At 44.7% G+C, this 72,089-nt stretch overlaps 2 protein-coding genes and 1 pseudogene across 3 annotated transcripts; all 3 read right to left on the bottom strand.

The window, feature by feature from the left end:
* Positions 1 to 1,434: 1,434 nt before the first annotated feature.
* LOC115833234 (heat shock transcription factor, X-linked-like) lies at positions 1,435 to 6,186 on the bottom strand. Its single transcript, XM_030806526.1, is given in 4 exon segments — positions 1,435 to 1,546; positions 1,549 to 2,218; positions 3,055 to 3,630; positions 6,082 to 6,186. Coding segments are annotated over 4 exon segments (1,386 nt in total). The 3' UTR covers positions 1,435 to 1,511.
* Positions 2,135 to 39,957, bottom strand: LOC100582858 (transmembrane protein 185A). 2 transcript variants are annotated; one of them, XR_004028732.1, is made up of 8 exons: positions 39,615 to 39,876; positions 19,910 to 20,086; positions 17,266 to 17,473; positions 12,873 to 12,956; positions 9,197 to 9,373; positions 8,445 to 8,568; positions 6,814 to 7,169; positions 2,135 to 2,218 (listed from the first exon to the last, which is right to left on the bottom strand). XR_004028732.1 is itself a non-coding variant. In XM_003271829.2 (7 exons), the coding sequence occupies exons 1-7, from the start codon at positions 39,650 to 39,652 to the stop codon at positions 6,925 to 6,927; spliced, it is 1,053 nt and encodes a 350-aa protein (XP_003271877.2). In that variant the 5' UTR covers positions 39,653 to 39,957; the 3' UTR covers positions 5,486 to 6,924. The 2 variants fall into 2 exon arrangements, 1 of the variants encoding a protein (XP_003271877.2); XM_003271829.2 differs by lacking the exon at positions 2,135 to 2,218 and having other exon boundaries at positions 5,486 to 7,169; positions 39,615 to 39,957.
* Positions 39,958 to 56,988: 17,031 nt separating this feature from the next.
* On the bottom strand, positions 56,989 to 59,912 carry LOC101176673 (annotated as a pseudogene).
* Positions 59,913 to 72,089: the final 12,177 nt, after the last annotated feature.

A 72,089-nucleotide genomic window follows, 5' to 3' on the forward strand; every position in this document is an offset into this window, starting at 1 on the left:
ATGAAATGTGATTCACACCGATTTGTAAATGAGCACCCATTTGTAAGTGAGCAGGCCGAGACAGGGAGATCCACCTGCAGACCATGGCTGGACTCTGGATTCATCCATTCCCATGTCTGCATTCTCTTATGGCCTCTTCCCACGTCTCCCAGGACTCTGCCACCTACTGTCAAATTAAAAATCACAGGCAGGGATACCTCTGGGTTCTGGTGTGTGGGTGTTGGGGCTCTCTGCACGCCCTGATTTCAGAGCTCTTTTGATGTCTGTGCCCAGTTGTGTCTATGGTAAGAACTTGAATCTATTTCCTCTCATCATTCAAAGAGGTTCGTCGATGATAGCATGTGTTCTAAGATGAACACCCCAAGTGACCAAAAAACGCTGCTTCCTAAGTTAAAACATGACATGACATCTTTTAAATTAACTTTTGGCTCCAAAAGAAAGAAGGAGAAGGAAGGAAGGGAGGGAAAGGGAGAGAGAGAGAGAGAGAGACGGAAGGAAGGAAGGAAGGAAGGAAGGAAGGAAGGAAGGAAGGAAGAGAGGAAGGAAAGAGAGAGAGAAAGAGAAAGAAAAAAGGAAAGGAAACGAAAGGAAAACAAGAAAGAAAAAGTGGGGGCATAGTGGGGAATCAAGGAAGGAAGTAAAAAACCCCACCAGATCCAGTACAGACATAAAAGCCAAACGTAAATCCTGTCCACCAGATGCTAATGAGCACCCTCTAAACTGCAAACCTGTAGGACTCCTTGGTAGTATGTGTCACCGCCACAACTATCAAGGGCACTTTTTAACCCAATGACAAAGCCAGACGTGATCTCATCTGTATGTAAAGTGAAGATCCTGTTATATAAAGGCACCACCATGACAAGGAATGGCCAGCAACACAGTGTCATTGTGAACCCTCGGCCGGCAATGCTAGCAGCACAATTGGCACTCAGCGAGCAACTCCAGGTAATTTTTTTTTTTTGAGACGGAGTCTTGCTCTGTCACCCAGGCTGGAGTGCAGTGGTGCGATCTCGGCTTGCTGCAAGCTCCGCCTCCCGGGTTCATGCCATTCTCCTGCCTCAGCCTCCCGAGTAGCTGCGACTACAGGCTCCCGCCACCACGCCCAGCTAATTTTTTGTATTTTTAGTACAGACGGGGTTTCTCTGTGTTAGCCAGGACGGTCTCCATCTCCTGAGCTTGTGATCCACCTGCCTCGGCCTCCCAAAGTGCTGGGGTTACAGGTATGAGCCACCACGCCCAGCCAGCTCCAGATAATTTTTAATGAGCAGAGGCAGGATGTCTGAGGGGCTTCCTAAAACCCAGCACCTGCTCGAGAACCTCCTGGGCACTTTTCCAGGGAGGCGTGTTAGGCTGAAGTCTCTATCATGCAAGCCAAAGATGTCAGAGCGGGGTACTCGACTGCAAAGAAAGAAAAAGGATGGAGACCATGAAGACTTTTTTGTGCAGTCAGAAAATTACTCATTTTCTGACACATTTATTGACCAGCACGTATTCTGCCCAAATGCTCACCTCTATGTGCTCTGGTCTGCACAGTCTGGGTACGCCTGGGCCCATTGCTAGCTGGCATGTACCGTGACATGCAGTGGCTGTGGGGGCAATGGTGGGGCAGAGCTGGGGGATGGGGGAACATGGCCATGGAGGCAGCAGGCTGTGCAGCCCCAGCAGCCACTAGGGTCACCGGTACCCAGGGATGGCAAAAGGGCAGCATGCCAGGTGCAGGAAGTCCTGTGGTGTCCATGGCAAGGGTACTAGGGGATGCTGTGGGAAGGGCCACCACAGGCCCGTAAGAATTCATCTGAGTGGGATATCCAGGGACATAGAGGAAGGGCAGTGCTGCAGGCCCAGGGACAGTGGCCACCGGAGTGACGTGAGCCTGGCTGCCCTCTGACCACTCGCCCGCCGGCTGGGTCACTGGAGCGTTGTCACTCGCCATGGCGGGATTGGGCACCATCACAGGAGTTGCTGGTGGAGCAGAGCCACTCCTGATTTGGGTGTTGGGACCGGCCGGTTCCTGGTGTTGCAGTGTGACCTGGTCATTCTCATTCGGAGATGTGTGATCTTGTTGCTCAGTGTCTGCTGGTGCCAGACAGGATCCAGCAGCTTCTGGCTTGTCCTCCTCCTGATGTCTTGGTGCAGACTTGACGCCCACTCTTCGCTTCATCCTCACGAGGAGGTGAGGGGAGTCTCTTTGAAAGTAAGGATGGCAGTAGAACTCTAACTGTAAGTCAAAGTTTAAATAAACAAAAGGAAACTGCAAGTCACAAGGATGGACTACAACTACCAACCATCTACGCCCCTGTGCAAGAGAACTCTGCTGGCCCAGGAGGCCTTTCTGGAAAAGGTCCCAGTCCCCAAAGGAAGCTGGGGACTCGCGTTCACATCGTCAAGGTTTACCAAGTTGTGGCGGGCCTTTCGTCTTGGAAAAAGCCTCAAAATGGCAGATTAGGGTGTCCATGGCCAGCGGAAAGGGTCTTTGAAGTTGCAGACCAGGAGGGAAGAAGATTCTGGGCCTCCCCCATGCAGTGTCGGCTGGCAACAGAATGCACCCCGGCTGGGCTGGAGGCCCTGGGCACTGGCTCTTCCACACCAGGGGCCCACCTACCAAGGGCAGCAGGAGCATCTGCACCTCCTGCACCAGGCGCCCTTCAGCACTTCAACTTGAGCACTTCTCCAGACACCAGCTAGGGTGACAGTGGTACAAATACCAGACTCCCCTGGCCTGCTCACCTCACACGGTAAAGCGCTATGGAGTCAGGGGGACACAGCAACCACCAGGCGACATGGCTGGCCCGGGGCAGGAGGACATGCAGATATGGCTACTTAGCACCTGTGATATTTTACACACTCGAGAGGGGTTGGTACCATCCTCAGCCCTCTCCCCACATTCACTCTTAGTTCATGTCACCTCCACCCAGAGGGGGACACAAGCCCACAGTGATGGCCCCACACCCTGCCTGAGGTCGCCCACTTCCCAGGAGGCAGTCCTGGGACTTCCACCCGACCAGGCCCCAGAGCCCACCGACTTAACCCCCCCAGAGGCTTGTCGTTCATTACCTTATTCGAGATGGCGACCGGCCTGTTTGTGGAGAAAATGCGGGTGAAGGTCCTGAAAGTGCATTGACGCCATTTTCGGAAGCCATGCAAGTTTAGCTGGCGGAAGAAGCTCTTTATCGAATTTGTGGCAAACACTTTGTCTGCGACCTCCCTTTTGAGAATCTCCTTTTCAAAGAGTTTTTGATTGATCACTATACAAGTCCCACTGTCATCCCACCAGATGGACGAAAACTGGTTGCTGCTGACCAGTCTCCACAGTTTCTGCGGAAAGGGGAGGGAGAGGAGATTATCTGCTCCCTGGGGCGGGACGTCACCGTCAGGGTGCGGCCTTCTGAACGAAGCTGCCTCGGCCAGAGGTTGGAAAGCGATTTCTTCTGTCAGCAGCATGAAGTTAGGGCTCCCAGTGGACACTGGGTCGTGCCAGGCAGGGGAAGGATCTGCTGGGTGAAGGTAGGTCTCTGAGTGCAATTGGGGAGGAAAAGGCACCCTTTCCAAGCCGTGACCCTGTCTTCTCAAATTTCTTTCTTCACAGCGAGCCATGATCAGTGATGGCTTGTCCTCCAACTGGCAAACTTGCTAGTGCAATGTGGCCAGCAGCACCCCTTGGCAGTCATGTAACCAGCCCCATGACATCATAAAGGGGCTCTGACTGCCAGGGGGAGGGGTGGCATCTCCACACACCCAGCAAGTTATGTAATAAAGGGCCAAGGCAGACAAGTAGCTGCCCATCTGCATGTGCACATTCCGATCCTCACAGTCATTTCAATGGGAAAGATGACACTAGTGCACAGGAGTGCCAAGGAGCCCTGCCACACCTTAGGTGCAGACCTGGAGCGGTCCCCTTGTCCTAGAGCTCCTGAGCCAGGCAGAACTACAGGAAAGCCCTGGCTCAGGAAGGTCAGAGCTCACCATCTGAGTCATGGGCCCACAGACCCCAGCACATGACTGACACTTTGAAGCACAGAATAAAGGGTAGGACAGTGCCCACGGGTCAGGCTGTAGCCACGCCACCCTTTCCACCCTGTCCTAGCCAGAGGCAGCAATGTGCTCCATACAGATCCTCCTAACACACCCACACTGTCGGTCCCCAGCACGCAGATACCCGACGGCCGCTTAGGCAAATGGCTTAGCTGACTGCCCCAGCACACACCTCGCCATGCAGTCCAGTGGGAGTCGGAGGCAGCCTTCTTCCTGCCTCTCCTCGGCCTGCACGTGTCCCCCCACCAAGCAGAGACACCCTTCTACACCCCGGGTCTCTGCAGTCACATCGTGGTGGGGCATGCAGCTGTTGGCCTTCGAGCATGTCTTGTTTTCCTTGGCCAGTGTCTCCAGAGAAACGCACATGGGTTTGTGCCTAGTGGTCCATCTCTGCAACAGTTGTTCCTTTGGGATCGGATGCTAGGAGGTCACGGGAGAGGTGTCCATCCAAAGCAGTGTCTGTGGCATACACTGTCCCCACACACAGGGCCACCTCTGCACAGACTCCCCTGACTCGATTCTGGGCACAGAGCTCAGGGATCTTCCAGAGACTGCCACGAACCGGTGATGCCTCCACGCTTGAGACATCCTGACCGCAGGGCCCAAGATGCACTGGCTCAGGGGGGGACAGTGAGGGGTCTGCAAACAGACTGCTGATGCTGGTGTCTCAACCTGGCCGCTGCCGAGCTGTGTGACTTGGGCACGTCACTTAACCTCTCTCGGCCTCCGTCTCCTCCCGGGGATAAGAGTAGTAGCACCTGCTTCCCAGGGCTGTGAGGATCCAGTGAGACGTATAGGAACTAGCAAGGCACCCGGCAGTTGGGTCATAGCTACTGTTGTCACTTCACAAGGCATTTTCTTGAACAGCAAGTCGGAAATCTCATGAGCCTAAGGCAGAATCCACCTGTGGCCTCTGGTTACAACCCACAGGACTGAAAATCCTTCCAGCCACAGCAACTGGTGGATTTCCTGGTCAATTGCCCCAAGTCATGAGCCGAACCCCACTTGGGTTTCAGTTCAGGCAGAACTCTAGAGATGGCTAGGGTGAGCTAGACCGCAATTGCAGAGCCTTTTGTTGCAGCATGAGCACTCCTCAGCTGTTGACATCACTGGGGAACAAAGGAGGAGCAGGAGCGGTAAAAGGACAGTGTCTGCTGCAGACTGTCGTAGCACCCAAGGAACACTCCAGAAAGCCTCCTAAGCAGTAACAAGTGTGGCACGGCGTAGCCCAGCCAACAGTGGCATCTGCGAGGCGTCCCCTCCTTCCTCCCACTACCCCCTATACCCTGGGAGCTGTGCACTGAAGGACTCATTCTAAAGGCTGTGCCCCTGCAGCCGCCAGCCTCACTTGGCTGCCTGTGCCAGCTAGAGATTTCTTTCCTCTGAGGCTGGCTGAGAGGACCATTCCAGTTTCCTGGGCCATCCAGCAAATAAGATACACATCATGCATGTGTAAAATGAGGAACCGGTTTATTGAACAGCTTAAGAGAGCAAAAATAGTGGCTTTAGCTACATTTTTTACACACTGAGCAGGAAAGGCTAAACCATCCTGTTCCCCTGTACCCCAAAGAGAACAGGGCTTGCTGGAGGCGGAGTCGTGTTCGCAGCAGACTTGAATTAACCCCATGTAGGCCGGCGAGTAGTTGCCCGTGTTAAAACGCCACACTCTTCTCCTGGCTGAGAAGATCAAAGCTCTTTTTTTACCCTCTTTTCAGCAAGGGACCTATTTGTTTTCAGGCAGGAGGATGTTAAACTTGCAGCCTCTGACACACGGCGGAACCTGCACTGCTTGGAGAAACGGCACGCACATAGGAAAACATCGTGCCTACCCCAAAGCCTTCTTGTTGCTGGCAGGAGGGAAGCTTGAGACTTTCCCATGCATAGTCGTGACCCGCGTGGCCGTTTCTGCTCTCAGCAACATTCTCCAGTGTTCCGGCTTCAAGCAGCGCTTGTCAGGTTTTAGGCTAGCCACTATTCTGAGAACGTCAGAAAAGCATGGACCATCTCTTGCTTGGCGTTGCTGCTCTGCCAGTAGCAGCTACTACGTACCTGCACGACTTCCAGGGCAGAAGTGGCAATGTCCCACGAAGGCGTGGCACCCCACTGGGGCGGGGTGGGTGTGCCACGGGCATCCACTTCTGCAGCAGAAGGCATGTGGCTACAGCACAAGCTTGTAAAAAAATACTTGAACAGAATATGCTGTACAGAACTAGGGGTTAACACCGCATATGAAGATGCTAAAACATTTGTATAAATACTCTGTATACAGGCATGGAGTCACTCCCGTAGAAAGGGCTCATCGGTGAGGCTATGAAAAACTGCTGTCAGCATGCCCAAAGAGAAACTACTTCCACAGTAGGAACAGAAAAAAGGACTGTGCTGTGTCTAAACACGTGGTGCATCAGAGACATAGTTACAGTTCCTACTGACTGCCCCAGCCGCGACCTGGGAGTGCTGAGGACCTGGGAGTGCTGAGGGAGCTGCAGGAGGTCAGCCCTGTGGAGAAATACATTTCGAAACAACACTTTTGATTGAGATTTCAGCACCGTGTAGACAGATGTTCCTTCTGGGGGCCTGGCAAGCAGGCATCCCCCAGTGGGTCTGATGGGGAAGAGGGGTACCTGGAGCTCCTCCCAGACAGATGGAAATCCCACCCGTTCTCATACTCTTCCTGGCATCCGCATCTGCTGGCACACACCCCCATCACCTGCCACTTCCGCGTCCCGTCGTGGTGAGTGGCTGATAGGCGCTGGATGCAAACAAGGCATGAGATGGACGTACCTGGAGACCCAGCTCCAGTACTGGTTCTGGTCTGCGGGGTGAACGACGGGGCAGAGGCAGGCAGAGAGAGCGCGTCCCAGTCCACTTAAGCTCTGTCCCGGGAAGTGGCATCTAATCTGGCATTTCGATATTTAATTTGGGAGGTGGGAGCACATACTTCCCAGGGCTCTGGGTAATGACCACCCTGGCCTTCTTTCGAAACATGGGTGCGATTTTAGGAGGCTCCGGAACTGGGGTCTCTTCGGTTTCTTCATTATCTTCATGGTGGAGATCATAGGAAATGTTTCCATATTCTCGTAGAAATGGGAAGATTTCAAGCAGAAACTGACAGAAATCTTTGCGGATACCAAACCACCCTGAAAAATAAGAATTTTTTATTTCACACATGAGGCTCAACTGACCCTGTTAACTTTCTTTCCATAACAAGAAGTTTCACTCCTACAATGTCATAACATACTTTATCCAGACTCCTGAGTCACAAAGCCTGAACGGGGCTTGAGTACCCAAAATGGGGAAGAAGTGCAAATGCTAGCTCTGTGGTGCTCGGAGTGGGGTTCCCGGACCAGCAGGGGCAGCGTCCCCGGGGCCTAGTTAGGGATGCCATTCTCGGGCCCCAGCCCAGACCTCCAGAAACAGTCTGGCTAGGGTGGGCTCCAGCAGTCCCCTTTTCCGGCCCTTTTGGGATTCTGCTGGGTGCCCAAGTTTGAGAACTACTGCTCCAGTGAGTCTCAAAATATCTGTGGTGTGTAGACTATGGTGTCTTCTGCTAATCTTCTCCAGCCAGGATAAACTCATGGATGACAGTGCCACCCAAGAACAAGATTTCTGTCACCCTCTAGAATCCGCGAGGGCGGCAGTCATGCGTAGGTCCTGGCCAGCAGGGGGCCTGAACTCAAGGAGCCACCTTAAAGCCACTTTCCCAGTCCCACTATTCCTCTCTGTAGGCTACTGGAGTGTCAGCTGGGTGCAGGCCCCCCCTGCTCGCGGGGTGCGGGGGCAGAGGAACAAACAGCAAGCATAGCCTGGGCTGCTGGGCTGCAGTGAGGCCCTGCCCCCAAACCCACTGGCTTTTGGAAGGACAATGCTCTGGGCTTCCATGCCATGGAGCTCACAGCCTTGCCAGGAAGGCACCCTCTGCAGAGATCATTTGGGAAGTGTCTGCCTCAGCAAGCAGGTAGAGGGGAATAGAGTGTTAGCAAGGCAAGACAGGCAAGACTTGGGTGATGGGGCGGGGAGGCCAGAGGGGCCAACAGAGACCTAGGATGAATCCCAGGTTTTGGGTGGGAGATGTGGATTTTCCATCAAACCCTCAAGGGCCTGGGAAGAATCTGTCTTGATCCCCATTTTGCAGAGGAGGGAGCGGGATCTCTGAGAGGTTGCCTGCCTTGTCTGGTTCTACCTCAAATGGCAGCGTGCACTGCGAGAAAAGTCTCAGTGCAGGCCAGAACACCAGAGTTACGGTATGCTCTTCCCTTAGAAGGTCCCAGAATTTCCTCAGCCCTCGCTTTCCCACACAAGCTTCTAAATTGGGACCCTCAGGGACTCATCCCTTCCTAGACTTCTATCCGCCCCCCACCCCCCGGTCCCACCCCAGACACACACCAAGGACTTCTGAAATGCTGAGTACATACAGTGGTTTCCTCCCTTCTGTCCAAATGTGGTTGCCATCAGCGTGATCAACGAGAGCCAAAGGGGGACAAAGATCGGGATGCAGGAGAAGGCGTTGTGGCCATCCAGTTTGTGAACCAGCAGAATCTAAAGAAAGAGACATAATCCCGGTTGATGCCAGCACCGAAAATGGACAGAGGCGGAAGCCAGCCCTCATTAGGGAGTTCCTCCCCCGCCCGCCCCCCCAACCCGCGTGAGCTCCCAGAATAGGGAACATCAGCACCGCCAGGAAAAGGCAGGAAACCACCTATCCCTGGGGAAAGCTTGAAATGAGCTTTTATGTCCCTCTTCAGAGCTCGGCAATAGCCTATCTGCCTGAAAAGTTCCCAATGCCAGCAGTTTTATGGCAAACTCCTCCCGGTGTTTGTTCTAAGGAGTCAACAGCTCCCATTCTAGAATTCTCCACGTGACTCCAATACACAAATCTGACATCCAACTCTGCTTTTCCAAAAGGGGAAATGAGCCATACACAGGCACCATGACTAAAAAGGTGCACTCTTCTCCCTGCCAGCCCCACGAGCTGCCCCCCAAGAGAAAGGAAGGATGCTCTCCTTTCACCGAAGCTCCCTCTCGGAGACGGCTGTGTTCTCTCCCCTCTCCTGGAGTGGACTCACTGTGAGCTCGAGGGACAGAGGCTGCCTTTCTAGGGGTGCAGAATCCTGTCAGGGGAAGCGCAAGCTTCAGGGGCTGAAGAGGCTTCCTGTGGAACGCTTACCTCAAATGTAAGAAGGGGCACGACGATGGTCATCCAGCTCAGGGCCATGGTTATATGTGTCCTGCGCTGCTCCGCAATCACATCCATAGAGCGCAAGAACAAGACGGACCACACAATGTAGTAGAGGACCACCAGGCACAGAAAGGACATGAGAATCCACAGCGGGACACACACAACCTGGGGGTGGGTGAGAGAACAGCGAGAGAAGTCTCTTTAGAGCTTCCAACCTGGCCTCTGATGGAAGGCATCTTTAGCACCTTGCTGTGTCTGTCCAGTTAAGGCGGTCCCTCCCGCGAGCCGAATAAGGACCGTTCCACCTCCTAGGACTGCTGCGAGGATCGCTCAGGACAGAAAAGGTATGGTATGTTCACTATGGGGCCTGCTGCCACCAAGGGACACACACGCTCAGTGAGTCATCAGTCCCTCTACCTTTGGGTGACAGACAGCCCTGCATCTGGCTCTGCAGCCTCTACTGTTCCAGAGGCCCACCCTCCCACACTCCGTCAGGCTCCCCTAGGTTCTGCTGCCATCATAGCTTCCCGGGAAACGGGACACAGCTGTCACCCTGTGCACACACACAAGATCTCACCACGACAGACTCTCTTCACAGGCAACATTCCCACAACCTGCTGGGGGTACTTTGGCAACACGAATGGGAACGGGCTCCCCAGAAAGTGTGGCTGCCTGGGCTCCTAAGGATCCCTAACCTCACCCCTACCAAGTTAGTGAACTTGGCAGGTTGATGCTGGATACAGGTTGATGCTGGATACGTAGCGCTGCCGGCTCCCTGCCTCCATGACAAGGGGGCATTCCAAGGATAGCGCTGTCGTACCAGGTAGACCTTGTCTCATCCACACACAAGCCCAGAAGATGAGTTCTGGGGGCGCCACTTGGCCAGACTCCCCTGTGACACGTCTTCGCCCTCCTGCCCTGCCCCCTGGGACGACACTTCTCTGTTCTCCCTTTTTATTATCTATCATACAGTAGGAAAAGTGACTGTCTTCCTTCGGTGTGAGTTCTCTGAGTCTTCACACAAGTGTAGATTCGCACAGCTGTAGACAGGATGCAGGAGAGGTCTGTCACCCTGCAAAACTCTCTCATGCTGTCCCTTCACTGTCACACTGTCCCACCATTAGCCCCGGCAAACACTGATCTGTTCTCCATCACTGTACTTTCGTCTCTGCTGGAACTTTATGTAGATGGCATCGCGAGACAAGTAACCTGTTGAGACTGGCTTCCCGCCATCCCCATAACGTCTGTAATGAGATTCATCCAAGTTGTTCCCTCCCTGTATCCACAGGTCGTTCCCTCTGAGTGGTATTCCATTGTATGGATGCCTACAGTTTGTTTATCTGACTGTCCGCTGAGGGTGGTTTGTGAAAACCTAACAAGGCTGCTATCCAAAATGCAAACAAGACTGCTACAAACACTGGTGTGTGGGTTTCTACAAGGCTGCACGCTTTCACTTCTCTGGGGTAAATCTTATTTTACCCCAGTGGGGCAGCCAAGTGCACTTTTAACTGCATTGGAGACGGCCAAACCGTTTTCTACAGTGCCGGTACCACCTGCCTTCCCGCCAGTAACGCTGGAGTGTCCCAGTTCCTCTGCATCCTCCCAGGCAGGTGGCCTTGTCAGTGTTGTTGAGTTTCACCATTCTGAAGCCATGTGTTTCGGGCCCTCATCCTGGTTGTAGTTTGTCTTCCCTAACCTGTAATGGTGTTGAGCATCTTTTCCTGTGCTTTTTCCCCCATGCATATATCCCCTTCGCAAATTGTCAACTCTTTTGCCAATTTTTAGGTGTTTCTTTTTGCAGTTTTGAGTTTTTAAGAGTTCTCTGTATGTTCTGGGTACAAGTCAGTGTTTTGATGTGTGCTTTGCAAATATTTTCTCCCAGTCTGTGGCCTGTCTTCATTTCATTTTAATTTTGAGGAAGTCCAAATTTATGATTTCTCTCTCATATGGACCATATTAACAGTGCCATTTCTAAGTACTCTTTGCCTAACTGCAAACCCCAAAGATTCTGTCCTATGTTATTTCCTAACAGATCTATAGTTTTACATTTTCTTTTAGATCTATGATTTGAGTTGGCATATGAATTTTACTTCTCCTGACCAGCCTGGAGTTCTTGATTGTAGGTTTTTCTGCAGAGTCTATGCACAGCCTTTCTTCCCCCTTCCCCGTTCTGTGATGAGATTCTCCTTTTTACTGAAGTTCCCTTCATGGGTGGAATGTTAGATGTCAATAGCCTTCCTTGTTCTCTCTTGCTCACTATGGGAAACATGTACTCAGACTGCTTCATCAGCTGGGATCTACAGAGGATGAAGGGCAGAAAAAATCTTTCTTCTCATTTGTGGAAAGCTCTCAAAATTACTAATCTTTTTTTTTTCCCTGACAGTATCTTATACAAAAAAGTTTGGTCTTGTTTAGATATGTTTCCTCCACGTCACAACAGAAACAGTTTTGAACCCAATGACCATTGTCCAGATGCAGCACTGTGAAGTTGTAGGATGAGTGACTGAGTATTTTTTATTATGAAGGTTTTATCAAAGACTTTGGGCTGAAGTGATTATTCCCATCTTTAAGTATGGAGTATACTTAGGTTCCCTTCGTTTCTTCTCTGCTCCCAATTCTTTGCTATACTTTTTACTTTTTAAAGGTAACTATATTTAATACATAAAATATATTATATGCAAAATTATACATCAAACAACAGAGAAAATAAAACCGAACAAAAACACTAGCATGACCTTACCTCCCAGTGGCAATGGAACTCTTCTGCCTTTAGTCTCCACCTTTTTTCCATGCATTTAATAGTGGAAACTATACTGTGTTCTCTAATTTCTACCTTGCCACTTATCTTTCTATCTCTGCATCCATCTACCCATTTATTCACAGTTAATTTCAACCAAATGCCCAGTAACTGAAGTCACAGTTTAGAAGCATGACATAGATGCCACCACCAGCAAGAGTGTAAATGGGTATGGCTTTTTTTTTTTTTCTTTTGAGACAGTGTCTCGCTACATTGCACAGGTTGGTCTCGAACTCCTGAGCTCAAGTGATCAGCTCACCTCGGCCTCCCAAAGTGCTGGGACTGTAAGTGTAAGCCACTGCGCCTGGCCAGGTATGACTTTTGGAAAAGTAAGTTGGCAGTGCAGTATACGTATATAGGAATCTCAAATAGTTCCCAACCTCTAGCTCAGTAACACTATTTCTGGACTATTTCCTAAGAAAACAACCAAAAAAAAAGGCAAAAATTTTAATGCATAAACATATATACTGCAGTATGATTTAAAATCATTCAACACTGGCAACAATGGAAACACCATATTTTAGAAATAAGAGGATGGTTTAATACATGCACTTGAAGAATATTTTGTATCAATTAAACTTTAGAAGTCATGTTTATAAAGACCTTTTATTAACATGATAAAATGTTTATGATACAACATTAAAACAAAAAAATCAGGATACAAAATGGTGCACACGGCTATATCACAACTGTTTGTATAAAACACAGACATAAAAAACACTAACCATGTTATCTCCCCATGGTGGGATTATGGGTGACTATTAGGCTATGACTTCTGCTTGTCTGTCTTTTCCAAGCTTTGTACAGTGAATATGAATTACTTTTATAATAAAAAAAGTTTATTTTAGGATTTTAAAAGTTACATACAAGCCAGGGCCAGTGGATGATCTTGTCCAGTCTTAAGGCAATGAATATAAACTGGAGAATGTTGACAGAACACAGGATTTCTAACTAAAAATGAAGAGAAGAATCAGTTAAACAAAGTATAATTTGCATTTACTACTGCAGTAATTTGGTTAAAACACTAAAAGACAATATACATTATAATACAGTGTAACTTGTATATTATATTGCACTGGAAACTCCTGATTTTCAGTACCAGAGGGGCACAGCAGTATTACGGCAAGGGGAAATAGGGTTGGGCCTGCTGCCCTGCCCCTCTGCTGCCTTGCCCCTCTGCTGTCCTGCCCCTCTGCTGCCTTGCCCCTCTGCTGCCTCGCCCTTTCTGGCCTGAGGCCTGAGCACAGATGAGAACCTTGTTTCCAGGTTGACTGGGAACACAGGCTAGCTGCAATAGACCACTAAGCTTCCTTCATGCCCCTACCAACAATACTGTCTACTCGAAACCATCCTTGTGCATCCTTCTTCTCATACCTCAGATTTGCCCTTGGATCCCACCCCTTCCTTTCAGGCTCCTTGAGGACCTTTTCACATCAAGCCATCAATTATAGATTCCTTACTGTATCTTTAACCCCACCTATTCCATTGATCCCTCCTAGCAGCACAGAAACAACTCCTTCTCATTAAAAACAAAAACCCCAAAACCAGATAAACCCACCCCATCCTTTGATCCAAGACCCCTCTTAGCCTCAGGTTTCTCTCTGTGAGACAGTAATGAATATGCAAGCCCCTACTATCTCATCTACCATTCCCAGCTTCCTTCATTGTGATCTGGCCTCCACCCCCATGACCACCAGAAGACAGCTTTCATCAAAGTCACCGATAACCGGGAGGCAGCGAAAACACTTCAACTGGCATCCTACTTATACTGTGGATGACTCTTTCCTGTTTGCTCCCCTCCTCCTGGCCTTCTAGGATCCCACCATGCAGTCTTGGAGCCCTCTGGAGTGCTCTGGTTAATTCCTTCTGTCTCCTTTTCCCCCTCCTTAAATGGTGATGCTCTGCAGAGCCACAAACTCAGTCTTCTCTCCCGACTAGGGATACAGACACACAAACACACATATTTTCACTCATGCACTGCACCCTGGACTGGGGGAGAAGAAATTTCAACCAGACCCTTGGCTTGCATTATTACCTCCTTAGTGGTTAGTTCTCACATCTGTCTCCAACTTAGCCTTCCTGCTGCATAGCAGACCCAGCTGTGCACAGGCCACTCGGCTCTCCTAGAGGCACCTCAAATGAAGCTAGTCCCAAATAGAGATCATTATCGCCTGCACTTAGAACCTTGTATCTCCTCTTTCTATAGCCTCCCATGTCACTTTGAGGCACAACAGTGGTCTCATTTCTCAAGCCATGAGCCCGGGAATCACCCTGTATTCTTTTTCCCACACTGTCGCATTCAGTCACCACATCCTGTCCACTGTAGCGTCCAGACTTCTCCTGAATCCCGTGCCCACTTCCTATCCCGATGATGACTGCCTAGTGAGGCCTTCTTCCGCACCATCCTCCTACCACTTCAGCAACCCCTTACTAACCTCCTGCCTCCAGCCCAAACGCCCTGCAGGTTGCTCCTCACTCTGGTAAAGTACATTCTTGCCCACAAAATTGAAATCTGGGACTGGGCCCAGAGCTTCCCAAAAGTTCTCAGTACATAGGTACATGGCGAATTTAGTAACTCCTCCATAGACCTCTAGGCCAAAAGAAATCCCTAATGTGGCTGGGAATGCCAACAGTTGCACTGATTTAAGTAATTACATCTAACTTAGTATTTCTGTTCTAACTAGCCACTAGAAAAAATAATTAATATAAATCTAAAGAAAACCGTTAGTATTATTCGTAAATAACCAAAACTAATTCCCAGTGGGATGCATGTGCCTGTCAGGTAGCTCACCATTTCCCATGCCTTGGAATCAGACAAGGTGCTCCCACTCGTTACCTGTTCTTCACCTGGATTTTCACACAGCACTAGCCTTTTTTGTTTTCACAGCAACTGCTGAAAACCCAGCTTCTTAAAGATACGACGTCACTGAAAGGAATGTAGTGTAGCCTAAAAATAAACCTGTAAACTATTTCAAGCTAGTAGTTTGTATGGTGTCCCAACAAATGTCAGGTATTACTGTTTTCCTCAAAATGTCCACTATCCCCTGGTGCCCTGTGAGTGCACTGGGGTGCCTGGGGCACTTCAGCACATACTCTGCGGACTGAGGATGTGGCCCCTATTTGTCCCAGTCCCTCTGTAGAGGCTCCCTCTCTTCTCAACTCCCATAGTTCCTTCCTTTCCACCGTGTGCTCCTGTCGGATCTGAATCACCACAGTCCACTCAGCTGATGGAGTGTTTCCTGCCTCTAGGCTTCAATGTGTCCCAAAAATGCCATCCCTTCCCTCCCAACACAGGGCTTCCTGGCAGACCCTCAACTCCTCCTTCCCATCTCTGTATGAGCCTACTCCAAACCACCCCCTCACCAAGATAGGTACTGTTCTTGCGTCACAGGAGGAGGGAGCTCAGCTCCTGGTATCTTGTTTCTTCAAAGGGCAGGAATGCCAAGAGTGTGAATATATGAAAGACTTACTTTCTGTAATTCAGGCCCAATGCAGTCCTAGCCCTTGTATAGTTGTCCCTCGGTATCTGTGGGGGATTGGTTCCAGGACCCCCTGGGGATATCAAAATCCATGGATGCTCAAGTCCCTGATATAAATTGGGAATTGTAGGGAGGGTGAAAGTGGACCATCAGATACTCTCCTTCCACGGCTCACTACTACCTACCAGTCATACCCATGCTGTGGCCTTTCCACCAACATGAAAATCAGGGAATAGCTCCCCTTGTTCAAGGCCAAACCCTTCCTGGTGCTCCGGGTCCCATTCTCCCTGAGTCCCACAGGGCCTTGCTCCATCACTGTCCCTCTGTCTACATACCTTCCCCTCACGCCCATACCTGGGGTCCAGGCTTATATGCCTGACCCACCCTATAGCTGCTATGTTTACTTCTTAAGCCAACTGCAGTCTTCTTCCTTCACTCTTTACCCACACGGCTCAAAACCAGGCATCTACAGCCTCTAGTTCTCCCCTCAACCCACCAGTATTCAGCTTTGGGCCCTCAGCTTCTGTGCAGTTATGTAGTTATGTGCCCGGGCTTTAGAGTCGGGCTGACTCAAATGTAATCCTGGTCCTGCCCCTTCACACGTGGCCATGAACAAATGATTTATCTTCTCTGGACCTACCTCACAGGGTTAGTTAATAAGAAAACTACCACATGTAATGTGCCTCGCACAATGCCTGGCACACAGTAAGTGCTCAATAAACGTTACCTGCAATTATTTTCATTATTATTACTAGTCCTGGTATTTTATTCATCTGCATATCCCCTATGCTTAGGGAAAAAGGGCTTGGTATCTAGTAAATACTCGATAAATGTTTATTCAATGAATAAACAAACACAGGGGCACATCAGGATAAGCTAACCAGACGGCAGGGGAGGTGCTAAATCATGGGGTCTGAGGTGGGGAGATGGTCAGTTTTGAGTGTCAACTTGGCTGGGCTATAGTACCCAGTTATTTAATCAAACACTAAGCTTGGTGTTGCAGTGAAGGTACTGACTTTGAATAAAGGAGACTACCCTCCATAGCATGGGTGGGCCTCATGCAATCAGGTGAAGGCCTTAAAAGCAAAAACTGTGGTTTCCTGGAGAGGAAGAAATTCTGTGCCGGGACTGCAGTGTCAACTCCTCCTAGGTCTCCAGCCTGTTCACCTGCCCTGGAGATTTCAGACTTGCCAGCCCCACAGTAATGTGAGCCAGTTCCTTAACTCTCTTTATACATATATCTGTATCTAACCTATCAGTTCTGTTTCTGTCTGATTGACACAGGATGTGAAGCTGGGAGAAGGCTCATGTCCTGGGTGAAAAGCTAGTGTTCTAAGTGAAGAAAGAAAAATGGTTATTTCCATTGTCTTTTGTTGCCTTGTTCTCTCATGATGTAGAGTTGTTAATGATCAAGCTCTTCCTAAAAAAGGGTAAGAAACTGACAACTGAATAACTGAGCAAAATATTTTACTTTTGAAAACATTCTTTTTTTTTTTTTTTTTTAAGACAGAGTTTCATTCTGTCACCCAGGCTGGAGTGCAATGGTTCAATCTTGGCTCACTGCAACCTCTGCCTCCTGGGTTCAAGAGATTCTCCCGCCTCAGCCTCCCGAGAAGCTGGGATTACTGGCACGTGCCACCACGCCCGGCTAATTTTTGTATTATTAGTAGAGATGGGGTTTCACCATGTTGGCCAGGCTGGTCTCAAACTCCTGACCTCAAGTGATCCACCTGCCTTGACCTCCCAAAGTGAAAAACATTCTTAAATATATGAAATCTCACCTCTAGTGACCTGTCATGTCGAAAGCCCCAAACGCAAGCTGCAACAGACACCGGGGAAACAAAGAACAGCGGCATGAAGACCAGGAGCCAGAAATGGCTTCCTCTCTCGATTCTGTCACAGACCAGAACTTCAAACATCAACAAGAGCAAGTGGATGCCCACTGCAATCAACATGGCTTTAAACTCCACACACGTTTCTCCTTCTGCTCTAAAAAAGGGAGAGAAGAAGAAAACACCCTCAGTTCAGAATCTCCACTATAAGCAAGCAGTTCAGGGCAAATACCAACTTATATTGATACTTTGAATTTTACTTGAAAATTTGACAAAAGCAAAGGGAAATCAGGTAGAAAGCTAACTTAAATCTAAGCTTTGGTAGGCAATCTCTGAAACATCGAAGAACTACTACATAATACAAAATGAACATTACAACCAAACCAGAATTTAATGTTTTAACCATATAAGGATATTCTCAAAAGTAATAGCCAGTTCTTATTTCCCTGACAATGTACATAAACACTTCTGTTCACATCTTTAAATTCAACAACAAGAGTTACTTCCAAGATTATTCAAGCTGATTTGCTTCTGCTGCTAAAACCAGGCAAATACCCCTTAAGTCTCATGATCCTCATTTTTCAAGAAACCATGTAAACCACCCTTCACGCAATATTATAAATATAACTCTAGTTCTATAAACAAGTGCCGGTTATATTTCAAGACAGTAGTAACTATTGTTAGGTGCTATTTTTAAATGCAAATAAAACATATAAATGATTTTCATTTTCCTTTCTATTCCATTAAGATAAATTAACACCTGCAGATGAAAGAGAAAGAAGAACAAGAGTTAAAATTGTTCTCAAACAAAATCAGTTTAATTAGCTAAGTATCATGCACAATAACCTTAACAGATCTACAATTGAGCAATGGTAAGGCCACCAATCAGGAAAAGGCTCTATAATGCATTTGAAAGGCCTACAATGTTTATTCAAAATACAGATGAACATTTATGATATACATGTATTGTGGGTGACAAATACACCGGAAGTTAGATCATAGAGAAAATGCTATCAGAGGTTATTCCTGTAGGACCCAACCATGTCCCACTGGTTAATGTTAACACGAGAATGACTATGCCTGTACATTCCTTACATTCAACCCCACATACACAATTCCTTTCCTTGCTCAAAACATCTTAAATAAGACCAACAAAGAGAAGTTTGAATATATTCTAAATATCAATCAGTAGAACCTAAATGTTTAACTTTGCATTCTTTGAGAAGCAATTAATATTAGATTATCTGAAAATATCTCATAAAAAAATAAAACACGTAACAGCCACACAGGTAATCAATCTTTCAAAAAAAATCTAAGAACTTTGAAACAGCTACACATGAATGTTCCTCACCTGCCAAGGCTCTCTGTGTAGCTGTTTTACAATTCTTAGACATGTATGTGATATGTAATTTACACAATCTGAATCATTTTCATATTTAGTAAACAAAAATTTAAGAAGTTGATGTAGTGGCCGGACGTGGTGGCTCACACCTGTAATCCCAGCACTTCGGGAGGCCAAGGCGGGTGGATCACCTGAGGTCAGGAGTTCAAAACTAGCCTGGCATGGTGAAACCCTATATCTCTACTAAAAATACAAAAAATTAGCCGGGCATGGTGGCAGGTGCCTGTAATCCCAGCAACTCAGGAGGCCGAGGCAGGAGAATCACTTGAACCCAGGACGTGGAGGTTGCAGTGGGCCGAGATCACGCCATTGCACTCCAGCCTGGGCAACAAGAGCGAAACTCTGTCTCAAAAAAAAAAAAAGTTGAGGTAGTTTCAACTTTACACTTTGCCCACATGAGCAGCTGCCTTCTGGGAATTCCTGTACTCCTCATCTTCCCAGTGGAGGTTCATAATAGCCTCCCAGTCTTAAGTCCCCCTTTCTCCCTTTATGTAGTTACAGTCTCTGTGGCAGAGAAGGGAAAGCCTCTCGCAGGTCCCAGCAACACCAGGCTGCATGCTGGCGTGAGCCAACTCCCAGGAATTTGGGCCAGCAGAGGCATCCAAGAGCAGGGAGGGCAAGAGTTGGAAACGCTAAAGGGTACCCCCCTCTCCCCTGCCCCCAAAGGCAATGCTTTCCTTCTCGGGATCCAACCTTTGACTTTCCTCATTCCCCAGCTGCTGTCTCAGGGACTCATGGTCTCCTGGCCAAGCCACCTCCCCTACACTGCTAACAGTCCTAAAGCTCTGGGACTAGGAGGGTGGGACAAGGGGAGCCCCAGTTCCAAAACTGAATTGGAGAAAGATCTTTCATGACCAAACATAATATGAGTGTCTTTTCCTAAAAACAGGGTGGTTTCATGCTGCTTAGTCTAGTATGGCATACCAGTTCTGTATTTTGAGTGCATTTTGGATTATATAGGCATCTGTGAGCTGGCTGGCAACTTACCCCCAAATGGCACTGCTTTTGTAAGAAAATACATACCAAAGACTAAATTTTCAAAAATACAGAAGAGATCTGTTAGCTTATACTATAGTTCTAAGACCCCAGATAGGTAGAAAATAAAATGGTCCTTACTTCATCAAAAGTGAGAAAAGTCAAGATATTGCTCCCTCATGCTAGAGACCAATGGGTTGTATAAAGCAGTATTACCGATATTGAGGATTTCGTGCCCAGACTCCAGTTCCAACTGAGGCTCCAACAATGACCATTAACTTCCACAGCCATATTGGAGCAAAGACAGCCCAGTAACTCCACTGTATGATGCCATCCAAACGAAGGGCCAGCAGCACAGAGAACAGCAGCAGACAGGCATAGATGAGGAATTTACTAGGAGAAAAGTAAAACGATTAAGGAGGATTCACTTTTATAAATATGTGATACTGAAATGGGGAGTAATAAGAGCCACATTTGTCAGCAAGTAAAAGGAGTCATTAACTCAACAATCATTTATTGAAAAGGTCTATGGGGCAGACATAATGTGTTGGGAATAAAAGAAACATAAAGAAGACTAAAATAAGTCTCCTGCTTTCCAAGGCTTCCTCATAGAAGGAAGACCACATAGAAACATATAATACAGCACAATGTTTGTGATGAGAGCTTGGAAGAGGAAATACAGATTGTGTCTGAGGCACTCAGAAGCAGAGATGTGGTGACCCTAGAGCTGGTTCCAGAGGGCAAGTAGGAAGCTGCCAGGCAGGAAAGCAAGTGAGATGAGGAAGTATTCCAGGCAGAAGGAACTAGCTATACCAAGACATAGAGACTGGAAAAGGCTGACATGCTCTGAAAATGGTCAAGTTCTATCACTTACTGATTCTATTTCTAAAAAGGCAGCCATCTGTCATATTCATATGGCATGAACATTTTAGTGTATGTATTATACTTTCCATGAATGAATAAATTACACATACACACATGCTCACGTCTCATATAAAAGGGAATTGCTACAGAGGATGTCCTTGAAATAATTAGAAATTATACTCTTGAGGACCTCTATTTCCAGCCTTGACTTAATAACAGGAATATAATTTACCTTCCTGCCTAAATAAGAAACTTGATACAGTCTACAAAAGAACAGTTTTCAGACATTGACAACAGGCAGTGGAGAACAGGTGGGAGGGAGGAAATAAAGGAGGTAAACCCTACTATTGCCCCAGTTTGCAGATCAGAGGCAGTTTCCAGGCTGCAGCAAGAAAGTAGTTAAAACTCAACCCTGTCGATAACTATATTAAATATAAATGGCCAACTGAAAGACAAAGATGATCAAATTGGATAAGTAAGCAAGACAACTATATGCTGTCTATAAGAATCCCACTTTATCTATCTATAAAGACACAGATAGATTAAAAGCAAAAGGAAAGAAAAAGTTATACCAAATAAACACTAACCAAAAGAAAGCTGGAATTACTATATTAATATCTGTTTAGTCTTCCATTGCTGCTGTAACAAATTACCACAAACTTAACAGCTTAAAACAACGTAAATTTATTATCTCACAGTTCTGTATGACAGAAGGCCAGACGGGCTTGGTTGGTTTCTCTACTCAGAATCTCACAAGGCTGAAATAAAGATGTCTGTTGGAGGAATGCTTATCAGGGGACTCTGGCAGAATCTACTTCTAAGCTCATTCAGGTTGTTGGCAGAATCCAGTTTCTTGTGGTTGTAGGACTGAGGTACATGTCTCTCTGCTTGCTGTCACCTGGCAGCTGATCTTAGATAGTAGGGGCCTCTCTTGGGTCCTTGTAAATAGGCCCCTACATCTCAAAGCCAGTAACAAGCTATAGCATATTCAATCTTCTCATGCTTGGGATGTTTTCTCACTTCTTCTGCCATATCGCTTCTGCTTCCAGTGAGAGAAAGTTCTCTGCTTTTAAGAGTTCATGTGATGAAACTGGGTCCACCTGGTTAAGCCAGGCTACTCTTCCTATTTTAAGGTCCATAACTATGGTAGGCAGAATTCTAAAGAAGTTTCCCAGGATTCCTGTCCCCTGATTATTCAATCAAACACTAATCTAAGTAATACTGTTAAGGGACTTTGCAGATGGAATTAAGGTTACTAATCAGCTAACTTTACAATAGGAAGATTATACTGGAGTATTCAGGTGTGCCCAGTGAAATCACATGAGCCCTTAAAGCAGAAGAGTAAGTCGGAGAGATGTAGTGGAAGAGAGATGAGGCAGAAGTCAGAGAGATTCCAGACTTGAGAAGGATTCAGCCTGTTACTTCTGGCTTTGAACATGGAGGTAAGGAACCATGAGCCAAGGAATGCAGGCAGGCTTCAGAAGCTGAGAATAACTCACAGCTGACAGCCAACAAGGTAAAGGGGACCTCAGCCCTACAACCCCAAGGAACTAAATTCTGACAATAGCCCAAATGTGCTTGAAAGCAGATTAATCCCTGGAGGCTCCAGAAAGGAATAGAGCCCTCCTGACACTTTGATTTTGACCCTGTGAAACTAGGCAGAAGACCCATCTGAGTCATGTTGTACCCGGACTTCTGACCTAAAGAACTGAGAGTAATTTGTCATGGTAACAGCAGAAACTAATGCTAATAAATATAGCTTCAAAGTCCCCTTTGCCATGTAAAATAATAACATATTCACAGGTTTCAGGGCTTAGGGCCTGGGTATCTGTGTATTTGTGGGGGTGGGGCATTCTGCCTACCACAACATAAGACACATTTTTGTCTTTGTTGACAAAAATATATTTTCAAACAAGGACTATTTCCAGGGACAAATAGAGGCACTTCATAATGATAAAGGGGTCAATTTGTCATATGCCTAATAACAAAGTTTCACAATACATGTAGCAAGTACTGATCAATCTAAAAGGAGAAATAAAAAAATCAAACCGTTATAAATGGAAATTAACATTCCTTTCTTAGTAACTAACAGAACACATAAACAGAAAATTACTAAGGATATATATGATTGTAGCAACACTATCAACCAACTTGACCTAATTAATATTAATGAGTTCCTCCCAACAAAAGCAAAATACAGATTCCTTTCAAACACACATGGAACATTCACCAAGATAGATTGAATTCTGGGCCATAAAACAAGGCTCAACAAATTTAAAAGGACTGAAATCATACAAAGTAAATAAGTGCAATGGAGTCAAACTAGAAATCAACAACAGAAAAATATCTGGAAAATTCTCAAAATACTTGAAAATTAAATGTCACACTGTGAAATAATCCATAGGTCAAAGACCATGAAGAAAATTGAAAAATATTTTGAACTAAATAAAGGCAAAAACACAATATACCAAAATTTGTGAGATACGCTAAAGCAGTACTTAAGGGAAATTTTAGTATCAAATACTTACATTTGAAAAGACATCAAGTCAATAATCTAAGATTCTATCTTATGAAACTGGAAAGAACATGGAGGTAAGGAACCTCCATGTAAGAAACGGAAGGAAATTTTTAAAAAGTAAAAGGAAAGAAGAAAATGATAAATGTAAGCATATTAATCAATAAAATACAGTAAAAAGGCATTAGAGAAAAAAATCAACAAAACTAAAAGCAGTTTCTTTGAGAAAATAAGAAAATTGGTAAATCTACAGCCAGAATAATCAGTAAAAAGAGTAGGCTCAAATTACTAATATCAAGAATGAAAGCAGGGATATCACTACAAATCCTAAAAATACTAAAGGGATAAGTAGGGGATATTATAAACAACTTTATGCCAGGAAATTTCTTGAAACAAAGACATGGAAACTGCAATTCTAGTTAAAACCTTTTTCACAAAGAAAATGTCAGGCCATGGCAAAATCTACCAAACATTTAATGAGGAAATAGCACCAATTCTTCACAAACTCTTGCAAAAAAGATAAGGGGGGAACATTTCCCAATTTATTTTATGAAGCCAGCATTACCCTGATAACAAAACTGACCAAGAAAGAAAACTACAGACCAATAATCTCTCATGAACAGAGATGCAAAAATCCTCAAAAGATTTTAGCCAACTGAATTCAGCAATATATAAGGATACATTATGACTAAGTGTGGTTTAGCTAGGATTGCAAGATCACAATCTTGGATTAACATTTGAAAATCAGTTAGCAACCTTCGTGGTATTAGCAGGCTGAAAAAGAAAAATCACATGATCATCTCAATAGTTGTGTAAAAAGCATTTGACGTAATTTGCTACCCATTCAAGTTAAAAGCGCTAAACAAATTAGGAATAGAAGAGCATCTATGAAAAACCTGCAGTTATAATGCTTAATGGTGAGAGACTCAATACTTTCCCCTTAAGACAGGAAACACAGCAAGTATGTCCACTTCAACACATCTATTCAACATTGTACTAAAGGTCCTAGCCACAACAAGATGATAAAAAGAAATTAAAAGAATATAGTTTTAAAAGAAAGAAGTAAACCTGTCATTATCTACAGACAACATGATTTTCTGTGTAGGAAATCCTAAGTAATCTACAAAAAAGCTAGTAGATCTGGTAAGTGAATTGAACAAAATTGAAGGATACAAGGTAAATGTACAAAAATTATTGCATTTCTATATAGTAGCTATCACAAATTGGAAACAGAAATTTAAAAATATGTATCATTTACTGCAACTTTCCTATAAATGTATAACTATTCAAAAATTAAAAGTTTATGAAAAATCCACCATTTACAATAGCATCACAAATATAAAACACTTACGGATAACTGTAATAACACATATGCAAAACCTATATACTGAAACCTACAAAACACTGGTAGGACTGTGGGGAAGCTAATAAACAACAGAAATTTATTCCTCACAGTTCCAGAGGCTGGAAGTTGGAGATCAGGATGCCAGCATGGCTGGGTTCTGGCAAGGGCTGCCTTCTGGGTGGCAGATGGCAGACTTCTCATACCCTTCATATGGTGAAAAGAGAGTGAGCTAGCTCTCTCTCTGGTCTCTTTTTATAAGGGCACTAGTTCCAACCACGAGGGTTCCACCCTCATAACCTAATCACCTCCCAAATGCCCCGCCTCCAAATACCATCACATTGGGAATTAGAGTCAACTTGTGATTTTTGAAGGGACACATTCAGTTCATAACTGCCAAGAAAAATTAAAGATCTAAATAAATGGAGAAATATACTGTGTTCATAGAACACTCAATACTGTTAAGATTTACATCCTCCGTGTATTAGTTTCCTATAGGTGCTGTAACAAACTACCACAAAATTGGTGACTTAAAATGGCACACATTTATTATCCTGAGGCCAGAGGTCCAAAAACGGTTTCACTGGGCTAAAATCAAGATGTCAGCAGGACCTACTCCTTCTGGAGACTCTATGGGAGAATGTATTACTTGTTTTTTCCAGTTTCCAGAGCTGTATTCCCTTGGCTCACGGCCCCTTTCTCTATCATCAAAACCAGCAGCATAAAATCTTCAAATCTCTCTCTCTGTTTCCACACTGCCTTCTCCTCTTAATATTATCTCCCTCTTTTAAGGGAACCTGTGATTGATTGCATTTATTGCCCCACTTGGATAACCCCATCATCTTAAGATCTTTAACAGGTTCCATGGAAGTGGGTATCTTTGAGGGCCATGATTTAGCCTACCACACACACCAAATTAACCAAATTATTTTAAAGAATCAATACAATCCCAGTGAAAATTGGGAGCCAGCAGGTTCTTCTGTAGAAATTGACATACTGACTTTAAAAGTCATATGACAGTGCAAAGGACCTAGAATGGGCAAAACAATTCTGAGAAAGAACAAAGTTGGACAATTTATACTATGTGCTTTCAAAGCTTCCTATAAAGCTACAGTAGTAAACACAATGTAGTACTGGCATAAGGATAGATATATAGAACCTACTAGAGAGTTGGAAAACAGACCCACACATATAGAGTCAGTTAATTTTCCACAAAGGTGCCAAAGCAATTCAATGGAGAAATAATTATGTTTCAGTAAATGGTGGTACAACTGGATAAATGAGCAAAGTACACCTTGACTCTTAACCTCACAACATATACAAAAATTTATGTGACATGGATCATAGACCTAAATATCATATACAAGACTATAAAATGTCCAAAACACACATGAAAAAAAATACTTGCAACCTAGGGTTAGGCAAACATTTCTTAGATGGGATATTAAATTGGACTTCTCCAAAATGAAAAACTCTTACTCTCCAAAAGATATCTATCATCAAGAAAATGACAGCCAAGCCACAAACTGGGACACCATACTCTGAAAACATGTATCTGACAAAGTAACCTGTATCCAGTATATAAAAAGGACTTTTACAACTAAAAAAATAAGCGAACAACCCGATTAAAAATGGCCAAAAAATTCAGAGACATCCCATCAAAGAAGGCATACAAAAAGCAAATAAGCACACAAAAAATACTCAGTATTTTCAGATGTTAGGACAATGCAAACTAAAACCACAATGAGATAAGATTACACACACACTAGATCTCTTATATATGCTGGTGGGAATGCAAAATAGTACAGCCACTTTAGAAAACATTTTGGAAGTTTCTTATACAGTTAAGTGTATATTTATTCTATGGCCCAGCAATCCCACACCTAGGTATTTTACTCAAGAAAAAGGAAAACGTATGTCCACACAAAGGCTTGTATTCAAATATTCAAAGAAGCTTTATTCATAATTGCCACTGGTAACAACTCACATATCCATAAACTGGTGAATGGTTAACCCAATTTTGGTATATCCATTCAATGGAATACTAATCAGCAGTAAACAGTAACAAACTATGGATGAAAACAACAACACTGATGAATCTAAAATGCACTATAAGTAAAATAATTCAGATGGAAAACACAAGATACTGTACAATGCTACTTATTTGACATTCTGGAAAGGGCAAAACTCTAGACACAGAAAACAGATCAGTGTGGTTACAGATAAGGAACAGAAAGCTTAGATGTTAAATAACTTGGCTAAGAGCTCAGAGTTGGGAGTCAAACCATTTGACTCCAAAATCCTTCTAATTGAGTATTATACTATCCTGGCTTTACACTGATAAATGAACATGTTTAGAAAAGCATCTGAATAAATATCCGCTGAGCAGCTAACAGGTCTCCACTCGGGAAGATTAAGGATAGTCTTTATACTCTTTTGCTTATGATATCTGAGTTTTCTGTAAGGTACATGTACTGTTTTTGTACTATGAAAAATAACACAAGAAACTTCGATTGGAAAAAAGGGAGGAGGGTTGTAAGAAGACGGGACCTACAAAATTAAACTCGGAAGCAAGCCTCCAAGAAAGAAAACTGTGCCGGGAAGATCATGAGATTCAGAGGGGTTGCTAACAAAAATATACATAGCATCACTGTGTCATGGTATTCTTACCCATAAAGTTAGGGTGATAATACGTACCTCATAAGGTGGCTACGAATATAAGATAATACGTATAACAAGTGCTTTGTATAAAGCACTAAATCAGTGGCTCTCAAAGTTTTTAGTATCAAAAATTTTGACGTTTAACTCTTAAAAAGAACTCCTTTTCAGTCTTAACAATTACTGAGGATCCCAAAGAGCTCTTGTTGATATGGGTTATCCCTATTGGTATTTAATATTTATGATACAGTGGTTATTCAAAAAATACCTACTCTTCAAAGGTAGTAATAAATACATTACATACTAACATAAATAACATTATTTAAAAACATTTCCAAAACCAACACAAATTTAGTGAGAGTAGCAGCACTGTTTCTACAGTTTAGCAAAATTTTTAATGTATGATTTCACAGAAGACACCTAGATTCTAATATCTACATTTACATTCATTCTGTTGCAATACATTGTTTTGGTTCAAGTATACAAAGAAAATCTGGCCTCACAGAGATGTGTAGTTAGAAAAGAACTATTTTAATAGCTCTTTCAGATAATGGTAGATGTTCTTCAACAGGACACTAAAACTCAACAAGTGGTAGTTTCTTAAAGGTTAACTACGATGTGGAATCTGAAATCGTATCAATGATCTTTTTGTACTTTGCTACACTGAAATCCACTAGTCTCTCTTATACTTTCAATGAATCTTTTAACCCAGCATTATTGTATAATACAATGTAGGTCGACTGGAAAATATTGGTTTACTGAGTTATAAAGATCTTTCAAATGTTGACACATTTCATATACAATAGCAAAAAAAAAATCATATTACTTACTATCTCCACCAACTTCATCAGAAATATTTTAATTACTGGGAGGTTGTCAAGCTCATGGTAGTAGATACAACTTTTCAAAAATTCTGGTTTTCCCATGAAAGATCAAATTTTACCATTTACGAAAAATACCATGAGTTGTTTTCCTTGAAGGTTTGCTTCCTGCATTTTCAAGAAAATGTCTGCCAAACACCATAACACAAATAATCACAGTCTTGTCTGTCAGTTGTCCTTCCAAATAAAAATGATACTCCATGAAAACAGCAGCTTGTAACTCAGGCACACACGTTTTTCCTTGAGTCAACCATTGCACTTCAGCATACAGCAGGCCTTTATGCATTCTTCCCATTTCATCACATGGAATATTAAACTAGATGTGCATTCAGGGGTCAAGATTAAATGAGATTAATATTTTTCTGCTTTATCAAGGACATTCGTAAGTGAAGCTGGCATTTCCTTTTAACTGCAAGTCCAGCACGTAGTGGTGAAGAATCCAGTGACAGAAGACTAGTGCAGCTGGTGCCACTGTCCTGATTTGTGCTCCGGCACCAGCTGTTTGATGCACCACTTCTGCACCACCAGTGCCAATGTCGACCAAGGCAAAGAATGTCTTAGTATTTTAATTTTGATTCTGCAGATACCTGGAAAGGGTCTCAAGGCCCACCCCAAGGTCTGTGGGAAACAGTCTGATAACCAGCGTACTCAATACACATTAGTTAATATTATTAATACTCAAAAACAAAAACAGGCTTTTATAAGCTGCTACAAAGAGAGAACATTTAAAGAAACCAAGATAAAAATGACTTCATCCCTTAGACTTTGGACAAGAAGAGAGCCTGTGTCAACGTGGGGTGGAGCGGAATTCACAAGTTAATAGAAATGGAGTTATCACCACAATTACAGTACACCATTAGTAGAGGCAGAAGTTTTCTCTCTTAAAGCAGAGGGGAATATTCCAAAATCTAAAAAAATCAGAACCAACTTGTCAACTAAAGCCTGTAGCTACAAATATAATTACCAGAAACAATGGACTTGAAAACAGACTATTTAAAAAAGAAATTAGTGGATTCAAACATTAACAAATGCTAAGATAATGACAGACACAGGATTCATATGTAAATTAGAGAACATGTACAGGTAATTTTTATCCTAAAGGATTTTCAGACTATAAATAAAAAGTAAATTTGTGGGGGGGCAGTGGTAAATGCTGTAAGCTAACTTCATTATCCTCTGTAAAACAGCTTCCTTATCTAATAAAAAAAGAGTAGCGGAACTAAAGAAAAGAGAAGTACCAAAAAGTTTTAAATGTTGGAAAAGTGATTATTTTATGTGGTTTTTGACATAATTTAAAGGAAACTTACAATTTTATGTCTATTACATGAAAAATAGAAAACAAGATAAACTTACAAAAGGATACACAAAATATAATTCATGATTCAAATACTAGGGTCAGAAAAATATACATGGGCTGAATGTTCTCTTATTAATTTCCTATTGCTACCATTCAAAACTGCCACAAACCTAGTGGTTTAAAAAGCATAAACCTAGTGGTTTAAAAAGCATAACCCTTACAATTCTGGAGGTCAGAGTCCAATATGGGTCTTGCTGGGCTAAACCTGAGGTGTCAGCAGGACTATGCTACTGAAGGCTCTAGGAGAGAATGTTTCTTTGCCTTTTCTAGCTCTAGAGGCTGCCACATTCCTTAGCTCATGGCCCCTTCCTCCATCTTCAAAGTCACCAATGGAGAATGCAGTTCTCCTCATACTGAATCACTCTGACCTCCTTTTCTGTCTCCCTCTTCTATATTTAAGGACCCTGTAATTACATTGGGCTCAGCCAGAGAATCCAGAATAATCTATTTTAAGGTCAGCTGATGAGCAAACTTAATTCCATCTGCTACCTTAATTCCCCTTTGCCATGTAACAGAACATATTCCCTGGTTCCATGGATTAGGATGTGGACATACTTGGGGGGTCATTATTCTGCCTACCACAACTCTGTAAAAAGAAAAGTTGCTTCCTAGATTAAGAAAGTAAATCTGTTACATTCAAGAGTTTCGCTTGGAACCAAAGTCAAAAGTCGAACCAACTAACAGAAATCAGATGACAGAGGTTTAGCACGCCTGAGAGAAGACAAGAGCAACAATTTACTATCTTTAAAATTAGATAAATTAGATTTCAAAGCCAAAATTATTAAAATGCTAAAAGGACTAATAAGGAAAACCTAAATAACAAAAACCTAACAACACGCCTATGGAATATGGAAATAATTTTACAATTTTTAAGGATACACAGAAATATTTTAATTGTGGGCTTCCTCATGCTACTCTTAAATCATGACAGATAAAACAGATGAAGTTCCTAAGGAAAATACGGAAATGAACACAAGAGTAGATTTAAAAATCAGCAAGGTTATATGAAGAGAATTAAGTAGCAGAATGAGAAAATTTAAAAACCAGCAAGGTTATATGAAGATAATTAAGTAGCAGAACAAGAAAACATACTTTCTTTACATACATATAGTTTTTCCAGGGAGAAAAAAAGGATCACAGGGCAGCAATACACAATAAACACACATCTAATTAACAATTTTAAAAAATATTTGAGTGCCTGAAATATGTGAGATACATAAAAAGGAGCAACAATGCGTTCACTCAAGGTGCTCAGACTAATAGGAATAGAGGGAGATGATGTATCAACAAGTAACTACATATGGTAAACTAGGGGACTTGGAAGATTAATTTCCCTGGGAGAGCTGGGAAGGGAAGTGGAATCTGGGCAACAAGTTAGGAACAAGGAATTCCAGACAAAGGGAATAAGATGCTTTCCAATTTTTTAAAATTATTTTTATTTATTATGGATACAAAACAGTTGTGCCTATTTATGGGGTACATGTGATACTGTGATGCAAGCATACAATGTGTAATGATCAAATCAGAGTAACTGGGATATCCATCACCTCAAGCACTGATCACTTACTTGTGTTAGGCACATTTCAATTCCACTCTTTGAGTTATTTGCAAATATACATTATTAACTATATTTGCCCTCTTGTGCTACCAAACACTAGATTTATTATTTCTATCTAACTGTATTATTGTACCCATTGCCCGTCCCCTCTTTATACTCCCCTCTCCAATTCCAGCAGACTGGAACACACAGAATACTTTCTATAAATCGTGGTGGGTAGGGTGCTGCAGAGACAGGAGAAAGGGCACTGGGGGGAATAAGCCAGAAGTTGGTTGTGGTAACATGGTAGGGGAATGTGAATATCAAGGTAAAGTCCTTGGAATTTATTAATAGGTAATATGGGGCCACTGCAGATTTTCTCAACAAAAGAGTGACAGAAGATACATATAAGTGTGTAAGGTAGACTGTAATCAATAGGGACCAGAGGTAGACATTTTATACGATTCATTAAAAAACTGACAAAAAATGGATCATTTTCAATACTGATTTGTTAAGCAATTTAGTAGAGTTGACGAGATCTTTCGCATACATTTTATTTAAGCCTCATGTTCCTCATAAGCAAAATGCAGATACCTCTATCAGACAGTGCTGAGGTAAGGATTTAATAACCTATCAGAAAACATTTATTGCAGGACTTGGCACCAAACAGTTAACACTACATCAATGTAAATTTCCTTCCTTAAATAATTATTAAGTCAAGGATGAAAGACAACACTATTATAGAATATTTAAAATATTGCTAAAATACAATTGAAACATAAAAACACCTGGGCAGCTGCCAAAACAAAACTCAGAGAAAATGTGTTCATTTCAAATGTTTAAATAAAAGTAGAAAACAAAGAAAAAAAAGAGACAAAAGAAAACTAGTAAACTGAGTTTCTAAGAAATTTGGAGAAAAAGCCGAAACATGAAAATAATAAAACTAAAAGTAGAAATATAGATATAAAGATGAAACTAATCCGTAATCCCAACAGCTAGCTTTTTAAAAAAAATTAAACTACAAAGTTGATCAAGTAAAATAAAGTAATATAATCAGAAAGTTCAAAAGATGTAATTCATACACATTCCTAGTTGGGGAAAGAAAGAATAGTATCTTAACTATATCAATATATTTGCAAGCAAAGTCTAAAAGGTGACTGCATAGCCAAAAGAAAATATCAAGCCTGATTTGCAAAAGAATACACAATAATATGCAATAATACAGTGATAAGAAAATGTATTTACAAAAATAAGTTATGGTCATAGCCTAAACTACTTTGAGTTACTTTTCAAGAAACATTCAGACCAGATTCCAAGTATAAAAATAGACTGCTTAATTATCCACAAACCTGGGAGAAATGGGAGGTTCTGGTTTAACATTAACCACTATTTCTTAAAATTCACTTTTCCAGTTACACCTTTAGAATGATTTATTCCACTCTCATTTGAATCTGTAGTGTTAGTATATGATGAATCACTAAGTAGTGCCACCTGGGCCAAAGCTAGTATCCTCTTTGAAATTTATATGGAGCTTTCTGCTCAGGCTCAAATTCCCTCTCTCCACTTTGCAGGGTTGGGAGAATAGGGAGGGAGAAAAGGAAGAAGGGAGGGAGAGAGAGAATATACACAGCAAAGCAATGATGACTCTGAATGTAAAAGTTCTAGTATCTGTTTTCTGCATATCATAAGAATGCAGCTGGACTCTTTTTAGACCTATCAGTTTTTTTTCCAGTGAAAGCTGCTGGCTTCACTGGAGCACATACACGCACATTAACACATGCCTGCGTGCATGTACACACGCACAGGCACATACGCACACACAAACTTTGGATGGCACATCCCAGTCTAAAGCTTGACAGAATGGTTCCAAATGACAACCTGACATACTCACAAACTATCAAGGGAATTGCCCCTCTTACACCTTATTAACCAAATTTAAAGTCTTTTAGTAGAGACTTTAGCTGGTTTTATTAAGATGAAAAATGTTTAAAAGCATTTAACCAGTAGATACAAAAAAGCACAAAAGCCAAATAAAGACAGAGCCCAGGCCAGTAGGAAGACCTGCATTTAAGTTCCTCAACTGCCATTCATCAGCGGTGTGGTCTTGGGTGAGTTATTTTCCCCCAGATCTGTCTCCTCATCTGATTCCTCCTATACTGATTCATTAAGACAAGGAGTATGTGAAAGCACTGTGTAAATGATACATTTTACCCATTCTAGCTTTAGCAGTATTATGAAAGACAAAAGTTCTGCCACATTGTAGATAACAATCTCATTTAGCAATCATTGTTGTCACTATTAGGTCGGAGCTGACAAAGTATAAGTCTCCACTTATAAAGCATCTATCTCCAGAGTTCGAGGCTTTTGTCTTAAATTCCAGTCATCTTGTACAGGCATGACATATCAGGCAAAATAATTAGAAAACTCAAGCTCCATATTAAAAAGCTTAACTTCTGGAGTCCTAGGAAACTATCTAAAACTCCTTCAATCCACTGTCTCTCCTGTACAACAAATATTTCCCAGTGGTAGATGTCTATTTGTACCCAACATCCACTCATTCAGCACCTAATTCAGCACCTCCAAATCCTGGCCCTCAAAGAACACAGCTAAGAACAATGTGTGTGTAATTATCAAGTAACAGGAATGATATTTTTAAAACTGGAAATTATACATTCAAATGAGATTTCTCTCCTTTAACCAGTCCCCTTGGGAGGCAATACAGTAATTCCAATGGTACTTCATTACTCAAATCATCTTTGAAGCTTTCTTCTTGGAAGCACCTTGAGAACCTGCAGTCTGATCTTTTGACTATCCCAAATGGTGCTACATTTTCAGTGAGGGTGGATTCAAATTTTGGAAATGGAGAACAGTCAGTCAGAGCCAAGGTTAGTGAATAAGATGTGTGATCAAACTAGGTGGAACTATTTTGGTTGAAAATGATAGATGATCATAAAGCAATGAGATGGATCTTCTTACGTGATATGTAAACTGACTTTAATGGGAATTCCACATGAGCAACAAGGAGTATGAACAATGGAATAGGTTTATACATTCTCTTTCCCCAAGTAACTTCTTTGAACGACAACACTCATTTGGATGTATAAGCGCCACTAAGCGGTTTGTTTTGTTTAATCACTTACAATTTGTAAATAGAGGGTTCCTCATGGGGGAAAGAAGTTGTCACTTAACTATGGCATGGCATGCAGGAAAGAGCACAGGCTTCATGAGACCGATGTGGATTCGAATCTTGACTTAGATTCTCCCTGCCTGTGCAACTTCAGGGAAGTCACAAGCTGTCAAGACTTTAAAATAAGTCTGATACCTAATTTTGTAGGGTTGTTGTAAAGATCATGGATAATGGATGCAAAGCCCCTACATTGGGCCTAGCATGTGGTGGGTACTCAAGAAGTCACAGCTATTATTATCAACAGCAACATCAGTAAAATCAAGACCATTTTCTGACTGTAGGTGGCTTGAGAGGACAGAACAACAGATAAGCAGTCACTTGAGTGCTAAGTAGTTCATTGACAGTACTGACAGTACACTTGTGCCCTGGATACTGCTTTCTTAAAAACAATAACCTGTAAAAAATATTTGCAGTAACCAACACTATGTATTTTTAATTCACACGACACGTCATCTGCAGTGCTCGTACCACACTGACCTCTTCACTACCTGAACATACCAGGCACTATCATGACCCCATGCCTTTGTGTACTTTGTCCCTTCTGAGATACTGAAAGGGGCCAGCCCCTCCACACCTGTGGGTATTTCTCATTGGGTGGGACGAGACTGAGAAAAGAAATAAGACACAGAGACAAAGTATAGAGAAAGAACAATGGGCCCAGGGGACCGGCACTCAGCATACGGAGGACCCGCACCAGCGCTAGCCTCTGAGTTCCCTCAGTATTTACTGATCATTATTTTTACTATCTTGGCGAGGGGAGCGTAGCACGGCAACAGGTGGGGAGGTCAGCAGGGAAACATGTGAGCAAAGGAATCTGTATCATGAATAAGTTCAAGGAAAGGTACTGTGCCCGGATGTGCACGTAGGCTAGATTTATGTTTCCCTTTACCCAAACATCTCAGTGTAGCAAACAGTAACAGCAGTATTGCTGCCAGCATATTTCGCCTCCAGCCACAGGGTGGTTTTCTCCTATCTCAGAATAGAACGAATGGGAATGGTCAGCTTTACACGGAGACATTCCATTCCCAGGGATGAGCAGGAGACAGAAGCCTTCCTCTTATCTCAACTGCAAAGAGGCCTCTCTCTTTCACTACTCCTCAGCACAGACGCTTTACGGGTGTCGGGCTGGGGGGTGGTAAGGTCTTTCCTTTCCCACGAGGCCATATCTCAGACTGTCTCAGTGGGGGGAAACCTTGGACAATACCCAGGCTTTCTTGGGCAGAGGTCCCTGTGGCTTTCCTCAGTGCACTGTGTCCCTGGTTAATCGAGAATGGAGAATGGCGATGACTTTTACCAAGCATACTGCCTGCAAACATATTGTTAACAAGGTACATCCTGCACAGCCCTAAATCCATTAAACCTTGATTCATTACAGCACATGTTTCTGTGAGCACAGGGTTGGGGCTAAAGTTACAGGTTAACAGCATCTCAAAGCAGAAACAATTTTTCTTAGTACATATCAAAATGGAGTTTCTTATGTCTTCCTTTTCTACATAGACACAGTAACAATCTGATCTCTCTTTCTTTTCCCCACAAGATACCCTTCCTACTCTCTGGTCTCATGACAACCCTACAATTCTAGCTCAAAAGTCTGGCTCAAAAGACTAGCTCAATTCAAAATCTAGCTCAAAAGTCATTTCCACTATAGACTCTTCCCTGCCTGCTCGAGACAGAATTAGTGGCTCTGCCATTCGTACTTCCAAGACATTTGGTTTCTTTCTCTGTAGTGCCTCATACTCTATTGAATTCTTATTTCCCTTTCATTTCTGCTTCTTCCACTAGGCTTACGCATTGAGACGAGGACTATATTCCATTTATTTTTGTACTTAGAGCACCCAGTACATCACTTGGCACAAGATAGGAATCTAGGAGATGTTTGATGAATCAATGTTATAATATACTTTGCAACTAACTGTTAGAGGCCAGGTAGCTGACTTTAGTGAACTGTATTACCAGCAATCGCATTCCTTTTTCCTGATTTCAAACAAGAGACAAGATAACTTATATGGACTCCAGAATGTCTTTTGAAGATGGAGCATACAGAAGTTTCCAAACACTACTGATCTCATCAGTACCCCATGCCCACAAGTTGGAACCCCCAGAGCAACATTTCTCAGCCTTTGTTCCAGTCTAGCACACCTGAGGGATACACCACACTCCCATAAGGAGCTCACCACAGATGACTAAGAAAGCCCAGCAGAGTTCTCACAGCCTTCCAGTGCCACATGGCTGCCAGGGTGGAAGGGCCTTCTCTGAACCAGCAACTCCCCCAAAGTAGCAGAAAACTTCAAGGCTCCGTGGTGAGTGCAGGGAGTCCACCTAATGCTATCTACTACCAGATCCCTGCCACCTAAAATGCCCCAGAATCAGTTTGCCTATTCTAAGAACAGGGCTCTTTCATTGTTAGGAAGCCTCAGGCATTCAAAGAAGGACTTGTTTGTGGGTCCAGTACATCTGTTTCAGCATGTCTTAACCTGCATAACTAAAAAGCAATTACGAAAAGAAGTTCATGATCAACCAGTTCTGTGCCAGATTGAAATAGGTAGAGTGGGTCAGCTGGCAGCCCTGTACATCTGAGTGTTGACACTTGTGTATCATTCTCTGTCACATTCTCTGTCTAGTTTCCAGAGCCTTGCCAACGCAGCAGTGGGTTCAGATTTACCAAGATCCGAAAGGCCGGAAAGGGGATCTGGAGCCACGACCCATGCCTTGGGACCTACCAAACCATGACAGTGACTATTTCTAAGACAAAGACATACTCTTCAAAGTAAATATAGCCATATTCTGCCTTAGTGCCATGTTCTCTCCCATCTCTCCAATGGAATGGCTGCACTCTGAAGGTGGGAAAAGTGTGAGAAGAAAGAGAACCAGGCCACAGACCACCAGGAAAGCAGTGATTGAAAGCAGCAGCTCTAGATTTATCTTATAGGCTCTGGAGAGTTATTCACTTATTTACTCCACAAATATTTATTGAGCCAGGTACTATTCCAAGTATGCAGGCTATGATACTGACACAGTCACGGCCTTGACCCCATGGACCTTAAAGTTTAGTTGGGGAGGCAGGTATTAATCAAATAAGCATCCAGACAGACACAAGGGTACAAATATGCACTATGATGGAGGAGTAGTAAATACTGCAGGAACTCTAGAAACACGGGGCAGTAAATCTGGTCAGGGAAGTCAGGAATGCTTCCCTTAGCAAGTGTCAAGTGAGGATAAATAGGAGTTCACTAGGTCTGGAGGAGAGGAAAAGAGAGGGAAACACTCCTGGTAAAGAGAACAGTGTGTGACAAGGTCCTGGGGTAGGAGGGAGATGTTGAATTGGTTCAAAATTAGAGGCAGGGGGCAAAGCAGTAGCATCAAGGTTTGAGTCCCCAGCATAAGGTAACTTCCTGTGTACACCCCTCAGTTTTCTTTCTAGCTATCAAGAAGGCCTCCCTCAGCATGTAAGGAGACTAAGGCATATTGTCAAAAACTAGGAGTGCTCAGGAGACATGAAACACAACCATCTAAAAAACAAATCTGATTTACCAATAATACCTGGCCAATGTCCTCTTGAAATATCTGTAAAATTAAGGAACTCACTACCTCTGGCAACAATGGATCAGGAAAATGGCACAGTATAAAAGACGTTTAAACTTTTCAGGCAGAAATACATTTTAATCCAGGTAGAATTAAGAGATTGATAAATATGTTGATAATTACTACAAATCTGCTTAGATACCAGGTATTCCATTGTAATTTCATATACTAATTTTTTTTGGGGGGAAGGGCTAAAGGAAAAAATCGTTAAAGGTAATATCAGTGCAGCACTATTTTGCTTTGGCAACTCTGTTGGCCTGTTTGATCACTTGAGGCAGTTTCTTGTGGCTTCTAAATTATCTGTCACCTTGCAAACAAGTCACTGTAGCTTTCTATTTGTAAGGCACTTTGTAATCAATCATTAATTGGCCTCCCTACCCTGCTGAGAGATTATACTCATTCTACAGATAAAACGATAGATAAGTGAGTTGCCCAAGGGCACAAAACAATTCAGTTTTTACTTAACTTTCTTATTACCATCTCCAAATAGAAGACACATGGCTTGTCCAGCTACAGCACCAACCCTACTACCCTGCAGACCAATCCTAAGCCCCTGATGCAGCAGAGGAAGGGACTGCAGTTAGTTCTGTTACCTCCTCTATGCCTTCGAGGCCAACAATGATAATGTCTGCACTGTGTTAGAGACACTGGCACTCCAGACCAGAACATGAACTCAAAGTGGAATAAGAGCACACAGAAAGTCACAATGACTCACAAGTTAAAATGTCACCATCCCTAGGGAGACTGCACCCTCAACATACAAATACTCCCCTAAAACTTCCTTTCATCCTCAACAAGCAGCCAAGGCATAGGTCGCCAGAGTTGGCCCCCATAGTACAGCACTGCACAATACTGTAAGGCATCTTAAGTGTCCGAGCCCTTCTTTACCCCTATGCTGAGACCGCCAGCATCTAAAGCACCTAGCATAGGTTACAGCACACAAATGTTTACTGAGCACATGTCCTCCCAACTAGCAAATAAGGGAAACGGATACTCCTTTCGGAGAGTAGTGCATTTAAGAGATCAGTTAGGCCAACTCCTCATTTTACAGAAGGGCCAAAGAAGGGCAGAGAATCACCCAGTTACATATGGCCTGGTCTCCAATCCAAGTCTTTGTGCTCCGTTTAGTTCCACAAACATTTCATATGTGCCTACTATGTGCCAGATACGGTGGGTGGGAGGCGCTGGGGACACTGAGATGAGCAGGAGATGGTCTCAGCTTCAGGGAGCTCACAGTCTGGGGTAAAGAACAGTTACAAAACAGTCGGGCAACTGCAAGGACAGTCGCTTGAGTGCTTAGCCAGTGTTTTCTCCACACTGTCCACTGGGTGTTCCCCATCTGGAAAAGAAGGACAGCAATATCTACTTCCTGCAAATAAACTTGTAGTGAAGACTGATGAGAAAATGAGTATGGAAAATGATCAGGCTCACCCAGAAATGCATTATATAAGGTATTGCCATACCCTGACACTGACTCCAAGGATTCAACAGTGTTTCAGGTATCCGTTCAACAAAGAAGCAAACAAGAGAGGGATGGGCATAAACCCAAGGAAAACCCCAAGGACTGCGAGGAACTGGAACAAACAGCTGGGGTGGGGGTAGGGGTCTTGGGTCAAGTGAGACGGCCCTGACGCGGAGAATGGAGGGCCCGCAGCGGGGTAGAAGAGGATGGAACCGACACGAAGAAGTTGGGACACCAATGAGCGACCAAGCAGAGAGGAATGGGGTTCCCTTGGGGGCAGGACGGGGTTCGCGGCCGGGCCCTTCCGGCCATGGCCCGGCAGGGGCTGAAAGCACCGGGCACGGGAGGAGGAAGCGGGCGGGCGCCGAGGCCGACTGTTTTGCCTGGGGACCGCTTGCACCCGCAGGGAGGCTGGGGCAGGCGCCCGGGTCCTCGGGCTGCAGCATCTCGCCCGCCGTGCCTCCCCGGAGCCGAACACCAGCCCGCACCCGAGCCCGCAGCGCGGACTCCCAGGGGCGCCAACGACGCCGCCTCACCTCGGGTTGAAGTCCTGGAAGAGGCCCCTCAGGTTCATGGCGGAGAACTTCACCGCGGCGTCCTTCTCCTCCTCCCCCGCACCCCGTGCTGCACAGCCTGCGCCTTACAGCGGGTTCATGGCGCCAGCGCCAGCCGCGTCCACGCTGCTGCTCCCGCTACTGCTGCCGTCCCCGCTGCCGTCGCCGCCGTCGCCGTCGCCGCCGCCGCCGCCCGGAGAAACCTGAGCCACCGCCCCCTGCCCCTCCTTCCGGGCTTCCGTACGGCGGCCGCGCATGCGTCCGGAGCCCCGCCCAGAGCGCTCCTCGCTGAGAGGCCGCCATCCTTGTGTCCGCACGCGACCGGCGGAGGAGATGGTAGGGGGATGGAGGCTGGGAGTGAGCAGGGACCCGAGGAAGGGGATGCTGACGGGCTGAAGGCCTGCAGGGAGGGAGCGCGCCGCCCGGGAGTCTGGCGGGCAGATCTTGGCAGACACCTGTCACCTTGGCCCGCGCTACCTTCTGGAGATTTTCCCCAGTGACGACTGAGCCCCGGGAGTGGTGACAACGAGTGAGACGTTGCATTTTGGCGATGTCATCCCAGGCTTCACCTGTCACATCTGTCAACGACTCCAAAGTTTGGGTACCAACTTCCCTTCCAATTCCCAAGCCAGCGTGTCCAGATATGCTGGCTATTCCCAACTCAAGTTACCTAGCACCAAAGTCACTTCCCGTCCCAACCGCCTTCCCTTCCTGGGTTCCCTTTTTCCCTTAGCTGCAGGCCTATTCGTACGTAGGGGGATATTCAAGCAGGAGACGTGGAAATCATCCTCATTTTTCTAACCCAGTTCAGAGCCTCCTTGGATCCTGTCTAAATTTTGTGGTCACTTCACACCTGACCTCTGCCTCCACTCCAGGCTGCCCTACTTACAAGTACCAGGTTCATCTTCCTTGGGCAAGTCAACATCTTTGAGTCTCAGTTTTTCTCCTCCGCAGAATGGAAATGATAAAAACCTCTTTTCTAAGCGTGTTAGGAAGATTCAGTGAGATCGTGTGCATAACACACTGCCTGGTACATGATAGGTGTACAAAGAATGCTGTTGCTATCTGGTACTCTTTCAGGTGTCAGCCTCCTCAAGGATTTTGTTTGCTTTTGGAATCCAAGAGCAGGACAAGCTCATAGCAGGTGACCTAGTTTACCATCTTCACTTCGGGCAGATTTAAGTTTTCATGAGCACAACAATGCCTTAAACATTAGTCTAATATCATTATGGATAATAGTCATCCTTTGTTGCAATAGCAGAGTTTCACAAATGACAATTTTATACTGTTTAGTCCCAAGAGCAGCTTGAGAGAATCATAATTGCGATAGTCATACTTAGCCTTGATGTATCACCTTTCTTCTGAGAACGTAAAAACATATCATAAGTGGTAATTAAGCTTCCCAACACCCACTGGGGAATGGATATTATTATATGAGCTGATTTTAAGGATGAGTAACCCAAATCAAGTTTTCATCTGCTGAAGCACCAGGACCCTGTCCCAGACTTTTTCACCCATCTTCCTTTCCCATCCTCTGGGTAAAGTCCAATGTGTAGCCCAGAGGAGGTTCTCAATGAACACTCAAATACAGATGAGGAGCTAAGGCACAGAGAAGCTTGTATAACAGGCCCTGAGGGAGCCAGCAAGTCAGGGTGGAGGAGCACAGATGCAACTCAGGGTCTAGCTGAACCTGCAGCCCACACTGTTAGAAAGAGGTGCTTGCCAGTGGTCAGATTGGACAGCACCATCTTCATTACCAGTGACCATGCCCCAAGCAGACATGAGAAGATGGTCTGCCAGTTCAGACACTTGAATAACAGGCATCATTGCCCTTTCAAGAGCTTCATAGATAGAGACCAGGCAGGCTCCTCAGAGTCCAGAACCTTGAGGGCAGATGCTACTTTAATGAGATCCCAGGGAGTCCGGGAGCTGAACCACTGCTCTGCAGGCCCACAAGTTCAATTTTAGCAGTTCTTCCAGAGTTGACCAGGCCCTGGAAGCTATCTACCAAAGGCAACGGGGCACTGATGCACAAATTACTTGTCAGTGTGTTCTTTTGCTCTGACAAGGTAAATTGCCAAGAGGAACATATGAACCTGTCTGTGAGGAAATACAGGAAGAACTGGACTTTCCCAAGGCTTCACATCCCTAGTCTTCAAGAGGTGGATTACCTGGACTGATTCGAGAAGCCCAGCCCTGTACGCTACTGGTGCTCTCATTGGAAAAAAAAAGCCAGAAACCAGATGTCCATCTGGTCCTCTGTCCGGCAAGTGCAAAAGACCCTACTGACAACCTGCTGCACACTTCAGAGCCCTCACTCAGTGTCCCACCCTAGATGGAGGTCCAAAGCCTCAATGACCTGTGTAGACAGACCCACAAGTGATCCTGACATTAAAGAAAGACCCTGGGTCATATGCAGGCACCAGGAGTGTTGGGAAGCTTGATTACCACTTATGAAATGTTTCTACACTCTCAGAAGAAAGGTGATACATCAATGCTAAGTATGACTAGTGGAGAAGATGACACCCACATCTTCTCCACTAGCAGAGTTTGACTTTATCTTTTCCTTGACTTGCCACAAAATTCCACAGCTATCTTACTAGGGGCTCCCAATATTCCTCACTCAAAGGCAAGAAATGGCTCTGGATTGCAAAAGCATGACCGCCAAATAAGCCAGACCGCATATTCTTGTGACTTTGGGGTGGGCTTAGGTTACAGTGTTCCAGAAGCATCAGTGTATATCTGACCATGGTTTTAAAGACTAACTTGGATTTGTACCACCCTTCTGATAAGCTGGTGGCTTGTCCAATTCAATATTCACATTGGCTCCAATGTGGTGATATAGGATGGCTCTCCTCTGAAGAGCAAGGCCCTGGTGAAGAGAATCCTGGTGCATTTAGATACTTGGACTGGGGAGACCTGGCATAGGGGAAGAAAATGGCGGTGGAACAGCCCTCCACACACCACCAAGGCTCCTTCCCTGGCTGCAGCAGTAGAATGGAGAGAGTGTGGAATTAGTAGATTTGAACTCAACCCCAGTTTCACCCTTGCTCCAGTGGAGGGAGGGCCAGCTGGGATCCAGTCCCGGGCAAGGCCTATGGGACTATAAAGAGCTTCTGGGAGGTCAGATTGACAAGTTCTTTAGCCAGGAAACATGGAGGTGCCAGCCTGCAAGGTTTTCTCAGCCTGGAATTCCCCACTCTAGGTTCCCTAAAGTCCACATTTTGAATGCCACCAATTAGAGAATTGCTGAAGATGCTGGGAATTAGTCCACCTGCAGAATGCAATCTCCCCCTTCCTGACAGAACCCTTTGTTTCAGGCAACTTTAGCCTAACTTGGATACACATCTGAGATCTCCCTGGGAGGTGGGTGGGTCTGGAGTCTAGACAGGGATTTGATTAAATACAGGGCTAGATTTAGGGGCTTGGAGAACTGGAGGAGGAGATTGCAGGGAGGCAACCGAAGGGACCACAGAGGTAGTAGCTGTAGTTCTGCTTGGACTTGCAGCAACCCCCATGGCCTTCCAGAGCCCAGAAGGAGCCACCTCCTCAGGGAGTCTTCCCTCAGGTAGGCAAATTACAGTTACTGAGAGAGACGAGGGAGGGAGGACAGTCCCAAGGCCCCAGTGGACCTCCTGTCACGCAGGGTAGCCCCGGGATTGGGTGGCTTATCATCCCTCATGGAGCAAGCTTTCTACTAAAGGAAGCAGGGGCCATTTCCTGTTGGAAGGCAGAATGGGGAGCCTTTGCCTGGGCCTGCAAACCACCACGGTATCCCCGTGCTTCTCCTCTGGACCTCTCCTGATGCCAGGGTTTCCAGGAAGCCTTCCCAGCTGTGCCACACTCCTCCAGTGTGCTGTGTATGCAAAGCCCAGGTCAAGTGCATGTGGCCAAGCACATGGGGCAGACAAAAAGGCCCATGCTTGCCAAAGGTCACCAATGAGCTGCCCACATGATTCCTTTTTCTCCTTGTTCCCAACCTGCTCTCATTCCTAAATCTCCACTCACTGCTTGTTTTTCTCCCTTTCTGTTTCCACACTGGATTTCTGACACATTCCTCCGGGGCCCTCTGCCCTAACTAATCAAATGCGCTCTTCCTCATCTTGCTTTCCCCTAATGGATCCTTCCATCTTGGGGAGCCTGTAACCTTCACTCCTTTAGTCGCATTCATCTGACATATGTCTTCCAGAGTGTCTGCTTTGTGCCGGGCACTGTGGAAGGCACTGGGAACACACAGATATGAATAATGAAAACACAGCATTGTGCACGATAAGCACTGGGGATGAGGGAACCGCTGAGCTGAATCTGAAAGAAAAAATAACATTGCAGGGTAGGAAGAGAGGAAATGAGGTTCCAGGCAGAGTAAACAACAGTTGTAAAAACACAGAAGTCAGTGAGTGGAGGCAGGTGCACCATTTTGGAGAACAATGTTGTCTGCAACCATCCTCCCTTCCCTTCCCACCACCCCACTCTGCCTACAGGCAGCTGTGCATGTGCTCTCTCAGCTCTCTGTGCTTGGAGGAGTCAGTTCTGGAGTCCCATGATGCTTCCCACTATGCCCCTGCATCCTTGGGTCCTGGCATGCAGTAGGTGCTCAGGCAATGGTCATGAAATGAATGCTGATGTTGGACAGTCACAGGGCACAAACAAAAAAGCAGTCCTTCCTCATCCCTTGCCTCAAACCAGGCAACTTGTGTCTGCAGGAAAAATGACTCTTTCTTTCCAAGTTTCTAATAGCTGCAGACATTATGTGGGTACCCACACTCCCACTTTCCTACAAATCATTGACATGTTGAGGTTTTTTGTGTCTTATTATAAAACAACTTATACCATGCTTGTACAGTTCTAAGATGTGAGATGAACCATCTATTTAATAACAGATTTTCAAGGGAAAAACCCTGCACAAATCAATGTACTTATGCATCTTAAGATCTGTACTCTTTCAGAAATATTACCATGTACAGGAGAAGGTGCATCTTTGATGTTCAGCAGTAATTGCTCCTTTTTGTTCATCATAAGAAGGCCTACTTTGGGCCATCTTATAATCGTTGTCATGAGTTGAATTGTACCCTCCAAAATATACCCTTCAATGTGCTGAAGTCCTAATCCCCAATACCTGTGAAGGTGACCTCACTGGTAATAGGGACTTTGCAGCTGTAATAAAGTTAAAATGAGGTCATTGGGGTGAGCCCTTAATCCAATATGACTAATGTCCTTGTAAGAAAAGAGAAAATGAAACACAGACCCAGAGAGAAGACAGCCATGTGAAACTGAAGGCAGAGACTGGAGTGATGCTGCCACAAGCCAAGGAACACCTGGGGCTACCAGAAGCTGGAATAGGCAAGGAAAGATCTTCGCCTAGAGCCTTCAGAGGGAGCAGAACCCTGCCAACACCTTGATATTAGGCACTGAACCTCCAGAACTGAGAGAGAATTAATTGGTGTTGTTTTATACCACACACTTTGTGGTACAATACTTCGGTATGGCAGTCCCAGGAAACTAGTGCAATCTTACACCAATGCTCTGAAGTTGTGCTATGGTTTGGTTTGGCTGTGTCCCCACCCAAATCTCATCTTGAATTGTAGTTCCCCATATCCCCACCTGTCATGGGAGGGACCTAGTGAGAGTTAATTGAATCATGGGGGCAGTTACCCTCATGCTGTTCTTGGGATACTGAGTGAATTCTCACAAGATCTTATGGTTTTATAAGAGGGCTTTTCCCTTTTTGCTCAGCTTTTGTTCTTGCTGCTGCCATGTGAAGAAGGACGTGTTTGCTTCCCCTTCTGCCATGATTATAAGTTTCCTGAGGCCTCCCCAGCCCTGCAGAACTGTGAGTCAATTAAACCTCTTTTCTTTATAAATTACCCAGTCTCCGGTATTTCTTCATATCAGCATGAGAATGGACTGATACACCCCATTTTTCAGATGAGGAAACTGGCAGATCGCTAGGGGTCAAGCATAGAAAAGGTGCAGCCAGAAGAACTAATCTTTTATAGTCTGTATGAGTCAGGGTTCTCTAGAGGGACAGAACTAATAGGATAGATATGTGTATATATATTTAAAGGCGAGTTTATTAAGTAGTAACTCACACAATCACAGGGTCCCACAATAGGCTGTCTGCAAGCTGAGGAGCAAGGAGACCCAGTTGAAGCTCCAAAACTGAAGCACTTGGAGACCGATGTTCAAGGGCAGGAAGCATCCAGCACAGGAGAAAGATGTAGGCTGGGAGGCTATGCCAGTCTAGTCTTTTCATGTTTTTCTGCCTGGTTTATATTCTAGCCATGCTGGTAGCTGATTAGATGGTTCTCACCCAGATTAAGGGTGGGTCTGCCTTTCCTAGCCCACTGACTCAAATGTTAATCTCCTTTGGCAACACCCTCACAGACACACCCAGGATCAATACTTTGCATCCTTCAATCCAATCAAGTTGACACTCAGTATTAACCATCACAGAGTCTTACCCAAACCACTCGGAGGTGGCTTCCAGTTCATTATGCAGGCATAATTGTGTCCTCAGAGACATAATTCCTCTTCTGGCTGCTTTCTGGGAGGAAATGCAGTAAAGGAAATTGGAAATATTATTGGCACAAGAGAGGTTTGCAGTTGACAAGTGGGTAACCCCAGGCTGATTCAAACCTTGAAAATGATGGTGTGAGCAACAATAGTTTTTTAAAAAATATCAATAGTTTTGGGGGTATAGTTGGTTTTTGGTTACATGGATAAATTCTTTAGAGGTGATTTCTGAGATTTTGGTGCACCCGTCCATCACCTGAGCAGGGTACGCTGTACCCAATATGTAGTCTTTCATCCCTCACCCCTGGCCACCCTTCCCCCTGAGTCCCCAAAGTCCATTATATCATTCTTACACCTTTGCATCCTCTTAGCTTAGATCTCACTTATAAGTGAGAACATACGATGTTTGGTTTTCCGTTCCTGTGTTACTTCATTTAGAATAATGGCCTCGAGCTCCACCCAAGTTGCTGCAAAGGCCATTATTTCATTCTGCTTTATGGCTGAGTAGTATTTCATGGTGTATATCTACCACATTTTCTTTATTCACTTGTTGGTTGACGGACATTTGGGTTGGAGCCATATTTTTGCAATTGTGTATTGTGCTGTTATAAACATACATGTGCATGTGTCTTTTTCATATAATGAATTCTTTTCCTCTGGGTAGATACCCAGTAGTGGGGTTGTTGGATCAAATGGTAGTTATACTTTTAGTTCTTTAAGGAATCTCCATACTGTTTTCTATAGTTGTACTAGTTTACATTCCCACCAGCAGTGTAAAAGTGTTCCCTTTTTACCACATTCATGCCAACATCTATTTTTTTTTATTTTTAAATTATAGCCATTCTTGCAGGAGTAAGGTGGTGTCTCATTGTGGTTTTAATTTGCATTTCCCAGACAATTAGTAAGAATGGTTTTAAAATAATCATTTGGAGGGCCAACCTGCAAGTACAAGCTGTGACAGAGGTAATTTGGAATGTGGCTCCAGCATTCCTCAAAACCATGAACTTGGGAGGCCAGGAGAATGCATAGTGTGAAACCTTTTCTTTGGCATTCAGGGTGTCCAGCCAGAGGACTCTCCCTTACAAAGCTTTGGGGTGTTGGGTTGAATGCAAGGAGGGTGGGCCTGGAAGATGCCTTAGAAGCCTCCCTCAGGGTCAACACCCACAGATCCATGTATTGATCCTGGCCCCAGTTCAGTGACCCTGACTTTTGCCCCAGCCAGGGCTAGAACAAGTTATACCATATCTGCACAGTTCCGAGATGTGAGATGAACTACCCACGACAACAGATTTTCAGGAGAAGAAGAAATGTACCAATCAATGCCCATGTAGACTCTAAGACAAATATTGATAGAGAAACATTAAAAACAATAAACGGAGGCATTTAAAACAAATATACATGGATAGGAAGGTTCAGTATTGTCAAGATGTCAGTTCTTCCTAACTTGATCTATATATTTAACAAAATCTCAATTAAAATCCAGCAATTTATTGTGTTGATGTCAACAAAGGGAAGGGCTGGCAAGAGCCAGGCAGGAGGTCAGCTCCTTGCCAAGGAGGCTGGAGTTCAGAGTAGGGGGTTAGCCATGGCTGGTGGAACAGGGAGGTTTCCCAGGGAAGTGAGACCATGTCTGTGAGGCCTCTCACCTGCCCCTCAGGGGGCAGGCTCAGGACATCTGTAAACCCTCAAGACCTATCCACGGATGGGCACAGGGAGGCTCCTATCTGCTCCGCCCTGACATGGTCAAGATTGGATCTGTCCTGTGTGATGTGTGCCCACACTGGAGGCTGCTGTGGAGGATGCTGGATCCTGTAAATGCCTCCAGGGGAGGCTGTGGGGGTGTGTGGAACATTCTAGCTGCTCCAGCCCTGCAGTCCTTAGGAAACACAGGGTGAGCACTCTCCACACACATTGGCTCTAAGAAAGGACATGCGGTATCCCTGTTTCCAGCAGTGTCCTTCCTTCTATCCTGGAGTGCCACACAGGCATCTGCCTCTGGCCATTCCCAGGAGTACCTGGCTCATAACATGGTCCAGCCTCATTCTGTTCCCATGTCCCTCTCCCCACAGCCGACCCAGGGCAGTACAGCTGGATTTGGCAGGTGCTCCTCCTCATGCATCTCCTCGGGTGGCTGTTCCTCAGCATGGACCCCAAAGCCCTCTCACACCAAGCTCCTTTCTAAATCCTAATGTGGGTCTAGGGGTATTCTGGGAACTGAGGAGTGTTCTGATGTTCACCGCCCCCACCATCCGCTACAGCCTTTAGTCTTCTTTAACTGCCTGTCTGGGGATACTGAGGCCCTAGCTGCCTCTGCTAGGACACCCCAGCCCCACCTCTCTGGATCAGCCTCAGAAAGCAAAACCTCATTGTCACCCATTTAAGATAATCAGTTAATCAAAAGCCAGGCATTACATGGGGGATTATTTGAATAGTACCTTCTAATCATAGTAATTTGTCACTCATCACACTGCAATGATTATTATTTACCAACCACTAGGAGACTCGCCAAAAACTTCATCATCTCCTGCCAGTTCTACCACAATATCTTGGAAGGGGATTCCTTACTGGGGAATTTCAAATGATGATATTTGCATGTTAACATAATCATCAGATCCCATCTTGGGCCCAGTGGTTGTTAGTAGAGATAAGAACGGTAAAGCTGTACACAGGGCCAACTGAGGCCAGGTATTGGGGACTATGGGCAAGTTTGGGCACAGCAACAGGAGAAGGAAACCCCTGGTCTCAACCAAGATTTTAGCTATTTTGGCCACTGCCTTCCACCCATACTGAGGAGGACAGCACAACTTTCGGAAGCCTGAAGGTTGCAGGTAACATGAAAAACTTTCTGTAGTCAGCGTCCTGTGGGGTGATTCCTACCCAGGGCCTTAAATGCATAGAATCTGGTTTCTCACATCTAAGGGAGCAAATGTGTATGACAACTCCTAGGTATAGAGTGATCTGTGTTCTCTGTTGTTATGGTTTGAGAATTAATGCATTGCTTCTGCAGCACCTTCAATAGAAATGACTGTGACAAAATAATGTGTCTGCTCCTATTTCAGTGGCAAAGAGTCATCACATGACCCTTCCTAACTTCAAAAGGACTGTGATGTTCCCCTGTGTTCAGGAAGGAAAGGAGGACAAGACATAGATGAGCACTTGTAGTATCTCCCATAAACTGTTTTGCAGATGTCCAACATAAAGCAACTATAATTAATCCTTGAACAACATGGGAGTTGGGGCACTGACCCTCCATGCAGTCAAAAATCCACCTATAACTTTTGCCTCCCTCAAAACTTAACTAATAGGCTATTGTCGACTGGAAGCCTTAGTGATGATGTAAACAGTTGATTAACAGATATTTTTGTGTATTATGTGTATAATATACTGTATTCTAACAATAAACTATAAAAAAGAAAATGTTATTAAGAAAATCATAAGGAGGAGAAAATGTATTTACTATTCATTAAGTGGAAGTAAATCATCATGAAGATATGTGTCATTATCATCTTCACATTGAGTAGGCTGAGGAAAAGGAAGAGGAGGGGTTAGTCTTGCTGTTTCAGGGCTGGTAGAGGAGGGGAAGCAGGAGAGGCAGGCACACTCAGTGTAATTGAATGAAAATACGTTGTAATTTTCTTTTTCTTATATCTAAAAGTTTCTATATGGTACCAATCCTTCTTCCACTGTTTGTTTTAGTTTCAGTGCCCACATCATAGAAGGGTCTATGTTGTAAAAGGAGTCAAAAGCAGTCTTAAAAAATTGGAACCCTTCTGCCAGATTGTCTAGTGTTAGTTTTTTTTCCTGGCACTGTTTCTTATACATCTTTTTCCTCATGATCTGTCACTGGTTTGGAAACACTCATCTCCATCAAGTCACCTTCTGTTATTTCCTCTGGCATGGTGTCTATTAGCTCTTGTATTTTTTCAAGATTCATATCTTGAAATCTTTTACACTCCATCTTTTGGACCATATCCACAACCTCTTTCATTATTTCCTTATTTGTCTCTGTCGTAAATCCTGTGAAATCATACACAACATCTGGACATAATTTTCTCCAGCAGAAATTTATTGTTTAAAGTTCGATGGCTTTCACAGATTTTCTATAACAATAATGGCACCTTCAATGGTATAATCCTTCCAGACTTTCATAATTTTCTCTCTATGGGAGTTCTCTTCCATAGCGTTGACAATCCTTTCCATAGAGTACCATGTGTAGTGAGCCTTAGAGGTCCTTATCCTGATTTAGAGGCTGAATTAGAGACCTTGTGTTTGGGGATAACTTCGATCATTTCAGCACCTTCAATGTTGAACTCAGTGGGTTCTGGGTGGCCAGGGACATTGTCTAATATCAAAAGAACTTTAAAAGGCAGTCACTTACTGCCAAGGTACTTCCTATATCCAGGGACAAAGCATCGATAGAACCAATCCAGAAAAAGTGTTCTAATTGTCCAGGCTTTCTTGTTGTACAACCCAAAGACTAGAAGCTGATGTTTTATCTTTCCCTTTCAAGGTTTGAGGGTTAGCAGCTTTATAGATAAGGACAGTCCTGATCACAAACTTGACTGCATTTGCCTAAAACAATAGTTAGCCTGTTGCTTTGTGCCTTAAATCCTGGTGCTCACTTCTCTTCCTCACTAATTAATGTCCTTTGTGGCATTTTTCCCCCAGAGTAGCGTATTTTCATATGCATTAAAAACCTGTACAGGCAGATATCTTTTCTTCTCAATAATTTTCTTAATGACGCCTGGGAACTTGTCTGCTACCTCTTGGTTAGTAGAAGCTGCTTTTCCTGTTATCTTGACATTTTTCAAGCCAAATCTCTTTCTAAGATGATCAAACCATTGCCTCTAGCCCAGTGGGTGTATATATATATATATATATATATATATACCTGTGCTTTGCCCAAACTTGCCCATACTCCCCAATATCTGGCCTCAGCTGGCCCAGTTTATATATAATGTGTATATATATGTATATATATTTCATTTTATTATGTATATATTTAAATATATATGTATATACATAATAAAATTATTGAACCATCCTTTGCTGGCATTATCTTCTCCAGCTTTATATTCTTCACGTTTCTTTTGCTTTAAGTTATCATATAATGACTTGGCTTTTTCCGGACTCATATTAGAATCTATAGGTATGCCTTTCTTGTGGCAATTCTGCACCACATAAAGGCTGCATTTTCCATATGGGATAAAAAGGTGTTTCACAAAATGTGCAAGGTTTTCACACCTGCTGATGTAGTTGCAGAAACAGCTTCACGAATATCTTTTTCTTTTTCTTTTTTCTTTTGTTTTTACAATGGTTCTTATGCAGATTTCATTAATCTTGAAACAGTGGGCAACTACAGCTGCAAACCCAATCTATGGTACATGTTAAGCAATTCAACTTTTCTTGTAATGTTATTTCTTTTCTCTGCTTATTGGCAGGAATTCCAGCATCACTAGTGGAACACTGTATAGATCCAATGGTGTTATTCAAGTTTTAAAGTATTGGACTAAACATGATGAAAAATATGTGAGAACCATGAGAGATCACTTTTTACTGCTATACGCAATTTACTGGAGAGACAAACTCCTCACATGGAGATAATTAGCGTCCCATGGCTTTTCAAGCAGATACAAGAACACTTGAGTTCACTGCAATAGCAACAGGAGGTGGCCATGAAATTATTACAGTAGCACAGCTTATGCTACAGTTAATTTTATGCAGTTATGATTTAATACTACATCTCAACATTTGTTTACATTTATCTTGACTGTGAATAATACCATGTACGGTCTGAAACTTTTTGTGTACATAAATTTTGATAAATTTTAACCTTTTACAATAGACGTCATATATTTTATGTTACTAAATAACAAAATAGCCTAGTATCCACATATATTTTATTCATTCATGACATAACTCTTTTCTTTTTTTATATCTCTAGGCTGTGCGGTTTGTGAGTTTTTTCAAATTGTTGCAAACTCCAAAAAATTTTCCAATATATTTATTTTAAAAAGTCTGTGTATAAGTGAACCCACACAGTTCAAACCCATGTTGTTCAAAGGTCAACTGTATTATAATTTATTACTACAGCAATCCTCTTCATTTCTGGGAGGAATTTCTGAAAAGGTCAGATTTGCTTCAAAATTCCCCAGCTTTTTCAAGTACCTACTTATTATATGACAGATGCTTCAAATACAGGATCACATCTAATTTTCAAATAATTCTAGAAATCTCATCAGGGAAGGTTCACCTTCTTCACTCAATGGCACATTTCCGCACTTCCCTTTGCAATAACCTCTAATCTTAGTAGGTTGAGATTTTTACCCTTTTTGATTCATGGTCAAAATTTTAACTTGTGAGTCTTTGTTACTGTCCACATAACTGAACTTACCTGAAGACTTGTGCAAGTGCCATTAGGCACATTGCAAACAAGGATTTTCCTGTGGAGAGGTACACAGAAAAGAGATAGTAGAAATATAGTTATTTTTTTTCTTTTTAAATCAGAGCTAGCATGTCCAAAAAGGAAGCATTTTTCACCTCCTTGGAGGGCTCCAGGGTTTTTAGAAATTCTGCTTCAGTAGATTTTTTTTTCCTACAGTGGTTTACATGGTCTTTCTGCATCTACAAGCTTTGATGTTTGACCACCTAGGCAAGCTTATTAACCTGTGTGTATTCAGTGGAAAGTCTAATAAGACATTTTATTAAAATCCTACTCCTATATCTAGATGCTTTCAAAAACCCTTTCTCTAACTTTACATTTCAGTAACAAGAAGGAATACGTTGTGTGCCAATTCAGACCCTACACCCATTTGGAAAAGTTTCAGAGTGTATTTTGACTCTCAGGCATATAACCAGGCATTTGAACATCACTGTCCAAGTGAACCTTTATGTCAAAGAGGCTGTTGCCATTAGAGGAGTTCCAGGGTGAGCAATGTGACAGCCAAAGGGCGTTTTCAGGAAGCAGGCATGCTCTATGTCAGGGGGAAGGCAGGTGATTCTGGGCCATTCCACTGGGAGCAAGGCACAGTTTTCAGATGATCATTTTCACATTCTTACTTTAGGTCAGCTTTTAGTGCCTTGACCTCAGCATTCTTCTTTTTGTCGCCTTACAGACATTCTGCAATACTTACTACAGAAATGAATTACAAGTCAGAAGATAGACCTCAAGCTGGGGAGAATGGGAATAGCGTGGTCTCTAGATGAATCAGGCCAGGGATCTGGTGCCAGTCGGTCACTTACTAACTATGTGATCCTGGGAAATTACTAAGCCCAGTGAGCCTCAGGTTCTTTATCTGTAACATGTGTTTGGTACTTTTTATAATAGACTATTAGAATATAAGAAATTTATTGAAACACTTGGCACAGTGCCTGACATACATTGCATCTTTAATAACTATCATTTATTTCTAATATTATTTTGACCCCAGATTTTGGAAAATATTTTTGTTTTCCAGGACATCTCAGAGAATTTGCAGTTGAATGGGAAACAGAATTATCACTAAAAATGCTGCTTAGTAAATGTCCCTTGAAGAGGATTCATTTAATTAGGTGTTGGGGACTCTTCCATAGCTGAGTGCAACTCACTAACTTTAAGATCCTAGAATTTGGGTCACAAACTCCTTTCTTCCCTCCCAGCTTCTATTTCAACCAAACCACTATTTTTCATTCACCTCATTCATATCATCCCCACCAAAAGTATAGCCATTTCAGTGGAGTCAGCTGTACACCAAACCAGGCAGAAGAGTACCTGGCCAGTGGCTTCTGGGCCTCCCTTCCTGGGAGATTCATGCTTATCTCTTAGGAAATTCTTGCAGATGGCAGATGTTGGGTATCAGTCAGCTACCTCTTAGACTGTGTTCAACTACACTGGGACAAAAGTGCAGGACACCTTCCATTCCTGCCCCTGGTGGAGACTCCTCTCTGCTACATCCACCACCCAAAAGGAACTTCTCAGAGCAGTTTTTCATTCCAGGCTTTTCTCTCACCCTCTGAGACTCATGGTCTGAGATTGCGGCCTCTGTCAGCTTCATTATAATCAACTCCTCAAGAAGGAACTGCGGTTTCCCAAAGATCAAAATGCCCAGCTCAGGGCATTTAGCTTCACCACTCTCACCTGGAGCCCCACACCCTCACCCCTCTCTTACTTTTCCTCTGCATCTTAGAGGACATCTCGCCACCTTAATTACATGAATGCAGCTCCTAGACTCTACTACTCTAAGGGTAGGGGTTTCTCTGGCTTATTCTAGTAACTCCACTACTAACCCAGAGCCTTCCAAAGAGGAGATGCTCATAAAAGTTGTGGAAAGAAAGAGTCAGTGAGCAGGTCTTTTGTTTAAGTTGTAATTTCTCCTACAACCTTGAAAAAGCGAAGCAAATCCAGGTATATGTATATGTTTCAATTTTATAGAACAACAGATGAAAATGGATAAAAAGGCTAGAATTAGCAGACTTTTCCTTTTATTTCTCTATTTTATGGCCCCATCAATCTTATTGATAATTTCTTACATTCGCCAAGAAAATATGTATTCCAATGCCATGGTATATTTTTATAAGTCACAAAGCAATATGAAAGGTTTCCCAGTATGTCTCACTGAAGGCAGCAGCGGCCAGTCTGGAGTGGATGCTACCATCACATGAGCTACAACAGGGAGGTGCAGCCAGGGCTGCACACTCCTTGGAACCGGCATGAGGCAGGGACAAGTGGGAGCCCTGCCCCTTCTGAGTTGGTGGGGTGGGAGCTCCCTGGGTGCAGCCACAGCCACCCAAGTTGCAGCTTTGGATACAGGCCTCCTGCTTCATGGAGCAGACAGGAGCCTCACTCCCCTGGGTACAGCTGCAGCCACCCAAACCATGGCTGCAGACCCAGGCATCCTGCTCCATGGAGCAGGCAGGAGCCCCGCCCCCCTCCTCTGGGCACAGCTGCAACCGCCCAAACCATCACTGCAGATCCTGGCATACCTGCACTCTTGGGGGCCCAGGAAGGCCCCCACTGCCCTGGCAGGGTCAGAAATGCCTGCTCCTACTCCTGGCTTCTGCCTGCTATCAGCAACCACTCCAGACTCAGAGCAAAGTTGGGCCAAGCCCAGGTGCTGTCACAGCCTGGCTGGGTGTGCACACACTCAGGGCAGTGCTGACATGTCAGTCCCCTGCTGGCTTGGACCCCTACGGAATTTGGGCGCCAATGAGCATAGTAGGGAAGCTGATGGGGTGGTGAGGGCAGCTCATAACTGGCCTGTAGGCATCCCTTGGCACCTATGGTCTGGGCTCTGTGAATGACAGCAGGAGGCAGACAGGTTCCTGGGCAGAAGGGGGCGAGTCCCTGGTGAGGCCCCACCTTCAGGCTGGGGAGGGCCTGAAGTCTGGGGGCTGGGCTGCCAGTCCTGTGGACCAGAGTGGGAACTTGTGGTGCCTTTTCTGGGCCCACCTGTGGCCACCTATGGACCAATTGGCATGCACTTTCTCCCTTTTGAGGCCCCAAAATCCCCAGGCTCAGCCAGAGGTGAGCAGATGTCAGGACAACCAGCTTCAGAGAGGAGCTGTCCACTCCAGGGCCTCCCCTCTGCTGGCAGCTGCAGAGACGGGAGGACCTGCCTGCACAGAGAAGCTTCCCACTCCAGGGTCTCCTCTCTGCTAGGAGCTGAACACTTGTTGGGACACTTCGCCTGCAGGAAGGAGCTGCCCCCCTGCAGGAGACTAAGCTGTTCTATTGCTAATTAAAGCTCCTCTTCATCTTGCTCACCCTCCATTTGTCTGTGTACCTCATTCTTCCTGGTCACAGAACAACAACTTGGAACCCATTGAATAGCTGAGCTAACAGAGCTGTAACACAAACAGACTGAAACATGCCCCTTGCTCATCATTTTGTGAGCAAAGAGAAGGAGATAAGAGCTGTGGCCCATCCGGGAGCCCAGACCTGGGAGCTCCCTGAGCCAGGGCTGTGACTCCCTCTTTGGAGCCCTGCAGTTCCTGGCATCTCCAAGCTTCCAAGTGCCACTATGTTCTGCAGTGCCAGCTGTGGAAGCTGCTTGTGGTGTGCCTGGTTCAGCTGCAGGTTTGTGGAGAGCCAACACCTGTGCCAGTGCCTAAAGCTGCCTGCCCCACTGCAGCAGCTGGCATCTCGGACTGTGTGCAGTGGCTGGACCCCACAGTTATTCACACAACCCTCACCATTCCACGCCTGACTCGCCCTTGGCAGGAATGGGACCCAGACTGGTAGTGTGAGCTGAGTGCAGCATGCCAGGTTGAGTGGTCAAAACAAGCCCAACAGGCCCAAGCAAAATTCAGGCAAAGGTGCCACTGGCCACAGAGGTTTCTTGCCAGAAAAATGACACCCCAAAGGTCCCATAACATTACAAAATAAACTCTTATACATAAAATGGATTAGTAAAAATACATGTGTGATTAATATCATTCATAAACTTAGATGTTGAAACTAATTAAATCTTCTGTTAAAAGAAACAAATTTGAAAATTACTAAAAGGAAACAAAGATAAATCTCCAATCGCTCAATAGAACAGGAAGCCAAAGATGGAATGCAATGTGTTTCCTTCCACCCACCATGACCTCCCTTACCAAGAACTCTGACTACTCTCTTCAAATACAGGGTGAAGAAAGGGCCTGATTTCACATGGGGTAGGTTGTGCCCCTGGAACGTGCACTGGCCCTGTCCCTAAACCTGCCACCTACTGGCCCTGGTTACAACTTGTACTCATACTCCCTCTTCCCCCTCTCTCAAAGCCTCTTCATACAGAGATGGGTAGGAGGTGGGATCTGTCCCATGGACCTTGGCCACATACTCCAGGACTTTCATCTTGTTGGTTTTAGTGTGGGCTCTTGGACTCTATAGGAACTCATAGCATGCAGGATCACTGCTGGGCACCTGTTGGTACTCCAGGTAGTTTTCCTGCACCCAGTCTTGGGTGAGCAACTTCCTGGGCTTCCCGTAGACACCGTGCTTCCTCCCAGCATACAGCCCCATCACACTCAGGGTTTCCCATATGACCTCTTCAGGGGTGCAGTTGCCCTCCATTATAATCGTGCACAGGACCATTATCTGGAGGCCTGCATTGGGCTTGCTCTGATCATCCTCCAGCAGGCCATCATAGGAGAGGCCCAGGGAAGTGACAAGGATATAGGAGTGGCCAGTGGTACCCACTTCCTTCACGTCAAAAAAAAAAAAAAAAAAAGACCAGCCACATGCACTTGAAGATTACAGGAAAGTAATCCTTATAATTTCTGATGACACTCTCTAGCATTTTTGCCTTTGTGATTGTCTCCTTGACTCAATACTTGTAGAGCAGGAAATGAACCAACTCAGTCACCTTCCCATCAAGTGCTTCTTGGAACAAGGTCTTCAGGTCTGCTGGGTCTGGTGAGGTGCTTGGAGCCTCCTCTTGGCTGCTGGAGCCCTCATTAGATTGGCTCCATAGAGCATTGTCAATGGTAGTGGGGGAGGTGGAGGCTCCCTGAGGACTCTGGGGAGAACCAGGTGACCCAGCAGCAGGCAGCCCCTCCAGGGTGCCCACTGTCAGAGGAGAGGAGAAGGAGGCAGCCTCCTGCTCCTCAGCCAAGGGAGCCCGCACACCCACCAGGCCCAAAGCCTCATCTCCTTGGGCCTCAAGGCTTTCCTCAGGCTTGCAGTGCTGATTCCTCTGCTCAGGAGACATGACGACTCTGGTCAGAATGGCAGAGTGTGGGCAGGGGCTGGGCAAGTGGGACCCACAGGCCTGAGGAGAGAGGGAGCCAGTGAGGGACCTCAGCTGAGAGCCGAACCTTGGAGGCTCTAACAAAAGCAGACTTAGGATCTTTTCATTTGGTGCTCCTCTGGGGCCTCCTGGGGCACCTATCCTCCTAGCTGGCCTGTTCACTGAGAACTTGGAGGAAGTGAGAGTGTTACAGTGGGTAGCTAGTCAGGTATGAGCAGGGAAGGAGAGGGTTCCCCCAGCCCCTCCATGCATGTGCACAAGCATGCGCGCGTGCGCGCGCGCACACACACACACACACACACAAGGAATGTTGGGTGACCATCAGGCGATGGTCAAATGGTTGTTAACTATTTCTGTAAAGTAATAATTGTTCACAGCCCTTGCCAGGGAAAGGCAGTCTCCTAATAGAAAACACCTGAAATGGATCAGCAGCTTCCCAATAAGATCTCAGGACTGGGGAGAAAGTAACACAAGATCTCTGAAGTAGGCTGATATGGTTTGGCTGTGTCCCCACCCAAATCTCATCTTAAATTCCCACGCATTGTGGGAGGGACCCAGTGGGAGGTAACTGAATCACAGAGGCAGGTCCTTCCCATGCTGTTCTCATGATAGTAAGTCTCATGAGATCTGATGGTTATTATAAAGGGGAGTTTTCCCGCAAAAGCTTTTTTTTTTTTTGCTTGCTTGCTGCCATCCATGTAAGATGGGGCTTTCTCCTCCTTGCCTTCCGCCATGATTGTGAGGCTTCCCCAGCCACATGGAACCGTAAGTCCAATTAAACGTCTTTCTATTGTAAATTGCCCAGTCTTGGGTATGTCTTTATCAGCAATGTGAAAACTAATACATATGCCAACATAAAACCCCAAGTCAAGAGGTCAAGCTGTGCCTTTGGTTTCTCAAGTTGCCTACTTGGCCCTCTTCCGAGTTATACTTTTCTTGTTTCCTTTTCTTCCTTTCCTTACTGTTCTAAAGCTTTGTGTTTTGTTTGTTTGTTTGTTTTTTGCCTCGGTCTTTCCTTCTGCCTTTTGCCCCTCAGTCGAATTCTTTCTTCTGAGGAGGTAAGAACTGAAGTTGCTGCAGACCTGTATGGATACACCACCAGTAACTCAGGGTAACTTGGGTACCTGCCACCACTAACAAGAGGGCTCCTCAGGGTGCAGCTTGTCAGCAGAGGCCAAGGCTCCAGCACTAACAGTAGGACAGGTGGGGTTGGCACTTTGGAGTCCCCTCTGTTCTGGGGCCGGTGGAGCCCTTTGTATACATTCAAAGTAAACACCTCACCTTGCCTGCTGGCAATATCTGGGCCTCCTCTGCTCTATGACTTGAGGACACTGCCTCAGACCAAGGCCCAAACCTCTCTGAGACCTGGGAGAAAAAAGTGAGGAGGCACCACACGGAAAATTCTGCACGGGATTCCCAAGGCTGACAGAAGGAGCAGGTTTCAGGGTGCCTCCTCTGTCTGAGTGTCCTCCAGGTATTCAGATTTATTCCTGACAGGGCCCAGCCCTTTCACTCCTGCTTAACTGTGGATGAGTCTTATATGCCAAGGCCGCCATCTTCCTGGGACCCCCCAAGGAGAAAGTGGGGGACCATGTCCCTTCTCCACAGGCCTCCCTGGGGCCTCCCAGGACTGATAGCAGTGGCAGATTTCCTAGGTCCAGGATAACAGATCTGCTGAGTCCTCTCTCAGGGCTCTAGGGGACTTCTCTCTTTGCTGGCCTAAGGCTCTACTCCTCATATTACACCCCTCTCGTCACTGGCACCCCAAAGACACAGCAAAGATGTGCCACACACAGCCAACACTCCCAGGACCTCCCAGGGTCTAGGTCCTCTGAGTCCTCCCTCTTCTTCCTCCTCTTGATCCTGTCAGGGCTGAGCCTCACCCCTTTGTGGACCTGAATCTATATCCCTCAAATTCCCAAGGCCAATTGAGGAAGTGCCTCAGTCTCAGACAGAAGTGGAGTAGGCCCCCTGTTCTGGATTGCTGGGTCCCCTCAGGCCTGCCTTGTCTCCCAGCAGGGCCTGGACCCACCCTCTGCTCCCCTGAGGCCATGCTCATGATACCAATCCCCTTCCCTCCATCAGCCCCCGATGTGAACATCAGGGATCCACATGCCTGGTCACCATGCCCGGAACTTCCCAGGGCTGACAACAGAGATGGAGCCTCGCTCTGTGGGATCTCAGCCCTCCCTCAGGGTCCAGACCTTGATGCCTGGCAGGCAGAACATGGGTTCTGCCCTTTCCTAATCAGCCCTTCCCTGGTCACACCAAGCTGTGTCTCCAGAATCCCCTGCGGCTTAAGTGGCAGTGGAGCCAGGAGCGGCCCAGCCTGAGAAGTCCGCCCCCGGGTGGTCCAGGGCTGGCAGCAGGGGTGGCACTGTGTTAGTTGGAGTCCTCTCTCTGGGGTGGGGGCATCCTCAGTCTTCCTCAGTGTCTCACCTTACCTCTTCACAGAGCCAGGGCCTGTTTCCCTCCACCAATCTCAAGCTGCCACTCAGAGCGAGGTGCTCTCGCTATCCTCTGACCCCTGAGGCCAAGTCAGTGGCGTGACATCTGGCCCCCAAGCCTGGGGCTTCCCTGGGTCGACAGCAGCAGCGGAACTGATTCTTCCAGGAGTGGGGGTAGGAATGGTTATAGGGGCCCTCAAGCTTCCCTTAGGGTCCTGACATTGATTCCTTGCAGAGCCTGGACCCCCCGCCCTCTGCCAATTGGGTCTGCTCCCTTCACACCAAGTCTCTGACTCCCAGTCCCCTGAGGTGGCAGTGGTGGGAGGCGTGTGTTCAGGGCGACAACATTGCCAGGATCTTCCAGGACTGATAGAAGGGGCTGAGCTGGATTCTCCGGTTCCTCTATGAGGGGAGGGTGGACCCTCAGTCCTCACTCAAGAGGATCCTCCTCCTGGCTGTTGGATCTTTGATGAAGCCATGGGCAGGAGATACTCTGTTTCTGCCACTTCTGAGCATTTGCCCAGCTGCACCTCTTGCAGAGAATGGCTGCGGGTCCCAGGCCAGGTACTCCCTGCAGAACGGCAGCTTCTGTGATTGTAGTGACCTCTGGGAGAAGAGGCACACCTTCCCAAGGAAGCTCTTCCCCAGCCAGAGGTCGAGTTTGCAAACCTTTTTTCCTAAAATATTTGTTTTTACATTGAACAGGCTGAGCAGCAGCATGAAATTTGGGGATTCCTGCCGTTAGAATTATCTAGTATTTCATAGCTCAGTGCAGTGATTTTCATTTTTAAACTTTGATTCAGCATCATAAATCGTACTTAACCTCATTATGCCTGTTTCATTCTAATGCTCAACACTCTATTTGTAATCCATTCTTTGTGTTCAGTTAAGCCAATCTTCACCTATTAATGTGGTTTTAGGTGGTTATTAGCACAGACTGGAGCTACTACTGTTTCAATGAAACCAGACTACTGGCACCAGTGGTCTCAGGCGCCACCTGACATTTTCACAGTGGAATAGGGGCAAAAGTTTAAACATTTCCTTCTACACATCCTGTCATCTTCCTTCTAGGCCAGCTATGGACTCTCCCTAACTTCCTTGACACTCTGGCCACTTCGATTAAAGGTACCAGTTAAACAGTCTTCATTCTCCCCCAGGGCTTTGCTTTGTTGTTTAGATTTTGTTGTTGATACTATTTGTTTTTTTTATTTTATTCTTTCTTCTATAGTTTTCCAGGATTGATTTTGGTAGCTGAGGGCAGAAGTCCAAGCCTGACATTCATCTTGGCAGCTAAATTTTAAGTGTTATATCTGTAAATCTTGAATAAGAAAAATTGACATCTTTTCAATAGCCTGTTCTCTATTAAGGGATATGGAATACGGCTCTGTTTATCTGGGAACTTTTTGACCTAAATCTGTCAGTACTTGCATAGTTGTTTCCATAAAGATCTTGTATGCTTTGTCTGTCTCCATTGGATAATTTCTAGATTTTGTTGCCATTGTGAATGGGGTATTTTCTATCACTTGTTCTGAATAGTTATTTATTTGGGTTGCAAGGATTTTGATTTTACTGTAGAAATCTTCAGTATACTATTTTTCTGAAGTCTGTTATTTGACTATTCCATCTGCACAATTCTTTGAATTTTCTAGATAATCATATTGTCATCCCAAATATTAAATCTGTTCAATATTTATACTGATTTCTTTTGATATCCACATCTGTGGCCTTATGTTACAGTCTAATTTCCAAAGATAGAGGTTATAGCATAGTCCTATGACAAGAATTCTTCTGACATTTCATATTTGGGTATGCTGGCCAGTGACCGTAGGAAAAGCTAATTTCCTTCTAACCTCATTTTGCTAAAAGTTTTGACCATGACCTTCTGTAGAATTTCCTCCAGAATCCTTTCTGTACCTATTGTACCTATTGAAGTGATCGCTTTTTAAAATCTTAATTCGATAATGTAGGAAATCACAACTGAAAATTGTTTTATATTAAATCATGTTTTTGTTCCTTGGACACAATCTGTTAATTCACTTCTATGTTGAATATACTACTAATGTAATTAATATATTTGCCTCTGTGTGAGTGAAGTTTGGCTCAAGTGTTTTCACGGTGCTGTCCTCCTCTGGTACTTGAATGAAGAATGGTTAGCCTGGGAAAATAATTTGAATAATTGCCCAACTTTTCGTATGCCTTGGAAGAGTTTGCTTAAGGTGGCTTCGAGCTTTACCTGATAACAATGTAGAATTGGCCTCCGAAGCTGCCTTGTCCACATTTGAGGATGGCTTGAGCTTAGATTAGTTTCACTTTTTATTGTTTGGTTAAAGATTTGAATTTCTTTTTGTATCAATTTGTTCATGTACTTATTTTCCTAAAATATTATCTGTTTGACTTAGGATTTCAAATTAAATATCATATTTATTTAAAAAATATTTTCATTACAAACATTTTCAAATACACCTAATAATAGGGTAAATATTATAATTAATCTAATATGCCAGAATTTCAGTATCAATAATCTTCAACTCATGGCCAATCTGGTTCTAATTATACCCCTACCTACTCCGCATAGCAGAAACTGAAATAATGTGGAGCAAATCCAAGACACCATGTGATCTCATCTCCAACTACATCAGAGTGCATTTCTAAAGATAACTACTCTCTTATAAAACATAAAGCCAACATTATTATCTTTCCTAAACATTTAAGCAAGTCATTAATATAATGAAATGTTCACTTATTTGTCACATGTATCTGGTGGACATATGCTCCTGTTAAAATGCAGTTTCTTTGAATCGGTTTGCAAATATGACCTATACATTGTGTTTATGTTGTTAATAGCCACCCTAAGCAATTTATAGACTCCCCCACATTATCTTTTTTTGAAACTCATTTGTTGAAAATGAAGACATGCCTTGCGTTCTGTCCAGTTTCCCATACTCTGGATTTTGCTGAGTGCAATACTTCTCTTCCTGCATTACCTATCTGTTTTTCCATGTTGCCCACTTTTTCCATTAAAGCCTCTTAAACTTTTAAAAATAGTTATTTTAAATTATCCACCACATAATTCCAATATCTGAGTCATATTAGAGTCCAGTTCTGTTGATTGTCTTGTCTCTTCAGACTATGTATTTTCTTGCTCTTTTGCGTGTGTCCCTTGCAATCCTTTTGTGGAGAGTGGACGTGTTGTATGAGGTCATAGGAACAGAGGCAATTAGATCTCTACTGTGAGGATGTATGTCAGCTTGGCTAGGAGTTGGGCTTTATTTCTTATAGCTATAGATGCCAGAGGCTCCAGATTCCTCTAGTGTCCTTGTTTGTGTCTTCCGTTTTATTAATTGTGGCAAATGTGTAATGCTAATATAAGAGGATGGTAATAGGGAAAACTGGGTGTGGGGTATATAAGAATTCTCTGTACTATCTCTGCAATAACTCTGTAAGCCTAAACATTTTCTAAAATAAAAAGTCATTAATAAAGAATGACTTGTTGGACCCCGTTGGAAGGAACAAGAATAAGCACCCCTCACATCGAGAATTGGCTCTGCAAGAGAGAGAATAAAACATTTATCCTACATTTCCTGTACTAACTGTATTTCAGGATGACACAATAGCTAGAGTTGATGAGGAAAGTTTCTTCCTTACTGGAGAATTCCAGCTGAGGAAAATGCAACATATGAGAGAAAAGGAAAACAAGTATTTGCAATACCCAGCAATGCAACTGATGCAATCCATGCTAATCAATGGATGAAACGTTGTTGAAAGGTTGATGACGCACTCTACAATGGAGGAACAAGGCTGTCTCCACCTCTCCACCTGAGCCCACTGATCAGAGCCAATATGATCAAGAGTTGAACAGCCGGAAGTTGTATGCCTCCTGCTGGAGTACAGTAGGAAGCACGAAGAGCCTCCTATGTGTACCTGTCCCCCCAACAAAAAGCCAAACCTGCTTCTGGCCTCCACCTGAGGTGAACTTTGAAAGATAGGAAATCCAGTCCTGGATTAAGACATCTGGCCCCTCATTGAAGACACAGAATCTACTCTGGAATGAGCACTAGGTGTCACCAGACAGCCTTCTGCTTTGTTCTGCACCCGGTCTTTACACATGCACCATTGTCCTGCCCACTGCAGCAGTGCCACAGCAGCAGGCCAACAGCCTTGCCTGTTCAATGCCAATGGTGCCTTCCATCCCCTTTATCCCGAGAGAAAGGTTCCTGGACACCTAGACCTGTATGCTGTACCCAATCCTCAGGTCAAGTCAGTAACCTCGAATAGAAACCTGGATCCAAGAAGCCAGTTCATGGTACAGTGCAGCTGACTGGCTCTGAGGCAGTCCATGGCTCAGAGGATCAGGGAATACCCTTTACCTGGCTCACCAGACCAGTGTCTCTAGACCCTGCCTTCTACACTCTGTTCCAAGGCCCTGAGCGACTGCATGTCTTTGTTCTCTTCTAGACAATTGCTCTTATAATACTGTGAGCATTCCTTCCCAGACATCCTTAGTTCTCTCTTGAGATATCTCTTCTGTGAGGCCTTCTATGAATACCATTGTAAAAATTGCAATCCCTCCTTCCACCCAATTGCCAACACTCCTCATTTAGCTCTCTCGACTCAATTTGTTTCCATAGCGTTTGTCACCATAAAACCTACTTCACCTTTAACTTTGTTCCACAGTTCATTGTGTGCCTGCCCCTCCCCTCCCGCTAGAATATAAGCTCCACAGAAGCAGGGAATTTGTTCAATGATGTATCCTCAGAGCTTAGAGCAGTGCCTGGCAACAGTATATGCTCAGTACTCAATTGTGGGATGCGTGAAGAACTACAGCTCCATGGTCCTAGTATTTGCAGCCTCTGCATTGGAGCCTCGTGGCATTTTCAGTCCTCCCAATCACCCAGCAATCAAAGTTTAAATGCATCCCAGCATCCTCTTATTGTTGAGTCATGGAACAGGTAAGCAACTGAGCTCTAGGGACTCCAGAGACCTGCTGTCCCAGCACCTGGTCTGTGCTCCTGGCATCCTGGGGAAGTCAGCAAGGCAGGGCTAAAACCTCAGTGGCTATCTGAACACTCTGTCTTGCCAGTAGGCGGCTGTGGCCCTTGTCCCAATTCCCTGCTCCTCTCTCTGGTCGTTCGGGTCTGCAAGCAGCCGATGTCAAGGTCTCACATGTCTCTGGGTTTCAGCGGGGCCTTAAAGGGATTTATGTAACATTCAGTTCAAGTAGCACATTCCCATTGATTCCTGGACAAGCTCTAGACAGAAGTCCCATATTCACCAATGACTTTGACGCTACTTCCCTGGAGAAAGTAGGAAGGGTGGTCAACGTGGTTTGCAAGGTTGCATTCATCTGGAAAATGCTCCATCATGATTTCTCCCCAATGCCAGTAGACAGTTGCCATCCCTGCCTTTGTACACACTGTTCCTTGCTGCTCGAAGTTATTTGAGGAATCATTACACATTCTCCAAGAGGTAACATAACGTGATTTCATTCGCTCATTCATTCAATATTTATCCAGCCCCTCACATGCTCCAGGCACTGACCTAAGTGCTGGAGATACTGTATTCACTATAAAAAGGGCTTTCCCCTTCTGTGGTGTTCTTCCTAATAATGCATAATCATGCATCCCCTTCTAATCGTGAGAAGACATTAGACCCACTGAAACTGAGGGATGTTCTACAAAAATCAGACTAGTATTCCTAGAGTCCTCCAAGACAGATTTGATGCCAAGATGGGGAAGAAGGAAGAGTATGAGGCCGGGCGCGGTGGCTCACGCTTGTAATCCCAGCACTTTGGGAGGCCGAGGCAGGCAGATCACGAGGTCAGGAGATCAAGACCACGGTGAAACCCCGTCTCTGCTAAAAATACAAAAAATTAGCCGGGCGTGGTGGCGGGCGCCTGTAGTCCCAGCTACTCGGAGAGGCTGAGGCAGGAGAATGGCATGAACCTGGGAGGCAGAGCTTGCAGTGAGCCGAGATCGCGCCACTGCACTCCAGCCTGGGCGACAGAGCGAGACTCCGTCTCAAAAATAAATAAATAAATAAATAAATAAATAAATAAATAAATAAATAAAAAAGAAGGAAGAGTATGTTGGAGCCCTAGGTCCTTGCAGACATGTTCCGGAGATACACACTGGGGTTTAGGAGCACAGCAGGAGGGACTGTGGAGTGTGCACAACCCTCCAGGGAGAGGGGAGCAGTGCAGGAGTTTGAGGCTGCACAAGAATGACATGACCTCCATGGGAAGAGCACATTACTCACCCTCCTTCTGAGATCAAGCATTCTCTTCCCCTTCCTTTAGCCATGTGACAGGGTCTGGTCAGGTGAGGAGAGGAGCGACACAGATGGGGAACTGGCACCAGGTCCTCAGGGGATGGCAGGCGAGAAGCTGGGGCTCATGAAGCTATGTGAGGCAGATGCCATAGAAGGAGACTCGGGAGCTTTGGGTTTCATTCTCACATCCTGAGAACGCAGCCAGAGAGTTAAGTCATACACATTTGCTCCCTTCTACGTGAGATGCCAGATTCTGTACTTTGAAGGCCCTGGGCAGGGATGGAGGTCTTCAAAGGAAGCAATACCCCATAGGAAGCTGACTCCAGGAATTCCTGTGTTGCCATCTGCACCCTTTGGGCCCTGAAGCATGACCCATCAGTATTTTAAGAGCCACGATGTGTTCTTGAAGTGGAGGCTGGCAGCCAGCAGTCAAATGCCCTTGTTGGGATTGCAAGTTTCCTTCTCCTGGGGCCCATAGTTGTGTTCTCATGTCCCCTGCTGCTGTGCCCACACTGCCCCAATCGGGCCTCAGTCTGCCCAGCTTGGGGCTTTGCCCTTCCTGTCTCCCCACTAACTACTGCTCAAGACCTGGAGCTGATGCTCATATGCAATTATCATTGTGATAAATTCCCTGGTAAGGATCTCCTTCCAAGGTCTTGCAGTGACCGAACTGGCAGGAGATGATGAAGCCTTTTGGTGAGTCTCCTAGTGAATAATAAGCATTCTGATATGATGAGTGACAAATCACGATGATTAGGAGGTATTATTCAAATAATCCCCCATGTAATGCCTGGCTTTTGATTAACTGATCACCTTAAATGGGTGACTGTGAGGTTTTGCTTTCTCAGGTTGATCCAGAGAGGTGGGGCTGGGGTCTCCTAGCAGAGGCAGCTAGGGCCTCGGTATCCCCCGACAGGCACTTAAAGATAAGACTAAGACTAAAGGCTGTAGCAGATGGTGGGGGCGTTGAGTATCGGGACACTCCGCAGTCCCCAGAATACTCCCAGATCCACGTTAGGACTTGGAAAGCAGCTGGGTGTGAGAGGGCTTTGGGGTCCTGAGGGATTAGGCTGTGCTGAGCATCAGCCACCCCAGGAGAGGCGTGAGGAGGAGCACCTGCCATATCCAGCTGTACTGCCCTGGGCCGGCTGTGGGGAGAGGGACAAGGGAGCAGAAGGAGGCTGAGGTGAGCTGGAACCCTGGACCAGGTCATTAGGTGGGTGCTCCCAGGAATGGCCTGGGTCAGACCCCTGTGGGCACTCCAGGACGGAACAGGACATTACTGGAAACAGCGACATCACATGTCCCTTCTTGGAGGGAGCCAGTGGGTGTGGAGAGTGGTGCCCTAGGCAGTTAAGGACATCCCGAGTACCTCCCCATCTCCCACATGCACAGCCTTTTCAGGAGTCATTTCCAAGATCCGACATCCTCCCCCATATCCTTACATGCTGACATACCAGGGCCCAAGCCTGTTGCGCGTGTTGGAAGCCAGATAAAGTTGATCCAATAAGATTATTTGATTTTTCAATAAGCCATTATTTAATAAATATATCATGATCTCCTACTGGGTGCTAAGGCTTATCACGGGCACCAGTAGTTCGAAACATGGCATTCAAACCTTGCTTTGAGGTGCTCACGATCTAATAGGGGTATGTGGCTGAGTTAGTAGATTCTTCCTGCATGGTTTCAGAAGAGCCAAGGTGTGTGTAGAACACAAATGTACAATTAGAAACATGTTTGTTTCCAAGTGAGAATAGTTTAGCCGGACTTAGGTTTAAGGGACACAGCTGGAAGCAGGGGCTCTGGATCCAGCCAGCCTGGATATGAATCTCGGCACTGCCACTTCCTGGTTGTGTGAACATGGGCGAGCTTCCAAACTCCTTGTATCTCAGTTCCCTCACCTGTCAAACATGAATAGCAGTAGTATGTACTTCACGAAGCACATATAAGGACTGCATCAGGTAATATCTGTCAAGCACATAAACAATGCCTGGTACATAGTAAGTGTCATAGGAGTGTATATTAAATCAGCAACTCCTGACCTCAGTAGTCACTGGTGTGTGTGTGGCCTCAGGATCCAGTAAGACAGCTCATGGAAGGTTGGTAAAATATGGCCGAAACTTCTCCTCCACAGGGCTGTGAGGAACTTGAAGCACTTAACCCACTGCCTGGCACAGTAAATGATCTGTCAATGGTGTATAGTTATCCTCGTCCTTAAGGCTTCCCCTGATCCTCAGGTGCTCCAGAGGGTGCTGTTGTATCTGTCAAATGTTCTTACTTTCTGCAGCCTCCTAGTGTCCAGTCCTGGTGAAGCCCCTTCACATCCTGAATGGCTTCTGCCATCATTATGCAGTGCTGGGCAGCCCTGGGTGGGTCACAGGCATTTTTTCACTGGAGCTTTCAAATAACAGGTGTTTTGATTTCAAAGCTCAGTTCTTATCCACCACACTGGCTTACTGTGGGATGCAGAACTATTGCTGTGACAGCAATAATAACATCCTCTCACTAGTACTTTACAGTTTATTCAGTGGGCCACAGAGGTTATCTCATTTGCTGAAACAAGTAACAGGACACAGTAGGCTTGAGATTCTGGCTTTTGATTGAGCCCAAGTCAAATTCCTGGGGAGGCTACTTTTAGAGTTCCCGACAGAGGACAGGGATGGCCCCTGCCCATGGCTTAAGCCTCCAATAGTGATGATATCTCAGGGTCTAACTTCCACTTCATTCTGCTGTCATTTCGGAGCACAGTAGTCACAGTAATTTTTGAAAACAGAAAGCAACCAGGATAGTCTTGAAGAAGTAACCCCATACGAAGCAGGGGGATGGGGGCTTCGTACTCCTCTCATTGATTCCTTGACTAGTCACTAGAAGGAAGCTGACCCCGGAAAGGAAGTTTCCTACAACTGAGGGCCATCCATGGAGAGGACCCTGGTTATCGGTCATCAACAAACAATACCTTTGGGGGAATGAGCGCCTCAGTTATAAAGGAAAGATCTTGGTAGCACTATACCATCCACTACAGTCCGTCTTCTCTTGCAACACTTAAACCTACATTTTTTTCTATTTTTTTTTTTTTATTTATAATGTTTTGCGGTACATAGTAGCTGCGTGTATACTTATGGGGCACATGGGATATTTTGACACAGGCATACAACGCATAATCACATCAGGGTAAATGGAATATCCGTCACCTCAAGCATTTATCCTTTCTTCGTGTTACACACATTCCAATTATACTCTTTTTTGTTATCAAAATGTACAATAAATTATGCTTGATTGTAGTCACCCTGTTGTATGATCAAATATTAGATTCATTCAATCTAACTATATTTTTGTACTCATTAAACATCCTTTTCCCCCCCCACTCCACTACCCTTCTCAGACTCTGTTAACCATCCCTTCTACTCTGTCTTTATGAGTTCAATTGTTGCCATTTTTGGCTCCCACAAATAAGTGAGAATATGCAAAGTTTGTCTTTCTGTGCCTGGCTTATTCCACTTAACATAATGTCCTCCAGTTACACCTTGTTGTTGTGAATGACAGGATCACATTCTTTATTATTGCTGAATAGTACTCCATTGTGTATATGTGTCACATTTTCTTATTCCATTCATCTGTGGATGGATGCTTATAGGTTGTTTCCAAATCTTGGGTTTTGTGACCAGTGCTGCAACAAACATGGGAGTGCAGATATCTCTTCAATATCCTGATTTCCTTCCTTTTGGGTATATACCAAGCAGTGGATTAACCCTACTTTTTCATGTAGAAAGTTCACCTCATTTGAGCACAACTTCTCAAGGATTCTGGTGATCTCTTACTAAAGAAGTTCACATGAGAAAGAAGAGTGGACAAACGATAGGCCCTCTGTTGCAGCTGGCCTCAAAGCCACAACTGATGATAATTCTGTTCCTTGTCTACTATCCATTCTAGAGTACTGTCGGTTTCAACCAGAATCTTTGCTGTTCTCTATTACTTACCCAGTAGAGTAGTGCAAACCCTCATCCCAGAAGGTTCTGGGCTCCTGGTCCTCCATGACCTTCTCAGGCTGTGGCACTTACAGTTGTCCCTATACTATAGAAATCTGTCAGGGGACTATCAAGACACATTCAAGTGGTCACTCGAGAGCCAAACATTCCTCTCTGTTCCCATTGTATAAGGGCAACCCTACTGCCTCCTGATGATCAGGGCCAACACCCCTGCAAGCATGGCAACTCCTTTTTATGCTTGCTGGTCCTATGGCATGAGAAGCTCAAAGTGCCCAGATGGGAGCAATAGCTTGAAGTGTAATGGAAAGTGTCCCATTAAATTGTTTTTTCCCTGGTGGAAGTAATCTTACTTTGGGAACCAATATATCTAGTCAGCACTGTCCAATATGGTAATCAGCAGCCACATGTGACTATTGAGTATACAAATGTGGTTAGTGTGACTGAGGACCTGAACTTTAAATTTAATTTTAAATAGTTTAAACTTAGGTGCAAATAGCTAAATGTGGCTAGTGACACCTTACTGGAAAGCACAGTTCTAGAACTACAGAACCTAAACTTATGTAGCAGAAAGTACAAATTCCCACATAGGTCACAGGGAGTGACAGTAAGTGAGGTCATTCCACCTTTTGGTATCTGGATCATGTATTCTATCTATTGATGGGAGAGAATGATAATTGATTTGGGGTATATACAGTACAGTAGAGAATGACACCCCATCCTTAAGGCTGTGATCTCCAAATTTACACCTCATTTGCACTGTGAAGAAGCCACTCCATTGTTCCAGTAGACCAGTGGCTTTTGGGTGGCACAGTATGAGATAACAACTTTAGATCATATGGTCATGTGCTCACTGAGCACTTCCTTTGCTATATGTGGGTCCCTCGGTCCCAGCTGATCATATGAAGTATCCTGGCTCAGTGTATCCAATATTCTTTAAGCCCTCTGTTAGTGGTGCCCGACAAAGAAATGGGAGCAGGAAAGGCAAACTTATACCTGTAATGTGTACAAATTCCAGTAAAGATGGATCTCTGCTCCTTCCAGGATGGAAGTTGCTGGATGCAATCAACAAGCCACAAGGGGCTGATTAGTCTCCTTAAGTAATGGTGCCATACTGGGTATTCAGCACTGGCCTCTGTTGCTGGCAGTTTAAACATTTGTAGACAGCATCTGCATATCACCAATTCCAGAATTCACCGACCACAGGTGATGCTGTGGGCCCTGACCTCCCATGGCTTCCCAGGGTCTGGACTAGGAGAGAAAGTACAAATTTCACCAGAGCACTATTCATGAACACACATGCGGCAGCTCCAGAAATTAAAAAAAAAAAAAATTAACAACTGAGTCATGTTTATAAGAGGATAGAGACCCCGTGTCATTTAGGAGTGAGTGCAGTCAGTGAAGTCTGAATTGTTCATGTTAACCCAACTTGGAAGGAAAAAAGTGCAATTGATTTTATTCATTGATGTGATGCTGTATGCAGAAAATCCTAACAAACCCACCAAAAAGTATTAGAACTATTAAATGAGTTTAGCAAGT

This window comes from Nomascus leucogenys, chromosome X, assembly GCF_006542625.1.
Source record: "Nomascus leucogenys isolate Asia chromosome X, Asia_NLE_v1, whole genome shotgun sequence".
Taxonomy (NCBI): Eukaryota; Metazoa; Chordata; class Mammalia; order Primates; family Hylobatidae; genus Nomascus; species Nomascus leucogenys.

Bases quoted from the DNA above. Each gene is read 5' to 3' on its own strand.
- LOC100582858 (XM_003271829.2), bottom strand. From the start codon at position 39,652: ATGAACCTGAGGGGCCTCTTCCAGGACTTCAACCCGAG. The intron at 17,474-19,909 runs GTAATACTGCTT...TCCCTTTTTTAG, and splicing joins GCACGAAATCCTCAATATCG to AGCAGAAGGAGAAACGTGTG. The intron at 7,170-8,444 runs GTATGTACTCAG...CTTATTTTTCAG, and splicing joins ACAGAAGGGAGGAAACCACT to GGTGGTTTGGTATCCGCAAA.